The sequence below is a fragment of the Dermacentor variabilis genome, chromosome 2, assembly GCF_050947875.1.
Source record: "Dermacentor variabilis isolate Ectoservices chromosome 2, ASM5094787v1, whole genome shotgun sequence".
NCBI lineage: Eukaryota > Metazoa > Arthropoda > Arachnida > Ixodida > Ixodidae > Dermacentor > Dermacentor variabilis.
Window position 1 is genome coordinate 40219589 of NC_134569.1, and position 71684 is coordinate 40291272.

General features: G+C 45.4%; 3 protein-coding genes across 5 annotated transcripts; 1 reads left to right on the forward strand and 2 right to left on the reverse strand.

The window, feature by feature from the left end:
- Nucleotides 1-23888: 23888 nt before the first annotated feature.
- Nucleotides 23889-35983, reverse strand: LOC142571676 (estradiol 17-beta-dehydrogenase 8-like). Of its 2 annotated transcripts, none has more exons than XM_075680207.1 (4): nt 35857-35983; nt 35505-35736; nt 33182-33375; nt 23889-27602 (listed from the first exon to the last, which is right to left on the reverse strand). In XM_075680207.1, exons 2-4 carry the CDS (start codon nt 35665-35667, stop codon nt 27201-27203), a joined length of 759 nt encoding a protein of 252 aa, XP_075536322.1. In that variant the 5' UTR covers nt 35668-35736; nt 35857-35983; the 3' UTR covers nt 23889-27200. The 2 variants fall into 2 exon arrangements, with proteins under 2 accessions (XP_075536322.1, XP_075536321.1); XM_075680206.1 differs by having other exon boundaries at nt 35852-35983.
- Nucleotides 35984-38208: 2225 nt separating this feature from the next.
- On the reverse strand, nt 38209-43434 carry LOC142571678 ((3R)-3-hydroxyacyl-CoA dehydrogenase-like). The gene is made up of 3 exons (XM_075680210.1): nt 42929-43434; nt 40436-40629; nt 38209-39377 (listed from the first exon to the last, which is right to left on the reverse strand). Exons 1-3 carry the CDS (start codon nt 43074-43076, stop codon nt 38967-38969), a joined length of 753 nt encoding a protein of 250 aa, XP_075536325.1. The 5' UTR covers nt 43077-43434; the 3' UTR covers nt 38209-38966.
- A 902-nt stretch (nt 43435-44336) lies between these two features.
- On the forward strand, nt 44337-60039 carry LOC142571677 (histidine protein methyltransferase 1 homolog). Of its 2 annotated transcripts, none has more exons than XM_075680209.1 (7): nt 44337-44644; nt 44830-44977; nt 45054-45142; nt 45524-45595; nt 49032-49159; nt 53618-53716; nt 59825-60039. In XM_075680209.1, exons 1-7 carry the CDS (start codon nt 44618-44620, stop codon nt 59985-59987), a joined length of 726 nt encoding a protein of 241 aa, XP_075536324.1. In that variant the 5' UTR covers nt 44337-44617; the 3' UTR covers nt 59988-60039. The 2 variants fall into 2 exon arrangements, with proteins under 2 accessions (XP_075536324.1, XP_075536323.1); XM_075680208.1 differs by having other exon boundaries at nt 44338-44730.
- Nucleotides 60040-71684: the final 11645 nt, after the last annotated feature.

A 71684-nucleotide genomic window follows, 5' to 3' on the forward strand; every position in this document is an offset into this window, starting at 1 on the left:
TGAAGCGCCAGTTATTCTTTAACAAGAATCAGCAGCTCATTTGCGTTTGGCTCGTGTGAGTCAGCGTGGGAGACAAAAAAAAAGAAAAATAAACTGCAGATTTATGTACATAAAACTTATGATGAAAGAAGACACTGCTGTAGATATGTCTGACGTCAGCGACGCTTTCCGTAAATGTACATCTCAAACACGTCAAACTCAGAGGCAATCATAACTTTTCTTGGAACTGCTTAATTGAATAACCGCGAATTGGTGCCGCAGAGAGGAAATTTTCCGTCCGCTGGCACAGAGTGCATGTGTGGGTGGCTTTTGTCCCTGAGAAACCAACTGGCGCCACCCATATAGTGTAGTCCCTTCCTCGTTTCTGGGAAAAGGGATGCTGGAACATCGGCGCCGACGCTGGCCGGAATTTTAAGCCTCAGCTGCTTGCCGATGGGACAACCCTTCAGTCAATGGACGTTGGTCACAAAGAGTGCGAGGAGAAATATGCTGAGGGGGTTAAAAGGAACCAAGAGGTTGTGGCGATTTGGTTATGTGGTGATGAGCGAAAGGAAGAACGCGGTGTGGTGAGGGTAGATGGCGAGAGCTAGAGAGAGAGTGAACGAGGAACCGCGACGCCCAGTTGCGCGCGACACCACATATCATCAACAGCAGCCTATTCCTTTATATTATTTTTTTGTCCACTGCAGGATGAAGGCCTCTCCCTGCGATGTCCATTTACCTGTCTTGCGCTAGCCGATTTCAACTTGCGCCTGCTATTTTACTCAATTTTCACCCAACCTAATTTCCGTCAATTCAACGACGGACGATTCGTTCGCCCTGTAGTGCGGCTTCGCTGCAGTTCGTACAAAAAGCCCCCCCGGAAATAAATTTCACCCAATGGAATAAAACCAAACTAGACCTACAGATACAAAGCGTATGCCATTAGAGTGAAATTAGCGGAAGAGATCTCGCTGAGCGCTGCAGTCACCATTTTAAACATCAACCCATGCATTTTAAACGAGTGTACAGAGGTGCCCGAGGAAAAAAATCTAGACGCGACACATAGCGTGAGACCGGTGTCCATATTAAGTACCTAAAGTGCAAAGCGCAGAAATCTAGGCATTGCTGATCGATCGATTTTTTTTTAATGCTTGCCACATAGTTACGCCTACCGCATCGCCGCAGGGACGGCTTCGCTGCAGTAGTCAGTGTCCCAGATTTCTGCACTCGGTTTATGACAAAATGTCCGGTTCGTTTAAATCCCCTGTTCAGAGATATTCACTCTTCGTATTCCTCCTATTTGAAAGTTGTCGTTTTCCTCGTTGTATCGACTCAGTTTATGCGGTTTCCTCATTAACTGTGCACAGCATAGCGGCGCTCCCGTTGTTTTAGAAGATCCAACCTAAGGCCTCGTCGCTATTGGACGCAAAAGCGAGCTAAAAGCATAACAGGTCGAAATTTACACGCCCTCCAAGTACGATGTCGCCGTTCGCGCCTACATGTACTCTCATTATATATTTTACCTTGCGGGTATTTGTCAGTGCCTCAACACTGTTTCCTGATATCTTGATGGAATATGGGTTCCTGGAGACACGGACATGAGCTGCCAGTATGTGGCGCAGGGTCAAGCAGGAAGTCATTATTGCAATGACAAACCACATTCTACTTGGCTAACTGGTGTGAGCGGTGAGAGCGACAAAGTCAGTAACATGCAATCAGTTTCTTCATTTTCCTTCGATGAGAACATCCACGCTACACAGAAACGTTCCAAGAGTATCTTGGTCCGACACAACGCCACAAGATGTCGCTACCAATGCTGTTACTACAGTCTACGTCGCGCTTGCCCGCGGTACTTCGTAAAGTTACGAGCGGGACAGGTTGATTATTCATAAAAAAACATATTCAACTCGCAATCGAACTGATTTTGACTAGCAATAGAAAGGGCCAACTGCAGCTGCCGCTTCCAGCTGCAAACCGCACAATGCGACAGTGTTTCGCAGTTCGGCGTCAACAAGCATCGGAAAAGCACGAGACCGAGATGGAAACAAACACGTAAAATCGGGGTGTCAATACATTAGGACAATGACACAAGACGTAGTGTTGGCATTAGACAATGATTCGCATGACCCCCAGATGGCGTGACGTCTGCCTGCTTCACTCTTCACTCGCTGTACCCATATATGGCGTAGGGCGGGAGAGAGAACAGGTGATACGAGAAGACAAGGAAATGCTACTACTACAGACACGACAAGGGTTGCGGGCAAATTAAAAGTATACGGTACGGTACGTTTCTGCTATTTCTGCAAAATAAACACTATGCAAATTTGTCAAGCGGACCACTGACACACGGCGTGCTGAAACAGAGCCGCATTAAAGCGCACCGTAGGGTCTACGCGACACTACGGAAACAATCACACGTCAAATCAACACTTCTGTGCCCGCTGCATTTGTTTTGTGGCTATGTCATTGCTCGGTGCCGCGAGTTCAATCCCCACCGCGGCAGCCGCATATCGACTTAGCCAAAATTGAGAAGCGCCCATGTAGTTACGTTTAGGTGCTCGTTGAATAACACCAGGGCGTCAAAATTAACACGGAGTGCGCCATTATGGCGTGCCTCATAATATGAATCCGATTTTACACGAACAGCCCCATAATTCAATTAATGTTTAATACTTCTGCCGCGATGCGATGTGCCATGTGAGGCAATGACAATCGTCAAAACTCTCAGAGGTTATGAACAATGGCGCGCAACGCCTCAAGCAAACTTCTCCCAATCTTTTCTGTGTACTAGAGAGACAAATTGAATTTTATAAGTTTATGTGCCAAAACCACGACTTGATGATGAGGCGCTCCGTAGTGAGGGAGTCAGGATTAATTTTGACCCCCAGAGATCTTTAACGGGTCCCCAATGCACGGGACCATGGGCGTTTTTGCATTTCACCACCAATGAAATGCCTCCGCCGCGGCCGGGATTTGATCCCACAACATCATGCTTGGCAGCGCAATACCACATCCGCTAAGCCACCGCGGTGGGTACTGCGCAGAGAAACGACAGTGGTGCACGCAAGGTAAGGTTAAAGATCAACTCACCACACACGTATTGGACTTAACGTTGAAGATATTAAACATTCGCGGTCAACGTCACCGCTAATTACCGTAAATTCAAAGCGAACAGCACAGCCGCTTCGCTTACGTCGATTCCGACAGTGCGTGGGATCCACATGACTTTTTCAACATCTACTCTGAGGTGAGTTAAAGGTTAGAACAATTTAGATAATCAGTAATTACCTGAACTGATTCATTAGCCAAATTATCGATCATCACGTATTGCTGCTAATGCCCTGGTAGCCACGCAGTCTATCTGCGTAAACAATAGAGGCTTAGATTTTTAAAGCGAAAGCTTTCTTCGGGTGCATCACCAGGTTTTCTGCGGTGACCTGGCTTCGGGGACGGTAGCGCCAATGCGAAGAAAGGAAACGTGAGGTTAGCGCAGAAAGGAGGGGGAACGATGCTATGAGGTCCGTAGATTAGGGCGTCTCGAACTGCGGAGTGCGAAAAACGACCGCTCCAAGCTTGCCCAGATGCGAGATCCCGCCGAAATGGCTTTGTACTCGCGCCGCGTGTTGCTTGCTTTTCGCAGGCGTAAATTTGCGTTACCATAGAAGATTATTGCCCTTTCATGATATACGTCTAAGCACTGCACAACCTACAACCGCGACAGCAGCACTAACCATGCGCCTGTCCGTGCCTTAGTTTTCGCGCCTAAAATCATGTCTAAAGAAACCTTACGCCGGTGAAATAATCGAGTCATACTGCAACCATTCTTCGATAAAGCATATCTTCAAGATACCGCATTTTTATTACGATTGTTGCGAACGTAACATGATCTCTACAAATTGTTTCATGTGATTTATCGACATAGTTAAGGAGAGCAGCCCGAGGTTGTTCCAGCGGTTGAAAAGTTGGTATTTTTCGATTTTTCACTGCTCTGAAATTAGCGTGTGCTGACGCGCGAGATATTATAATGACTCTTACTGGCGGCAGTCACTGACATTTAACGCGAACGATTCTGTCTACTATGTGCTCTATTTTTGTCAAGGCACCTTTCAGTAGCGCCTAAGGTCGTACAATCGCGGAGCCAGTATTGGGGGCGAGCTCAACCACTGGAAAATCTGGCGCCTCCGTCGGCGTGACGTGTTATGACGGATCACGTGGACACAGCGGCCGCGTCGGCTGCTTCGGAAGGGCCGAAGCGAGCTGAAAAAGAAAGTCCCACATGCGCTGCAGTTCTGAATAACTGGAGAGGTTTTCCCTCTTCGGGTATGCACTTGACAACACTTGCAAACCCTATAATATGTAGCGGCTGCCATTGAAGGCATCCAACATGGTAGGCTACTTCCCTATGCCGCAGCGCCGGACGTACACAACGGAGCCCGATGTCAGACTTCGTAAGTACCCGCAGGACAAGAAACTGCGTGAAGTTTGCATCGCGATACTTAAAAGCGGCAAGCAGCCGTCGGCTATAACTCGGGCGTGCAGCAAGCACTTCCGCGAGGCAGATTTCTGGTAGAGAGTCGGGGTTCCGATGTTCGGTGAGCAGCAGAAAGCGCGCACGCGCGCTCAGTCCGGTCCGGCTAATGTCAAGAAGTTTTGGTCTATGAACTTGTTGATTCTAGATAATGGCAAGTTTATTGCAATGAAAGAGGAACGATAAAAAGCACATCAAAATAAAAGGCATGGCATATTCTCATGCTTGTGTAGCACCCAACAATGAAATTTACTGGATTAAGAAAAGGAAGCAGCGCGTAATTGCCCGCTGAGAAGACCGATAAACATGCAGTGCGACGCCACTTGAGAAATAATTATACTAAAACGTGCAAGGATTTAGGGAAAAAAGAAGATTGAATCGGCGCGACGGGACATCACTAATCGCCGTCGTAAGCGTCGAAGTCCCTAGTTATAACGAAATTATTTTTTAACAGCTCTGACAGTGTACACGCAACAATGATTGCCCGTGTTCTGTCAAATGCTCATATACTGCCGCCTAAAGCTAACGGCACGGTGCGAATGTGAAACATTGTGCGCGGACGTGCATGCAGACGCGCAGTCGGTCACCTCGAACCCGTGTGATCGCTGCATTGAGGCTTCATTCTGTTAAGCTCCATTTGGTTATACAGACAGCCCACTATTAGAAAACATTTCACATTGTTCGCTCTTTGCAGCCGACATTTAACGCAAGAAACCGGTTCGGGTGGCTCCATCGCGGCGGCCACCCGCATTGGGCGTTCACTGTACGCATTCGGTAAAGAGATAGTGTCCTTAAACCATTCTGTGCTTTCTGTTTGTCCAAGATTGTTATTTTGACAGTAAGTAAAAAAGTTCCTTCCTTTCAACAGTACTTACAGAAATGTCCATGAATGCTCCCGCGTGGTCTTTTTATTGGGCGCCGACAGATAAACCTATGATGAACGCGCCGCGTTATCCCTCATACTATACGCAAGTCAAGCGCTTCCGACGGATGGCGACTCCGTAAGCACTCGCCCCCAATATATGTGAAAAGTTGGTGAAAAATTCATACTGAACCATGTTTCATGGCTTTACAATACATAACTTTATCAACAGCAGTATCCGTGACTCTGTGGCCTTAGGCTACGCAAGGCTTCAGCTTCTTTATTTTATACTTTCAATGCGAAAAAAAGAAGCATTACATGTCCAGTTGAGCGAAAATCCGCCGTAGTCTCCGTGACCGAGTGATGGTCTGGGAAATTTCGGTTTGGGTAGGAATCGAACTCGGACCTCCGAGGTGCGAGACGAGCGCGCTTTCCCGTCGCCATGGCGACTCCACCGTTCTGGCTGACTAAATGTGCGCCTAACGCTTGCGTCATAATGCACGCCGCGTCGCAGCCATCTGGCTGACTAAAGGTGTGGCCTAGTTCGAACGTCATTGGGCACTTGACGGCGAAGCCAATGAGGAGGAGGTGGCACCGCGTCATGAGTGCATATAACATCCTCGCCTTCCGAGGTTTACAAACGGTGCAATGCTTTCGCATTCCCATACGTAAGTAGACTGAAGTATCTCTGTCGACTTTTGTTTTTGCACTAGCTGCTTGGTTGAGTCCATTTAAAAGAAATTTCTGTGATAAAAGAAAATCGCCACCAAACAAGGCTCTGAAGGTTGTTGGACAGCAAAGCTGTAAACAACAAGAACGAGTGCCCATTGCGACATAGGTTTAAATTATTAACGTGAAAAATTTATTATGCTGACGGTCGATGCAGCGTTCTTTACAAAAGTCATAGCGCTGGCGGCTGCGTCAGCAGGCGCATCAACTGGAAAAGCAATCATAAGTCCTCAAAGCCATCCTCGCCTTATCCCTTTAAGGCAAACTTGTACACGTTACAGAAAAAAGTAACCGATTAGAGTTGCACTTACTTCTTCGAAAAATGTACCTGATTAAAGTTCCAAATTACTGCCAAAAAAGTAACAGAGTATTTACTAACGAATAATCAATTACTTTAACGATAATTTCCTCCCTCCGTGTTTCTTCCTCTCTTTTTTTCTCCTTCTTCATTCCATGCAAAGTGTAACATAACGAAATTTATATACTGATCCGCCACGAAGATAAAAGCATTGTTCACATGCAATTTTCTTGTGTTCATGCACTACAGCGCTCACAAGCTGTGCCGAAATGCGAACACCAGATCAGCTGGACGCACAGCAGGAGGCCTCTAGGCATAGATGTCACGAGGACGAAAGCTTGACACATACGTCGAGGGAAGAGGGGCGATGGCAGGTGCATGCACAGAGAAGTACACGAGTCCTGCTGCATATACGGTTTTCGTACCTGCAGTGTCACAGCGGTACCGATTGTGGACGATCCACCCAGAATTATCGTACACCCATCACCAAGTACCGAATGACTAAATCAAACAGCATCAAAAAAATAAAGATATCCGTTGAATATAATACCCTATTCCGTTAAGAGATCGGTGTACTTTACAACCGACGTTATATGCTCCGGCTTTATTCACGAATTCATTTTATTACGCGGAACACAAGGGCGCTTACTGGAACTATACTTTCTCGGTCATTCACACAGGGATTTTGAAAGCCCGTTCGCAGGTAGCTGCGTTTGAATCAAATATAAATTTCGCATGTACATACACAAACATGTCCGCCAACGTGCCGACCAACCCAGAAGCAACAGCAATAAAGTTTCGCTTTGAAACAGCGGTGCATACACCGTGCAATCCACAGCTCTAGTCGAAAAGCGCCTCAAGGTAAAAAAGTCCATAACTTTTTTCGTACTTCAATAGCAGACAAGAGCAATAGAAGATGCTGAAGCGTTAACATGCAAGCCTAAATGTCAATTAAATCCTCTACAGATATGTAGTCAGCAACGTGACCCGAGGAAATAGCATAGTCAAACAACTTTTAAGGAGGCCTGGCCATCGATTACAAACTTTAAGCCGAACTTCGCAACCTTTCAGTCTAATAATAACAATAACTTTTGTCATAAAGAGGGTAGGCAGCCATAATGAAAGTTTCCCTGTATTTGAAGCGCCAGTTATTCTTTAACAAGAATCAGCAGCTCATTTGCGTTTGGCTCGTGTGAGTCAGCGTGGGAGCCAAAAAAAAGAAAAATAAACTGCAGATTTATGTACATAAAACTTATGATGAAAGAAGACACTGCTGTAGATATGTCTGACGTCAGCGACGCTTTCCGTAAGTGTACATCTCAAGCACGTCAAACTCAGAGGCAATCATAACTTTTCTTGGAACTGCTCAATTGAATAACTGCGAATTAGTGCCGCAGAGAGGGAATTTTCCCTCCGCCGGCTCAGAGTGCATATGTGGGTGGCTTTTGTCCCTGAGAAACCAACTGGCGCCACCCATATAGTGTAGTCCCTTCCTCGTTCCTGGGAAAAGTGACGCTGGAACATCGGCGCCGGCGCTTGCCGGAATTCTAAGCCTGAGCTGCTTGCCGATGGGACAACCCTTCAGTCAATGGACGTTGGTCACAAAGAGTGCGAGGAGAAATATGCTGAGGGGGTTAAAAGGAACCAAGATGTTTTGGCGAGTTGGTTATGTGGTGGTGAGCGAAAGGAAGAACGCGGTGTGGTGAGGGTAGATGGCGAGAGCTAGAGAGAGAGTGAACGAGGAACCGCGACGTCCAGTTGCGCGCGACACCACATATCATCAACAGCAGCCTATTCCTTTATATTATTTTTTTTTTGTCCCCTGCAGGATGAAGGCTTCTCCCTGCGATGTCCATTTACCCCTGTCTTGCGCTAGCCGATTTCAACTTGCGCCTGCTATTTTACTCAATTTTCACCCCACCTAATTTCCGTCAATTCAACGACGGACGAATCGTTCGCCCTGTAGTGCGGCTTCGCTGCAGTTCGAACAAAGGCGCCCCCGGAAATAAATTTCACCCAATGGAATAAAACCAAACTAGACCTACCGATACAAAGCGTATGCCATTAGAGTACAATTAGCGGATGAGCTCTCGCTGCGCGCTGCAGTCAGCATTTTAAACACCAACCCATGCATTTTAAACGAGTGTACAGAGGTGCCCGAGGAAAAAAAAAACTAGACACGACACATAGCGTGAGACCGGTGTCCATATTAAGTGCCTAAAGTACAAAGCGCAGAAATCTAGGCATTGCTGATCGATCGATTTTCTTTTTTATGCTTCCCACATAGTTACGACAACCGCATCGCCCCAGGATCGGCTTCGCTGCAGTAGTCAGTGTCCCGGATTTCTGGACTTGGCTTATGACAAAACGTCCGGTTTGTTTAAATCCCACGTTAAGAGATATTCAGTCTTCGTATTCCTCTTATTTATGTTACCGTTTTCCTCGTTGTTCTGACTCGGTTTTGGCGGTTTCGCAATTAACTGCGCACAGCATAGCGGCGCTCCCGTTGTTTTAGAAGATACAACCTAAGGCCTCGTCGCTATCGGACGCAAAAGCGAGCTAAAAGCATAACAGGTCGAAATTTACACGCCCACCAAGTATGATGTCGCCGTTTTCGCCTGCATGTACTCTCATTATATATATTTACCTTGCGGGTATTGGTCAGTGCCTCAACACTGTTTCCAGGTGTAAATCATCTTGATGGAATATCGGGTTCCTGGAGACACGGACATGAGCTGCCAGTATGTGGCGCAGGGCCAAGCAGGAAGTCATTATTGCAGTGACAAACCACATTCTACTTAGCTAAATGGTGTGAGCGGTGAGAGCGACAAAGTCAGTAACATGTAATCAGTTTCTTCATTTTCCTTCGACGAGAACATCCACGCGACACAGAAACGTTCCAAGAGTATCTTGGTTCCAAACAACGCCACAGGATGTCGCTAACAAAGTTGTTACCACAGTCTACGTCGCGCTTACTCGCGGTACTTCATGAAGTTAGAAGTGGGACAGGTTGATTATTCATTAAAAAAATATTCAACTCGCTATCAAATTTCTTTGGGCTAACAATAGAAAGGGCCAAAGGCAGCTGCCGGTTCCAGCTGCAAACCGCACAATGCGACAGTGCTTCGCAGTTCGGCGTCAACAAGCATCGGAAAAGTGTGAGACCGAGATGGTAACAAAAACGTAAAATCGGGGTGTCAATAGCTTAGGACAACGACACAAGACGTAGTGTTGGCATTAGACAATGATTCGCATGACCCCTAGATGGCGTGACGTCTGCCTGCTTCACTCTTCACTCGCTGTAACCATATAGGGGGTAGGGCGGGAGAGAGAACAGGTGATACGAGAAGACAAGGAAATGCTACTACTATAGACACGACAACGGTTGCGGGCAAATTGAAAGTATACCGTACGGTACGTTTATGCTATTTCTGAAAAATAAACACTATGCAAATTTGTCAAGCGGACCACTGACACACGGCGTGCTGAAACAGAGCCGCATTAAAGCGCACCGTAGAGTCTACGCGACACTACGGAAACAATCACACGTCAAATCAACACTTCTGTGCCCGCTGCGGTTGCTTTGTGGCTATGTCACTGCTCGGTGCCGCGAGTTCAATCCCCACCGCGTCAGCCGCATATCGACTTAGCCAAAATTGAGAAGCGCCCATGTAGTTACATTTAGGTGCTCGTTGAATAACACCAGGGCGTCAAAATTAACACGAAGTGCGCCATTATGGCGTGCCTCATAATATGATTGCGATATTACACGAACAGCCCCATAATTCAATTAATGTTTAATACTTCTGCCGCGATGCGATGTGCCATGTGAGGCAATGACAATCGTCAAAACTCTCAGAGGTTATGAACAATGGCGCGCAACGCCTCAAGCAAACTTCTCCCAATCTTTCCTGTGTACTAGAGAGACAAATTGAATTTTATGTTTATGTGCAAAAACCACGACTTGATTATGAGGCGCTCCGTAGTGAGGGAGTCAGGATTAATTTTGACCCCCAGAGATCTTTAACGGGTCCCCAATGCACGGGACCATGGGCGTTTTTGCATTTCCCCCCCAATTAAATGCCTCCGCCGCGGCCGGGATTTGATCCCGCAACCTCATGCCCATGGCAGCGCAATACCACATCCGCTAAGCCACCGCGGTGGGTGCTACGCAGAGAAACGACAGTGGTGCACGCAAGTTAAGGTTATAAATCAGCTCACCACACACGTATTGGACTTAACGTTGAAGATATTAAACATTCGCGGTCAACGTCACCGCTAATAACCGTAAATTCAAAGCAAACAGCACAGCCGCTTCGCTTACGTCGATTCCGACAGTGCGTGGGATCCACATAACTTTTTCAACATGTACTCTGAGGTGAGTTAAAGGTTAGAACAATTTAGGTAATCAGTAATTACCTGAACTGATTCATTAGCCAAATTATCGATCATCACGTATTGCTGCTAATGCCCTGGTAGCCACGCAGTCTATCTGCGTAAACAATAGAGGCTTAGATTTTTAAAGCGAAAGCTTTCTTCGTGTGCTTCACCAGGTCTTCTGCGGTGACCTGGCTTCGGGGACGGTAGCGCCAATGCGAAGAAAGGAAACGTGAGGTTAGCGCAGAGAGGAGGGGGAACGATGCTACGAGGTCCATAGATTGGGGCGGCTGGAACTGGGAAGTGTGAAAACCGACCTTTCCAAGCATGCCCAGATGCGAGATACCGCCGAAATGGCTTTGCCCTCGCGCCGCGTGTGGCTTGCTTTTCGCAGGCGTAAATTTGCGTTACCATAGAAGATTATTGCCCTTTCATGATATACGCCTAAGCACTGCACAACCTCCAACCGCGACAGCAGCACTAACCATACGCCTGTCCGTGCCTTTTGTTCAGTTGCCGTGCCTTAGTTTTTGCGCCTAAAATCATGTCTAAAGAAAACCATACGCCGGCAAAATAATCGAGCCATAATGCAACCATTCTTCGATAAAGCATATCTTCAAGATACCGCATTTTTATTACGATTGTTGCGAACGTAACATGTTCTCTACCAATTGTTTCATGTGATTTACCGACATACTTAAGGAGAGCAGCCCGAGGTTGTTCCAGCGGTTGAAAAGTTGGTATTTTTCGATTTTTCACTGCTCTGAAATTAGCGTGTGCTGACGCGCGAGACATTATAATGACTCTTACTGTGGCAGTCACTGACATTTAATGCGAACGATTATGTCTACTATGTGCGCCTCCGTCAGCGTGACGTGTTATGACGGATCACGTGGACACAGCGGCCGCGTCGGCTGCTTCGGAAGGGCCGAAGCGAGCTGAAAAACAAAGTCCCACATGCGCTGCACTTCTGAATAACTGGAGAGGTTTTCCCTCTTCGGGTATGCACTTGACAGCACTTGCAAACACTATAATATGTAGTGGCTGCCATTGAAGGCATCCAACATTACTGCCCCATGCCGCAGTGCCGGACGTACACAACGGAACCCGGTGTCAGCCTTCATAAATATCCGCAGGACAAAAAACTGAGTGAAGTTTGCATCGCGATGCTTAGAAGCGGCAAGCAGCCGTCGGCTATAACTCGGGCGTGCAGCAAGCACTTCCGCGAGGCAGATTCCTGGTATAGAGTCGGGGTTGCGATGTTCGGTGAGCAGCAGAAAGCGCGCACGCGCGCTCAGTCCGGCTAATGTCATGAAGTTTTGGTCTATGAACTTGTTGATTCTAGATATTCGCAAGTTCACTGCAATGAAAGAGGAACGATAAAAAGCACATCAAAATAAAAGGCATGGCATATTCTCATGCTTGTGTAGCACCCAACAATGAAATTTACTGGATTAAGAAAAGGAAGCAGCGCGTAATTGCCCGCTGAGAAGACCGATAAACATGCAGTGCGACGCCACTTGAGAAATAATTATACTAAAACGTCCAAGGCTTTAGGGGAAAAAAGAAGATTGAATCGTCGCGACGGGACATCACTAATCGCCGTCGTAAGCGTCGAAGTCCCTAGTTATAACGAAATTATTTTTTAATAGCTCTGACAGTTTACACGCAACAATGATTGCTCGTGTTCTGTCAAATGCTCATATACTGCCGCCTAAAGCTAACGGCACGATGCGAAAGTGAAACATCGTGCGCGGACATGCATGCAGGCGCGCAGTCGGTCACCTCGAACCCGTGTGATCGCTGCATTGAGGCTTCATTCTGTTAAGCCCCATTTGGTTATACAGACAGCCCACTATAATAAAACATTTCACATTGCTCGCTCTTTGCAATTGCCGACATTTCACGCAAGAAACCGGTTCGGGTGGCTCCATCGCGGCGGCCACCCGCATTGGGCGTTCACTGTACGCATTCGGTAAAGAGATAGTGTCCTTAAACCATTCTGTGCTTTCTGTTTGTACAAGATTGTTATTTTGACAGCAAGTAAGAAAGTTCCTTCCTTTCAACAGCACTTACATAAATGTCCATGAATGCTCCCGCGTGGTCTTTTTATTGGGCGCCGACAGATAAACCTATGATGAACGCGCCGCGTTATCCCTCATACTACGCAAGCCAAGCGCTTCCGACGGATGGCGACTCCGTAAGTACTCGCCCCCAATATATGTGAAAAGTTGTTGAAAAATTCATACTGAACCTTCTTTCATGGCTTTACAATACATAACTTTATCAACAGCAGTATCCGTGACTCTGTGGCCTTAGGCTACGCAAGGCTTCAGCTTCTTTATTTTATATTTTTAATACAAACAAAAATCATTACATGCCCCATTGAGCGAAAGTCTGTCGTAGTCGCCGTGACCAAGAGACGGTCTGGGAAATTTCGGACTGGGTAGGAATCGAACCCGCACCTCCGAGGTGCGAGACGAGCCAACTTCCTTGTCGCCATGGTGACTCCAGAGTTCTGGCTGACTAAATGTGCGCCTAATGCTTGCGTCATAGCGCACGTCGCGTCGCAGCCATCTGGCTGACTAAAGGTGTGGCCTAGTGCGTACGTCATTGGGCACTTGACGGCGAAGCCAATGAGGAGGAGGTGGCACCACGTCATGAGTGCATATAACATCATCGCCTTCCGAGGTTTACAAACGGTGCAATGCTTTCGCATTCCCATACGTAAGTAGACTGAAGTATCTCTGTCGACTTTTGTTTTTGCACTAGCTGCTTGGTTGAGTCCATTTAAAAGAAATTTCTGTGATAAAAGAAAATCGCCACCAAACAAGGCTGTGAAGGTTGTTGGACAGCAAAGCTGTAAACAACAAGAACGAGTGCCCATTGCGACATAGGTTTAAATTATTAACGTGAAAAATGTATTATGCTGACGGTCGATGCAGCGTTCTTTACAAAAGTCATAGCGCTGGCGGCTGCGTCAGCAGGCGCATCAACTGGAAAAGCAATAATAAGTCCTCAAAGCTATCCTCGCCTTATCCCTTTAAGGCAAACTTGTACACGTTACAGAATAAAGTAACCGATTACAGTTGCACTTACTTCTTCGAAAAATGTACCTGATCAAAGTTCCAAATTACTGCCAAAAAGTAATGGAGTATTTACTAACGAATAATCGATTACATTAACGATAATTTCCTCCCTCCATGTTTTTTCCTCTCTTTTTTTCTCCTGCTTCATTCGATGCAACGTGTAACCTAACGCAATTTATATACTCATCCGCCACGAAGATAAAAGCATTGTTCACATGCAATTTTCTTGTGTTCACGCACTACAGCGCTCACATGCTGTGCCGAAATGCGAACACCAGATCAGCTGGACGCACAGCAGGAGGCCTCTAGGCAGAGATGTCACGAGGACGAAAGCTTGACACATACACTGAGGGAAGAGGGGCGATGGCAGGTTCATGCACAGAGAAGTACACGAGCCCTGCGACATATACGCTTTTCGTACCTGCAGTGTCACAGCCGTACCGATTGTGGACGATTGACCCAGAATTACCGTACACCCATCAGCAAATACCGAATGGCTAAATCAAGCAGCATCAAAAAAATAAAGATATCCGTTGAATATAATACCCTATTCCGTTAAGAGATCGGTGTACCTTACAACCGACGTTATATGTTCCGGGTTTATTCAGGAATTCATTTTATTACGCGGAACACAAGGGCGCTTACTGGAACTATACTTTCTCGGTCAGTCACACAGGGATTTTGAAAGCCCGTTCGCAGGTACCTGCGTTTGAAGCAAATGTAAATTTCGCATGTACATACACAAACATGTCCACCAACGTGCCGACCAACCCAGCAGCAACAGCAATAAGGTTTCGCTTTGAAACAGCGGTGCATAGACCGTGCAATCCACAGCTCTAGTCGAAAAGCGCCTCAAGGTAAAAAAGTCCATAACTTTTTTCGTACTTCAATACCAGAGAAGAGCAACAGAAGATGCTGAAGCGTTAACATGCAAGCTTAAATGTCAATTAAATCCTCTACAGATATGTTGTCAGCAACGTGACCCGAGGAATTAGCATAGTCAAATAACTTTTAAGGAGGCCTGGCCATCGATTACAAATTTTAAGCCGAACTTCGCAACCTTTCAGTCTAATAATAACAATAACTTTTGTCATAAAGAGGGTAGGCAGCCATAATGAAAGTTTCCCTGTATTTGAAGCGACAGTTATTCTTTAACAAGAATCAGCAGCTCATTTGCGTTTGGCTCGTGTGAGTCAGCGTGGGAGCCAAAAAAAAGATAAATAAACTGCAGATTTACGTACATAAAACTTATGATGAAAGAAGACACTGCTGTAGATATGTCTGACGTCAGCGACGCTTTCCGTAAATGTACATCTCAAGCACGTCAAACTCAGAGGCAATCATAACTTTTCTTGGAACTGCTTAATTGAATAACTGCGAATTAGTGCCGCAGAGAGGGAATTTTTCCTCCGCTGGCTCAGAGTGCATGTGTGGTTGGCTTTTGTCCCTGAGAAACCAACTGGCGCCACCCATATAGTGTAGTCCCTTCCTCGTTTCTGAGAAAAGTGACGCTGGAACATCGGCGCCGACGCTTGCCGGAATTTTAAGCCTCAGCTGTTTGCCGATGGGACAACCCTTCTGTCAATGGACGTTGGTCACAAAGAGTGCGAGGAGAAATGTGCTGAGGGGGTTAAAAGGAACCAAGAGGCTGTGGCGATTTGGTTATGTGGTGATGAGCGAAAGGAAGAACGCGGTGTGGTGAGGGTAGATGGCGAGAGCTAGAGAGAGAGTGAACGAGGAACCGCGACGTCCAGTTGCGCGCGACACCCCATATCATCAACAGCAGCCTATTCCTTTATCTTCTTTTTTTTTGTCCACTGCAGGATGAAGGCCTCTCCCTGCGATGTCCATTTACCCCTGTCTTGCGCTAGCCGATTTCAACTTGCGCCTGCTATTTTACTCAATTTACACCCCACCTAATTTCCGTCAATTCAACGTCGAACGAATCGTTCGCCCTGTAGTGCGGCTTCGCTGCAGTTCGAACAAAAGCGCCCCCGGAAATAAATTTCACCCAATGGAATAAAACCAAACTACAACTACCGATACAAAGCGTATGCCATTAGAGTGCAATTAGCGGATGAGCTCTCGCTGAGCGCTGCAGTCAGCATTTTAAACATCAACCCATGCATTTTAAACGAGTGTACAGAGGTGCCCGAGGAAAAAAAAAACTATACGCGACACATAGCGTCAGACCGGTGTCCATATTAACTGCCTAAAGTGCAAAGCGCAGAAATCTAGGCATTGCTGATCGATCGATTTTCTTTTTTATGCTTCCCACATAGTTACGACAATCGCATCGCCCCAGGGTCGGCTTCGCTGCAGTAGACAGTGTCCCGGATTTCTGGACTCGGCTTATGACAAAACGTCCGGTTTGTTTAAATCCCACGTTAAGAGATATTCAGTCTTCGTATTCCTCTTATTTATGTTACCGTTTTCCTCATTGTTCCGACTCGGTTTTGGCGGTTTCGTAATTAACTGCGCACAGCATAGCGGCGCTCTCGTTGTTTAAGAAAGTACAACCTAAGGCCTCGTCACTGTTGCACGCAAAAGCGAGCTAAAAGCATAACAGGTCGACATTTACACGCCGTCCAAGTATGATGTCGCCGTTTTCGCCTACATGTATCTCATTATATATATTTACCTTGCGGGTATTAGTCAGTGTCTCAACACTGTTTCCAGGTGTAAATCATCTTGATGGAATATCGGGTTCCTGGAGACACGGACATGAGACACGGTATGTGGCGCAGGGTCAAGCAGGAAGTCATTATTGCAGTGACAAACCACATTCTACTTGGCTAACTGGTGTGACCGGTGAGAGCGACAAAGTCAGTAACATGCAATCAGTTCCTTCATTTTCCTTCGACGAGAACATCCACGCGACACAGAAACGATCCAAGAGTATCTTGGTTCCACACAACGCCACAAGATGTCGCTACCAACGTTGTTACCACAGTCTACGTGGCGCTTACTCGCGGTACTTCGTGAAGTTAGAAGTGGGACAGGTTGATTATTCATTAAAAAAATATTCAACTCGCTATCAAATTTCTTTGGGCTAACAATAGAAAAACCAAAGGCAGCTGCCGGTTCCAGCTGCAAACCGCACAATGCGACAGTGCTTCGAAGTTCGGCGTCAATAAGCATCGGAAAAGCGCGAGACCGAGATGGAAACAAAAACGTAAAATCGGGGTGTCAATAGATTAGGACAACGACACAAGACGTAGTGTTGTCATTAGACAATGATTCGCATGACCCCTAGATGGCGTGACGTCTGCCTACTTCCCTCTTCACTCGCTGTCCCCATATAGGGGGTAGGGCGGGAGAGAGAACAGGTGATACGAGAAGACAAGGAAATGCTATATACTACTATAGACACGACAAGGGTTGCGGGCAAATTGAAAGTATACGGTACGGTACGTTTATGCTATTTCTGAAAAATAAACACTATGCAAATTTGTCAAGCGGACCACTGACACACGGCGTGCTGAAACAGAGCCGCATTAAAGCGCACCATAGGGTCTACGCGACACTACGGAAACAATCACACGTCAAATCAACACTTCTGTGCCCGCTGCGGTTGTTTTGTGGCTATGTCATTGCTCGGTGCCGCGAGTTCAATCCCCACCGCGGCAGCCGCATATCGACTTAGCCAAAATTGAGAAGCGCCCATGTAGTTACATTTAGGTGCTCGTTAAATAACACCAGGGCGTCAAAATTGACACGGAGTGCGCCACTATGGCGTGCCTCATAATCTGATTGCGATTTTACACGAACAGCCCCATAATTCAATTAATTTTTAATACTTCTACCGCGATGCGATGTGCCATGCGAGGCAAGGACAATCCTCAAAACTCTCAGAGGTTATGAACAATGGCGCGCAACGCCTCAAGCAAACTTCTCCTAATCTTTTCTGTGTACTAAGCAGACAAATTGATTTCTTTAAGTTTATGTGCCAAAACCACGACTTGATTAAGAGGCGTGCCGTAGTGAGGGAGTCAGGATTAATTTTGAACCCCAGGGGATCTTTAACACGCCCCCAAATGCACGGGAACATGGGCGTTTTTGCATTTCACCCCCAATGAAATGCCTCCGCCGCGGCCGGGAATTGATCCCGCAACCTCATGCCCATGGCAGCGCAATACCACATCCGCTAAGCCACCGCGGTGGGTACTACGCAGGGAAACGAGTGGTGCACGCAAGGTAACGTTAAAAATCAGCTCACCGCACACGTATTGGACTTAACGTTGAAGGTATTAAACATTCGCGGTCAACGTCACCGCTAATTACCGTAAATTCAAAGCGAACAGCACAGCCGCTTCGCTTACGTCGATTCCGACAGTGCGGGGGATCCACATAACTATTTGAACATGTACCGCAAGGTGAGTTAAAGGTTAGAACAATTTAGATAATCAGTAATTACCTGAACTGATTCATTAGCCAAATGATCGATCATCATGTACTGCTGCCAATGCCCTGGTAGCTACGTAGTCTATCTATAGAGGCCGATTTTCAAAGCGAAAGCTTTCTTCGGGTACTTCACCAGGTCTTCTGCGGTGACCTGGCTTCGGGGACGGTAGTGCCAATGCGAAGAAAGGAAACGAGAGGTTCGCGCAGAGAGGAGGGGGAACGATGCTACGAGGTCCGTAGATTAGGGCAGCTGGAACTGGGAAGTGTGAAAACCGACCGCTCCAAGCTTGCGCAGATGCGAGATCCCGCCGAAATGGCTTTGTACTCGCGCCGCGTGTTGCTTGCTTTTCGCAGGCGTAAATTTGCGTTACCATAGAAGATTGTTGCCCTTTCATGATATACGCCTAAGCACTGCACAACCTCCACCTGCGACAGCAGCACTAACCATACGCCTGTCCGTGCCTTTTATTCAGTTGCCGTGCCTTAGTTCTTGCGCCTAAAATCATGTCTAAAAAAACCTTACGCCGGCAAAATAATTGAGCCATAATGCAACCATTCTTCGATAAAGCATATGTTCAAGGTACCGCATTCCTATTACCATTGTGGCGAACGTAAAATGATCTCTACAATTTTTTTCATGTGATTTTTTGACATAGTGGAAGGGACACTAAAGTGAAACAATAAAACAGTTTAGACTAATGAAGCATTGTTTGAGAACCCTGCAGGCAGTCATTTAAAAAAAAAATTGTTTCTTAGATGAGAAAATGAAGGTCCAAGTATCAGTATTTGAATGTCGCGCCGAAACCCCAGCGCCGGTACGTCAGCGGGACGTCAGGGATACCAAAGTATGTTATTGCATTTGGGCCACGTTGGCGGAATAAAGGCTCCCGGAACTTGCCATGTTTAATATTTGGTTCCTTTAGAACACAATGTAGTCAATCTGTACCGCTATATATAATTAGTAGGCCCTAGAAGATGCCATCAAAATCCATGACGTCACAGCCCCCAGGTGCGGGAACTTAAGTAGGCGTCGCCACCCGTATTTCGTTGTTGCGCTTTTTCTAGCTTATCAAACGTCTTATCGTTGTACGAGTGGTGTTTTTGGTGTTGTAGAACGGTAATTCACTGATGCAGAAGAAATCATTTTTCACTTTAGTGTCCCTTTAAGAAGAGCAGCCTGAGGTTGTTCCAGCTGGAGCAAATGTGGTATCTTTCGATTTTTCACTGCTCTCAAATTAGCGTGCTGACTTGCGAGACATTATAATGACTCTCACTGCGGCAGTCACTGACATTTAATGCGAACGATCCTGTCTACTATGTGGTCTCTTTTTCTCAAGGTGCCTTTGAGTAGCGCCTCAGGTCGTACAATCGCGGGTCCACTATTGGGGGCGAGCTCAACCACTGGAAAAGCTGGCGCCTCCGTCGGCGTGACGTGGTATGAGGGATCACGTGGACGAAGCGGCTGTGTGGGCAGCTTCGGAAGGGCCGAAGCGAGCTGAAAAAGAAAGCCCACATGCGCTGCAGTTCTGAATAACTGGAGAGGTTTTCCCTCTTCGGGTGTGCACTTAACAACACTTGCAAACCCTATAATATGTAGCGGCTGCCTTTGAAGGCATCCAACATGGTAGGCTACTGTCCGATGCCGCAGTGCCGGACGTACACAACGGAGCCCGGTGTCAGCATTCATACGTACCCGCAGGACAAGAAGCTGCGTGAAGTTTGCATTGGGATACTTAGAAGCGGCAAGCAGCCGTCGGCTATAACTCGGGCGTGCAGCAAGCACTTCCGCGAGGCAGATTTCTGGTAGAGAGTCGGGGTTCCGATGTTCGTTGAGCAGCAGAAAGCGCGCACGCGCGCTCAGTCCGGCTAATGTCATGAAGTTTTGGTCTATGAACTTGTTGATTCTAGATAATGGCAAGTTCATTGCAATGAAAGAGGAACGATAAGAAGCATATCAAAATAAAAGGCATGGCATATGCTCATGCTTGTGTAGCACCGAACAATGAAATTTACTGGATTAAGAAAAAGAAGCAGCGCGTAATTGCCTGCCGAGAAGACCGATAAACATGCAATGCGACGCCACTTGAGAAATACATATACTAAAACGTCCAAGGCTTTAGGGAAAAAAGAAGATTGAATCGTCGCGACGGGACATCACAAGTCGCTGTTGTAAGCGTCGAAGTCCCTTGTTATAACGAAATTATTTTTGCACAGCTCTAACAGTGCCCACACAACAATGGTTGCTTGGGTATTGTATCATATGCTGCAGCCTGAAGCTCACGATACGGTGCGAAAGAGAAACATGGTGCGCGGACGTGCATGCAGACGCGCAGTCGGTCACCGCGAACCCATGCGATCGCTGCATTAAGGCTTCATTCTGTGAAGCTCCGTTTGGTTATACAGACAGCCCACTATAAGAAGATATTTCACATAGTTCGCTATTTACGACTGCCGACCTTTTACGCAAGAAACCGGTTCGGGTGACTCCATAGCGGCGACCACCCGCAGTGGGTACGTATTCGGTAAAGAGATGGTGTCCGTAAACCATTCTGTTATTTGTTTGTCCAAGATTATTAACTTGACAGTAAATAAAAAACTTCCTTCGTTTCGAGAGTACTTAGAGAAATGTCCAGGAGTGCTCCCGCATGTTTTTATTGAGCGCCGATAGCCAAACCTATGAGGAGCGCGCCGCGTTATACCTCATACTATGCAAGCCATGCGCTTCCGACAGATGGCGACTCTGTAAGTCCTCACCCCCAATATATGTTTGATGTTGTTGAGAAGTTAAGACTGAATATCGTTTTATGGCTTTATAATACACAACTTTATCAGCAGCAGTATCTGTGACTTTGTGGTGCCTTAAGCTACGCAAGGCTTCAGCTTCTTTATTTTATATTTTTAATACGAACAAAAATCATTACATGTCCCATTGAGCGAAAGTCTGTCGTAGTCGCCGTGACCAAAAGACGGTCTGGGAAATTTCGGACTGGGTAGGAATCGAACCCGCACCTCCGAGGTGCGAGACGAGCCAACTTCCTTGTCGCCATGGCGACTCCACAGTTCTGGCTGACTAAATGTGTGCCTAAAGCGTGCGTCATAACACACGTCACGTCGCAGCCATCTGGTTGATTGAAGGTGTGGCCTACTGCGTACATCATTGGATACGTGACGACGCAGCCATTGAGGAGGAGGTGGCGCCACGTCATGAGTGTATATAACATCATGGCATTCCGAGGTCTACAAACGGTATAATGCTTTCGCATTCCCACACATGAACAGCCTGAAGTGCCCCTGCCGACTTTTGTTTTTGCACGTGCTGCTTGAGTGAGCACCTTGCAAAGGAATTCTTGTGATAAAGAAAATGGCCACCAATCCACGCTATGAAGGTGGTTGGACAGCGAAGCTGCAACCACAACTAGAACAAGTGCTTATTGCGATGTAGGTTGAAATTATTCACGTGGTGACATTGACATGTACTTTACCCAATTAATAACCTAAGATGTTTCGACAGCATGTGACTTGGCTTACGCCATAACTGTTGGTGTTTCTGTCGACGTTACGCCACGAATAAATCCCAGGATCCCAGCCATAGAGAGATCACTGTAAAAAATCTAGCTTAATAAGTTAGTTATGTGCAATGCCCGACAGCCAGATCGTGGCACACCGCTGCCTGCAGATCATAGGCTTCTCACCATCTTTGAATCCATGCACGTGGTGCTAAACATACGTTAGCCTGCTGAATTCGGCAACATTAATCAGGTTGTACAGTGACTGACGGCTGCAGAAGTCAGAAGCCCTCCAAAATCCCATTTCTGGGATACGTCGGTATAGGCACGTCCTCTGCAGCCCGGCCTGTCCATTGGCACAACACATGCAGGCAATCCAGCATATTGGAGAACCCGCCTTCTTTCACGTTAACTGCAATAAAGTACATAAGGCGAGCATCCCTGCATTGTTGTGTTGTCAGCATATGTTCAACGACCATTTCTGCTGCCTCAATGGGAACTGTAACATTAGACCTTCCTGTTAAGCCTCATTTCGCTGCAGAACCTCCTCTACAGTGCACAAACAGCAAAATCCAGCTGTAGGGCTGTCAGTCCAGGATAGCCCACTCTCAATTGGCAATTTGCTCTTTGCATGCCGCTGCACAGAAAAACAGCACTTTTTCTGGCAAAGATTTGTATCCTCGAATTGCTGTGAGACAACACACCATCGCTGAGCTTTTTTTTTTTTTTTCGTTTTACGGAATCCTCAATAATTAAGGCACGCTAACACGAGGGAGCTTTGCTAAAAAAATAAGTGAAACGGTAACCTATGAATATAATGACTCCGGTGCTATCGATCTCTTCCTTGCTCTTTGCTCGAATGCTCAAACGCCTCTTGCGTATCTCGACAGCTGACCAATCCCCGCGTCCTTAACTACAGCGCCCTATCTTGACCTAGCAGAGGGATCGCGCAAGGCGACACTTCCCGGCAAGGGAAATGACCGCGCTCTTCAAATCTGGCTAAGGCAGAGGCTAAAATCGGCTGCTGAGGTTCAATGACTTTTAATGTGAATATGTGGCAGTAAATATATTAAAGGTCTTGTCACACAACAGAGCACAATGCTAACAATTCAAATAAGCATTGTGAATACTGGACATAGAAAAGAGTGGACACTGTTAAAAACGGCCAGCTGCAGTGCAAGTTTTTCCGGCCAGTTGCGACTGTGGCGGCAACTTTCCTGGAGCGTCGCCACACACCTCTAGCCACGGCGTGACTAAGTCGACTGTGTGTGAACAACAATACATGTCCCCTCGACTCTCCGTAGCTGGAGCCGAGTTTGACGAAGTCGCCATTGTGACTAAACGGGCTTGGCAGACCAACTATTGTTACTGAGCCACGGGAACGTCTACTGACACCCCTTCCCACGCGCCAACCAAGACACCAGACAATGGGCGCCGGCGGGCGCGCTGCAGCTCGGGGAATAAATGCCCCTACGGTGCCGGGTCGTCTCCCCTACGGTGCCTCGTCTCCCCTACGGTGCCTCGTCTCCTCTACGGTGCCTGGTCGACTCACCTACGGTGCTTGGACAGCCGTTTCCGTCACCTGGGTATCGGGGGAGGTCCGAGTGTTTATAAACTGCTGTTGTGCAGCTGCTCAGGACACTCTCTCTCCAGCAGTCATGTTAGACTGATGTACTTTCTCAAGCAGTCATGTTAGACTGATATAAATATTGTAAATAAACCCATATTCCTCGTTCTCGATGAGAAGCAGTCCTTCCCTTCATCAACGTCCTCAGCGTGGTTAAGCTGGACGATGGCATGGGCCAGCTACCTTCAAGTTCATGCCCGACTCCAATCTTGACAACGGACCACGAGCGATGGGATTGAGCCCCCAATCCTAACAACACTGAACACAGGTGCTTGTGCAGCATGACTAATATTTTACATGTTCTCTATTTCAAACTGCTTACATTTGTATATAAGTATGTACAATAAAGAACATTATCAAGAGCTTCCATGCCACGATTCAATTAAAGAGCTGGCTAAAAACTAAGCAGCCAAATGTCCAAAGTCACTTTCATTAGCACCAAACGGACAAGACAATACGTGCAAACAGACCAGCAGAAAGCTTAACTGAAATGTGATAGATATTTTATTTTCATACTGCAAGTACGCATCTCTTAGTCCTTAATTTCACATGCAGAAGGAGCCTTTGGTCATTCTGCACTGTGACTGAAATTCCTCTGAAAGTGTTGCAATACTTGATCAAATACAATGAAGGAGCTTTTCCTTCAGCATCTGTTCTGTGCCAAATTTCAAAAAATGAAGAAAAAGAGAAAATATCTTGGGAAGAGTCAGTTTGACTGAACTTTTACAAAAACACCTGCATAAACAGCAATGAGGTACCACCAGAAGCCAAATATCTTAAATAAAAAGCTGGAGACCATATTGTGATGCACAAACGTCATGTCATAGCCCCATTATTTGCTTATATAATGTCAGTTAACATTTACAAAAGACAAGTGGCACAGGTACTCCATTTACTGCAGCAGATAGATAGCTCTCTTAACAAGCCAAATCAACACAAGTGATCAGGAAGCACTTCTGAAGATATATTATTATCAGCAGCCATGGAAATGTAGAAGGTGAGTTCATAGAGAGTTCTAGTGTATCCGGTATTCCACTATGCACAGTGCGCGCACTGACCAAGTGCATTCGACTTCATTGCTGGTGTAAATTTTCGCCAGTGGCGTAATTGTGAACATATCGCCTTTTTAAGTGTTTAAAGGGACCCTCACCAGGTCTGCCCATTTCGAGCTTAGCGCAGAGCACACAATGCATGCTAACGATCATGTTTGCAAAGTATTACATCGCTACGGGCTGTGGAAAGGTCTGAAATTTCAATCCAAATGCCGTTTTCCCTTTCCCTTGCGGTGACTGCGCTCCAAGCCGGACAGTGACCTACTCGCGTCCCTGCGCCTACGTATTTGTGTCCGCAGTGTGACGTCAATCATCGAGACATGTGACTTCGAGAATTATTCAAGACAACACCTGTTATTTGTATGATCTGTTGCTTGAATTGATGAACTGAAGTTTAGAGAATAAATAAAACACACAAACACAATGACTGCATGCTTTTTGTTGTTGGTGGTGTTCTTTTTTTTTTTTTTTTTTTTTACTTTGCACCGAAGCAAGACAGATGTACTTCCGCTTCGTCTGCTTGTTCCCACGGTCGTGCAGTCACGTGCACAGGTACCGAAACTATGCCATTTTCTACCATGTTCCAGCACGCGATCATGTTATGCGGTCCACTTGTGTTTGCCTCAGTATTCATGTAGCACTGAATTATGCCGGTAGTCCTTGTGCACAGCGCGCAAAATCGTACGCTGCGCAAAACTGTACGCTGCACAAAACTAGAGAATCACAACAGCTCACACGCGGTGCCATCAGCAAAAATGCACAGCGCCGAAAAAGAAACAAGCGAGGATAAAAAAAAAAATGAAGGCGGGGCCTGTGACGTATGCGCCACGCGATCCTCGAGGTTCAGTATGGGAGAAAGCAGAGAAGGAATTTCGCTTGCAGAGGCTAGACGGGGCAAGTGGAGAGAGTGTCTCGCTTTGCAATGGAGCTCGCCTTCTGAAATCATAGGTTCGCGGAACTGAAATATTTCTAGCTCGGCTATTAATGAGTCGATTTGAAAAATTTTTGCAGTAGAACGCTCCCTAGAGGACACGTAACAATTTCCAGCGTATAAACAAAATTTGCTATGGGGTCTGGCGAGGGGCCCTTCTAACATGCCTTAAGCTTGATTACAACATTAGATCTGTGTTTGGTTGGTTGCGCTCCACACCACCAATCTGGCCGCTCACATTTATTACTCCGCTCACCCAGCAATCTGCCCGATCTGATTGCATATACCAGAATACCGGACATGCTAAAACTCTAATAGCAGCTGTTGGCTCAGACAAGGCTTGCAGCCAGCAGCAATGTCATCATAAGGACTCTGTATGTAAATACTTTGCAACAATGTGCACACATTAGCACTTGCCAAGTTCACTCTGTGTTTAATAAACTATAATTTATTTATTTATTGAACATACCTTACAGGCCCCTTGACAGGGCATCGAGTAAGGGGGGTAATAAAAAGTTCTAAGTAACTTGTCAGTGTACAAACATACGGCTCAAATTTGCAATTTAACACAAATTGAATGAATGATTGATTGAAGTGATTGATCGATATGATTTGTTTGTCACAGTAAAGTCCTACGAACCTGCAGTTTATTGTTTTTATGAAATGCACATAGTTGAGTTAAAAAGTAACGCTGCCCGCAGTTCATGTATTGTCTCATCGACTATGCATAGATTTTTGCTTATTACTCTCCAGCTGACATAATACTGCACACATTCCTTACATACATCCTCCTTTCTACCTCTTACATTTTTTCATTCACTTGTTGTAACAGTTTTCCACTGTAAGCTTCTGGTATGTGCCCCTACTGTTCCCTCCAAAAATGGCCATAATTCATGAGAATGTGTAACATTAAAAGAGCTAAAAACTTCCGCATATTAGCATATAAACTATTGTAGAAGCATGTTACATGTTGCAGACATGCTCCTATTGACATCTTCACTCTTTTACAAGGCACTATTGTCATCGCTCTTAGCTGCCCAGTCCTGCTGGTGCAGTAAATAAAGAATGCACTAAGCCAGTGCTCCTATACCACCCAAGGAGGCCTGGGCTGAGATCTCAGTTCCTTAGGAACTAACAAATGTAACTACCTTCTCCTATCTCAGTGTCACTGCTGCTAATATCCATGCACAATATTCTTAAGACTTCTGAGATTGAAAAATTTTGTTATTTGTTCACATGCTTTCTCAAGTAGGTAAGTGTCGCTCACCTTTCTACAACGGAGCTCCACTCACAGTTCGCTACACTGAAACTGGTGTATCCTAACATTCTGTGCACAGCCTCTCAGTGGAAATGCTAGTGCACATGCACAAAATGCTCATGCCAGCAGCAAAAGCCAGAGCGCTGGCTCGCTCTGCTACATAACCAACTAAGTGCAGTGTGATGGCACTTCCACCAGGCTTTGTCATATTGAAGCTCACTGTGTCACTCACGTCACTTATCAAAAGTACAAAATTGATGCACTTCTCTGCAGTGCCTCAGCAAGTGAAATGCGAGCAAGTTAAACCGCAAGCAACGCTCAGCTATAACTGCTTAGTGTGACTTCCATTCTAAGGAGATGGGAGTCCCTGAAAATCTGCTGTCAATTTTTCTCACTCTTCATTAAGCGTGTACATATCTGCACAAGCTGTTAGCAATTGCCTTTCTCCAACAACAATAAAAAGATGTCATCACAGCATTGCAGAAATAAAAGCTTAACACATCTGCACATAATCCACCACCTAGCATGCCACAAGGAACATAAACCATGTCACATGCCTACATATACAAGCCACCAGTGACCTCAAGCACTGAACCAGTCACATAGGAGCTGGCTGGAGAGCACAAGAAAAGCACTGCATCAGCCAGCTCTTCTGGCTTACCAAAGCGTCCCATGGGAATTCTTCCTTTTATCTTCAGCATCACTTTTTCTGGAACACTAGCAACCATAGGTGTATCTATGAAACCAGGCATGATGGCATTGCAACGGATATTATGCTTGGCCAGTTCCAGAGCAACTGTCTTCGTGAAACCCACAACGCCCGCTTTCGAAGCAGCGTAGTTACATTGACCCATGTTTCCAGTCTTTCCCACAATACTGGAAATGTTCACAATTGCTCCAGTTGGCACATTAGACGAGACCATTTCCCGAGCAGCAGCTTGGGTCACAAGGTAGGTCCCCTGAAATAAGAACAAAGACGAGCAACACACATTATTTGGGCCATTCATGAACATGCAGGCTGTACTGCTATCTATTGTTTCATCTTTATTTGTTTCATAAGGTTTCTCTTCATGGTTGTACAGGAAATTTATGTCTATAGATATATAATGTTCCATTAACATGCCTATTGTAGACGCCACCCCCCTGTCCTATATTGATAACATCACACAAGCACTTTTACCATGTGCACATTGTTCTGTGTGCACTTTCCTTTTATTTCTTCATTTCCTTTCTTTTCTTTTAGTTATTCATGCTCTGTACCCTGCACAACTGTAGTATAGTAAAGCCTTCTAACTTAAAAATAAAAAGTAGGTGCCCTGCCTGCCTCCAGACAAAAATCTTGACCGAATGCAATGTGAAAGTATTCTAACCACAGGAACAAAGGTTTTGACTCCAGCTGGCTTATGATGCAGACAGTTGTAATGATAGCCAAAGTCAAGAGTGAGTTTTCTTCTACTGGAGTCAGAACATATACCATTGCTGCAAAATCCAAATCAATGGGCATGTGGCAGCTTGCTGGGTCCTGCTACACACACTGGTAGTTGTAGCATCATCATCATCAGCCTATTCATGTTCACTGCAGGAAAAAGGCCTCTTCCAGCAATCTTTGATTACCCTTATCCTGTGCCACATGACACAATTTTATGCCAGCACATTTCCTAATTTCATCGCACCGCCTGGTTCTCTGCCATCCTCAACTGCACTTCCCTTTTCTTGGCACCCATTCTGTAACTGTAATAGAGGACCAGCTATCTACCCTACGAAATATATGACCTGTCTGACTTATTTTTTCTCTTAACCTAAACTGGAATATTGGCTACCCCCATTCTAAGCTGTCTATTCAACACCACTGCCTTCCAGTCTCTTAACTTGTGAATTCCTTAACTTCTTCTCAAGCTTCTTTGTTGACCTCCAAGTTTCTATCCCACATGTTAGTACCGGTAGAATGCGATGACTGTATACTTTTTCTTCTTTTTTTCAGGGATGTCAGAAAGCATGCAGCCATGACTTACTAGTGCCTGCCATATGCACTCCAAACCATTTTTATTGTTCTAAAAATTTCCTTCTCGTGAACTGGGGCACCAGTGACTAATTGGCCTAGATATACACTGTTGCACAGATTCTAGAGGCTGACTGCCAATCATGAAGTTTTCTTGCTAGGTCATTAAAAATTAAATTATGGGGTTTTACGTGCCAAAACAACTTTCAGATTATGAGGCATGGCGTAGTAAAGGCCTCCAGAAATTTCAACCACCTGGGGTTCTTTAACGTGCACCTAAATCTAAGTACACAGGCGTTTTCGCATTTCGCCTCCATCGAAATGCCTTGCTAGGTTATTGAACATTGTCATTGCCTTCTGCATATAAAGCTTTAAACCTATATACTCTTACACTTTCTCAGCTAATGTTCTCAATTATTTGTTACAAGCCATCTCCAGCATTGCTGAACAGGAGGACAATGTCATTTGCAAGCTGTAGGCTTCTGTTATATGTTCCCTTTTGATCCTCACTCCTAATTCTTCCCAGATTAACAGCTTGAATACCTCTTTAAGCATGCAGTGAGCAAAGGTTGTATGTTCTTGCCTGGCCTCTTTCTCAATCAGTAAGAATTACGATAGCTGTGGAATATTTTCATTTCATAAGATCTTTACACAGGATTTCTCAACTCCTTCACTATGCAATGCCTCCATGACTGCTGGTAGCTCTAGTGAATCGAATGGCTTTTTGTAATGTACAAAAGCCATATAGATGGGTTGGTTGTGCTTCAGATTTCTTAAATGATTACATGGATGTGATCCATTGTTGAATATTCATTCCTGAAACCAGCCTGTCCTCTCAGCTGACCGAAACTGCGCATTAGAACTACCTAGCTAGAGTGTACTAAAACTGCTTTCAGTGGCATGAAAGCGCCACTCCACCTGAAGCATTTTGTGCTGCCAGTAGCGGTGACACCACAAATGCTAGCTAGTTAAGGTCATCATCATCAGCTTATTTTATGTCCACTGCAGGACGAAGGCCTCTCCCTGCGATCTCCAATTACCCCTTTCCTGCACCAACCAATGCCAACTAGCACCCGCAGATTTCTTAGTTTCCTCACCCCGCCTAGTTTTCTGCCATCCTCGACTGCACTTCCCTTCTCTTGGCACCCATTCTGTAACCCTAATGGTCCACCAGTTATCTAACCTATGCATTACATGACCTGCCCAGCTTCACTTCTTTCTCTTAATGTCAATTAGAATATTGGCTATCCTCGTTTGCTCTCTGATCCACACCACTCCGTTCCTGTCTCTTAACGTTATGCCTAACATTCTTCGTTCCATCGCTCTTTGCACGGTCCTCAACTTGTTTTCGAGCTTCTTAGTAAGTCTCGGCAAGTTTTTGCCCCATATGTTAGCACCGGTAGAATGCATTGATTGTACACCTTTCTTTTCAATGATAATGGTAAGGTTCAAGTCGGGATCTGACAATGTCTGCCGTATGCACTCCAACCCATTTTTATCCTTCTGTAAATTTCCTTCTCATGATCAAGGTTCCCTGTGAGTAATTGACCTAGGTAAACATACTCCTCCACAGACTCTAGAGGCTGACTGGCCATCCTGAACTCTTGTTCCCTTGCCCTGCTATTTATCATTATCGCTGTCTTCTGCATATTAATCTTCAACTCCACATTTGCGCTCTCTCTGTTATCATCCTCAATCATTTGTTGTAACTTGTCTCCGGTGTTGCTGAACAAGACAATGTCACCTGCAAACCAAAGGTTGCTGAGATATTCGCTGTTGACTCTCACTCCTAAGCCTTCCCAGTTTAATAGCTTGAATACTTCTTCCATGCACGTAGTGAATAGCATTGGAGAGATTGTGTCTCGTTGTCTGACCCCTTTTCTTTAGAGGTATCTTCCTACTTTTCTTGTGGAGAATTAAGGTAGCAGTGGAATCTCTAGATATTTTCCAAGATATTTATGTAAGCGTCCTGTACTCTTTGATTATGTAATGCCTTATGACTGCTGGTATCTCTACTGAATCAAATGCCTTTTCGTAATCTATGAAAGCCATACAGAGAGGCTGATTGTACTCCGTGGATTTCTCAATTACCTGACTGATGACATGGATGTGATTCATTGTAGGGTATCCCTTCCTGAAACCAGCCTGTTCCCTTGGTTGACAAGTCCAGTGTTGCCCTTATTCTATTGCAGATTATCTTGGTGAATATTTTATATAATACTGGACATAAGCTAATGGGCCTATAATTTTTCAATACTTTAACATCTCCTTTTTTGTGGATTAGTATAATGTTGGCATTCTTCCAGTTCTCTGGGACCCTTGAAGTCGATAGACAGTTCGTATAAAGGGCCGACAGTGTTTTTAAGCATTACGCCTCCTCTGTCTTTAATTAAATTGACTGTTATTCCATCTTCTTCTGCCGGTTTTCCCTATTTCATATCTTGCAAGGCCTTTCTAACTTCATCACAAGCTATAGAAGGATCCTCTGTAACCTGTTCATTACTACTTTGAATCGAGGTGTCGTGGCTGCTCTAGCTACTGTACAGGTCAGTATAGAATTCTTCCGTTGCTTTTACTACATCTTCGAGATTGCTGATGATATTACCCAGCTTATCCTTCACTGAATACATCTTGGTATGCCCTATGCCAAGTTTCCTTCTCACTGATTTCATACTGCATCCATGTTTTACTGCTTTCTCATTCTTTCTCACATTATAATTTTGAATATCCCATATTTTCTTCTTGTTGATCAGTTTTGATAGTTCCACAAATTCTATCTAATCACTTGAGTTGGACACTTTCATTCTTTATCATTTCTTTATTAGGTCCTTTGTTACTTGGGAGAGCTTACCTACTGGTTACCTTGGTGCCTTACCTCCCATTTCAATTACTGCTTCTGAAGCCTGCCTAGTTACGGTTTCATTCATTACCTTTATGTCACCTTCATCTCTCTGTCATATGGCTGCATATTTGTTTGCAAGCAGCAGCCTGAATTGGTCTGCTTTTTCCCTTACTGCATGTAGGTTGGCCTGTACTGCGTGTAGGTTGGCCTGTTTCTTCTTGACCAATTTTACTCTTTTTCTCTTCAAATTGAGGTGAATCCTAGCCTATGATCACTGCACTTCACCCTACCTAACACTTCTACATCCTGCACTATGCTGGGATCAGCAGAAAGCATGAAATCAATTTCATTTCTTGTTTTGCCATTAGGGCTTTTCCAGGTCCACTTTTTTTTCCTACACTTTCTGAAGAAGGTGTTCATTATTCACAGCTTATTCCTTTCCGCAAATTCTACCAACATATCTCCTCGAGTGTTCCTAGAATTGATGCAGTAGTTGCCAATTGCTTGTTCACCAACCTGCTTTTTCCCCACTTTTGCACTGAAGTTGCCCATTACTACAGTACACTGAGTTTGTACTTTTCTCATTGCTAATTCAACATCTTCATAAAACCGATCTATTTCATCATCATCATGACTGGAGGTTGGAGCCTAGGCTTGTACTACCTTTAATCTATACTTCTTAAGTTTTATTACAACTACTGCTGTCCTCTCATTAATGCTGTAGAGTTCATCAATGTTGCCCACTATGTCCTTATATGGATTAGGAATCCTACTCTGTACTGCTTCTTATCTGGAAGTCCTCTATAGCAGAGGACGTGGCCATCTGTCAGCACTATATAAGCATCACCAGTTCTAACCTCACTAAGGCCAATGATATCCCAAACAATGCCTGATAGTTCCTCAAAGAGTCCTGCTAGGCTAGCTTCACTCGAGAGAGTTTGGGTGTTAAACGTTGCCAAGGTCAGTTTCCATTTAAGGTGCATCATGGTAAAGCACATCGAGTGCTGCAGCACGGCCAGACAGCAATGCATGTCTGGCTTTTGACCAGATGCATGCTCCAGACTGGCCATTGGTAGAGCTATGGCTTGCTATGCACTTTCAATAGCTAGCAATGACAACGCTGCGACTACAAGCAGCACACTGCGCAACATGCATGATAAGGCAAGGTGCGACTCAGTCGCCACACTGCCCAAATATTCTAATTCACTGTAACCTAGTTATACTCAAGGTAGCTGTACCATGCAGTTAATAAATGTACCTCAATAAACAATGAATCCAGAGTGACAAATCTTCAAATAGCAAAACATAAATGTTTTCAATTTTATAATTAAGCTTAAAAAATGACTTTTGCAATCTACTGGCATGACATCTGCTAACATTCAGGCAGCAAAAGATCAAATAAGTTTGGGAGTGTGCTACATCTAACAGAAAACTGTTACCCTCTAAATACAAACTTAGGTAACATTGCTCCATATCTGATTTTTTGGCGCCTTTAACTGCCCTTATCTCCCTTTGTATTTATTCCATCGCCATAAGAGGCGAGTGGTTATCCCATATAAGCATCAAATAAGATGTGCCAGATTAACACAAGAACTTGAATTCGTGCACACCGGAAGAAATAAGTAGTTCTGTGATCAGGTTTCTCAGGCTAGTGTAGTCTTTAGAATGGCCTGGATATTTGCGAAGTTCAGTATTACCTTTAAGTTGATCTTCAACACTTCATCGAACGCTTCCTCAGTCATGTCCATAAGGAAGCTGTCTCGGAGAATACCAGCACAGTTGACTACAATGCTCACAGGGGCAGAGTATGCCTTCTTGATTTCGGCAAACAGTGACGACACAGATTCAGAGCTTCCAACATCCACTTCTAGAGCACGATGTTCATGGGAACCTTTAAACAAAAGGTGGCTGCATGTTTAGTCTATTTAGTGACTATTTCATCTCATTTAAATGCCATGACAGGGTCATATGACACAGGGGTCAAGTGCAGCCTACACGAAGAATAAAAGCCTATTGTGGCATACAGAGTTTGACAGGTTGAACTCTCACAGTATGATAATAAAAAAGTGCCCTGGTGTCAGAGAATAGCCAGTAAGGGCATATTATGGGCCCATGAATGTATGTGCACTAATGCAAAACTGGTGATAAACACCAGAAATGAATTAGCAGAGCGTGTTACATACCAGGGCTGGAAACTGTACAACATGCTACGTACGTCACAGTGCGCCATGTCAAAGCTAACAATGCTGCTCACGCAGGAAAGTCACAGATTAGAAAATATACAACTCTTAGCAAAGAGAGAGAGAAAACATTTATTTGCTGTAGTGCATGGTCCGCATCAAGAGTCAAATACAACTAGTGATCATAACTACTAGCATGACATCTGCTAAAATTTGAGTAGTGGATGGTCAAATAAGTTTAACAATGTGACTACATTTAACAACACAAAACTGTCCCACTCTAAATGCTAGCTCAGACCTCGCTGCTCGATATTCAATCCTCTGCCTCCCTCAACTTCCCTTTATATCCTTGGTATTCAGTCCATCACCGTAAGAGGTGAATGGTTATCTCACCTATACATCAAATGAGATGTGCAAAATGCTAATTGAGAGCATGTGCAAACAAAGCATGCATCAGCATTCATAGCAGGTATGTTCGATCTGCCTGCACCCCCTGAACCACTTCATGAGGTGCTGCACCCTGCCATTTGTTTCAGTGGTGCAATGGTGGTACCCACTGAACCATGCCATTTGTTTCAAAAGGTGCAGGAAAGGTGCAGGGCTGGTTCATGATTTTGCTGCACCCACCCCACTATTGGTGCTGACTTGGTGCAGGCATACAGATGCAAAGCAGCAGCAAAGCAGACAACGTACACATGGGCGTGAGCGCCGTTAGAACCCTACTTACGCATGTCTGATGTGTCTACTCAAAGTGTGCTGTGTTTACGCCCCAGAAGAAGATCGTGCCTACAGTTCAGGACCTCTCAAACATAAGCGCTCCCAGCACATTAGTCGGACATAATGCCTGCACCACATCAAGTACCTTGACATTCGTTTTGAGTGTCATGCTGTGCCTACACAGCAGAAATCAAGCTGCACTATTTCTGAACTTCTCTTGAACTGCCGTGAACTGGTTCACAGTGGTGGTGTAGGCGAATCAAACGAACCAAGTGTTGCTTTCTCAAAACGTTACCAAGGTCCTACTAAAAACCTTAAGCGCAAGTTTTTACAAAGGCATTAATGAGATATCAATGGCACAAAACAAAAACATGAATGTCAAGGTGTTGTCTATATTGTACTCGTTACTTTTTTTTTATTGAAAGTACACTTTTCTTTTTTTTTCACATGCTGACAGGCTTTACTTCCAAGACATCGCACTTTCAACTTTGGATTTTACCTGTAAGCGTGAGACACATATAAAAATTTGGGGGACGCTTAAGCCTCACCTTAAAAGTGGAACATTCATTCAGATCATTCAGATCCCTGACTGCTTCTCGCGCTTCCCGGCAACTGTGGCTTATGTAACAGTAATGCTATGCATGAAGGAGAGCTTTCTGGTAGAAACTCGACCTTTCACGTGGGCCGCGATGCGCGGAGGCGAGCCGCATCTGGAGGTGTTGCAAGGAACCGGGCATGCCGGTGTATGTTAGAACTGCTGGAAAAGGGGTTTGTATTCGATTTTCCAAATAATAGAATTTCGTTTTCTCTCATATTCATACTACAATTCGACGCCATCATGTCTGCAGGTTGTGTGTAAGTCGTACTTTACGATTTTCCTGGCGCATTTGACTTTGTGAAATTCAATTAGTTCAGTAACTTCTTTGCTCAACACGGAGGGCCTGCTTGGTTGGGTATGCGTGGCTCGGAATGATTACTCTCGAAAAGACAGCCGACGCCGGGCGCTGCACTTTCTGCGACACGGGGCCCTTATCGCTATGGCGTTAAAACTGGTGAATACCATTTGCACTACAAAAATGTGACAACTTTGAGCAGGAAACGAACGGTTCTTTCCTGTACCCACCTGGCAAATCGCTGACCGTAGTTGCTGCACCTTCTTTGTTTATGTCGGCAGCTATAACGCGCGCTCCTTCGTGCGACAAGGCCTTGCACACAGCGCGGCCGATGCCACTGCCACCACCTGTGACCAGAGCTAAGCGCCCTGCCAATTGCTGGATGCCGGCCATCAGAAGCAGTAGGCGCTGTCGTTGAAAGCGCCGTCACACAGGTGGTAGAAGGCAGGAAAAAGTTATTTCCTGCAGTGCAAAGTTCGAGTCGACACGGAGTGCAAGCACGTATGTAGTGCTACAGGGCGTGTACACATCTACGATATGCTCGATGTCTGATAAGTTTACGCCCGTTACCCCTTACCTCACCTCACGTTCAGCTCCAAGCTAGGGTCACTGCTCCAAGCGATCCAAGTCCGCGCCGCGCGGTAAAAACTGGCCGTAACCGCATAAAAATGAAACCAAACATGAAGTCGTGACGTCATACGTTTGCGCAGTCCTTCTCGATCTTTGCAAGTCCTTTGTCTTTTTCACTTATTTGTAGAAAATTAACTTTCACAATTATTTCTCTCCCTTTTTTCATCTGTAGTGTCAACGTTGCAAATACGCTGTTGCAAACTTAACGCGGGGAAATTTAGATTTTCAAACGTGTGAAATGGGCCACGTTACACGTGATGTCGTCTTCTGAATACATAATTGTAATCAATTGAGTATTAAAGTTTAACTTCCCTAGATCAACATTAGTATATGAGAAACGCCGTAGCAGGGAACGTCCGATTAATTTTGGTCACTGAACCTGCGGTTTTGCACCGCGTCTCCTTCCGAAAGCGGTCCGCATGCCCCGGAAATTTAATGAATAATCTAACATAACTATTGTCATTATGGACATTACAGACAGTTTTAGAAGTTCCTTGAGAACGTAGTCACGATTGGCGAAAGCACATTAAAACCGCAGCTTACATACGTTGATCGAGCGTCACGACTTGATGAGTCAGTGAGTACTCAGTCATAAATTCTTGCTGCGGTGGCTATGCAGCTATGGTGTTCTCGTGCCGAGCACGAGGACGCGGGTTCAATGTCCGGCTGCTGCTGCCGCATTTCGATGGGCCGCCGGGATGCAAAATGTAAATTTGCTCGTGCACTTAACTGAAGTGCATGTTGAAGACCCCCAGATTTTCGAAATTAACCCGCACTCATCCGCTACGGCGTCCCGCACAACTAGTATGCGTATATAGTAGTATCCGCACAACTAGTATGAGTGTGCGCATATAATCAGCCACCTTTGAGTTCAATAAACAGTTGCAAGTAGCGCCTTGTCCTGTCTTTCGTTCCTTAGTGTGCCGTTACCGTTGGCGCTTCATTTTTTGAAAAGTGTGTCATTTAAAACGTTAAAACCGATAATTTTACTTTTTAGATGTCCTAAATACAAAATGACATAAACTAAATGTCAGGACCACCACCTCGATTTTTTCTTTCCTTTCTTCTTTCTTTAAAGAGTGGTCTGCAATTCAAGTCTTAGAAGGCCGCCGGGTGCAACTAAGTCGTCTACCTCTTTTAATTCAGGTTTACCTTCTAATATGTGATCCATTGCTTGTCTCGTACCTTTCCAAGGAGGATGTCGCAAGGTCGAAATCCATCCTCGTCTGTGAGTGCCTTTTTTCAGGCACTGTTGGGAACTGAAGTATACTGCATGTTATATGCAAGGTGCGTGTTTCACGTAACTTAAGTAAAACTTTAAAAATATGCAAATGCCAATTTGCTGGACCGGACCAAGGTAATGTATGTTGTCTGCCGTCGCTTGGAGATACTCAGATTATTATCTCTTGCATTCATCCTAATTACATAATTAGTAGTGATTAATTAATCTAATGCTCAGTTATTATATTTATATGAAAAAAGTCGATGAGAAAATTGCAGAGCAACATGGAAAACTTCGAATACAGCTTTCCATATCGCGCGACTGGCCGCTCGAGGCACTGTGCGTGTATTCGCGGGCTTCTTTCACGCTCGGAAAAACTCTTATGTAGCGTGTAGTGAGCAACAGAAAGCTGTACCGGGATTGTTTCTCGTTTCTCTGCAATTTTATCTTTTACACTTTTCATCTAACTATAATAAATGAGAAGTTGATTGATTAATCAAGACTAATTATCTAATTAGGCAGAATGAAAATTTTATCTTAGTATCTCCAAGCAACGGCAAACAGTATAACTTTCGTAAATTGTTTACGCAGCGTTTGCATATTTTTAAAGTTTGGCTTAAATTAAGTGAAACACCCTGTATACTCTAACAAGTGTATATTTAGCATACTGTAGACAAAGCACTGCTTGGCAGTGGCGTAGCCAGGAATTATTTAGCCAGGAATTGTTTTCTGGTAGGCTACGCCCCTGCTGCTTGGTTTATGTCCAACATGCGAACAGCGCAGACAACAGGACAGGTGGTCCCGTTTCGACCGGACAAATGTTGTCCCATTCGCATCACTTGCCCCTTCACCTACGCTGTAGGATCTAGCTGTAGAGTGCTGAACGAACTGCCGTTATCTCTTCCATTGAGTTCGTTACAACGTCCAAGTATGCTATGAGTTCTCCCAGGTTGTCTCACCTAAATACGATATTTTAAGATATTTTTAATATACAAACAATATTTTGTTTCCATAAGCACTTTTGTTCTTGCTTTCGGAAGACTCGAGTGTAATTTCCAAGGCGAGTTCAAACAGGAACTCAATGGCTGGTCGACGTTTTTAATTTGCTTCATCTTCTTATGCGGCTGTGTAATGACGCGTGCAGTAACGAATCCGCACTTACTTGTGTTCTGGGAAATTTTTCTGAAGAACGAAGAAATTCTGGGCCACTTGAAGGTCTATATAGGGATATGCGTACGCGCGTGCTCATTGTTTCTTTTTTTTTTCGCACATAAACTAACGCGTATTTACTATAATATTCGAGAAACTAAGTTTCAAAAGTACGAATGCCCCCAATAATTTTTGACGCATCTGTTAAACTTGCACCGAGGGGCGTTTAAGTTCCCGCCAACTTTACGCGCTCGCATCTCGTAAAGCAGGAAATCTGGAATGCTCAAATTGGCCTCTTACTTTCCTCGGCTCTGCCCCTCCCTTCCTACTCTTCTGCCCACTTTTCAGAGATGTCGGCACTATGTGCTGTAAAAAAGAAAAAAAAAATGCAAAAGAGAAAGGGCAGCCAGAACCGCTTTGTTACTGATTTTGTCTGTGAGTTTTCCATGAGAAGAGCAGTTCAAGCAGTGCTGCGCCCTTGTGGTTCTTCGCCATGTGTGTATACTTGTTAGTTTCTTCTTGCGACAAGACACACAAACAGTTCAAACTGCGCTCCTTAATTGCTGTCGTAAACATAGCTAGCTTATCTTCGTCCCCATTAAGAGGATCCTCCTCCATAAGATAATTTTCCACATCAGTGTTCGCCAGCCTGCGACTCGCCCATAGGTGCAGCTGATACGGACGATGGCTCTCATGCCGAGAGGCCCCCGGTGACTTCGATGGCGGCGCCGGTGACGTACGAACTCCTGGGCGACGCGAGGAACACGCAAACGCTGGCGATGTCCTCGGGCTTCCCTTCGCGTCGCATGGCCGAGCGACGGATCAGCTTCTGCACCGTCTCCTCGTCCAGCGGAGACAGCAGCGGCGTGTCCGTGACGCCCGGCAGAACGGTGTTGCAGCGGATCGCGTATGGGGCGAGCTCCAGCGCGGCCGACTTGCTGAAGCCGATGACGCCAGATTTGGCAGCCACGTAGCACGACATTTTGGGGAAGCCCGTGCTGCCCAGAATGGTCGAGATGTTCACGATCGACCGGTCCTGGTTCTTTGAGGTGTCGTCGGCCATCATCTCCCGGGCTGCCTCTTGGGTGATAAGGAAAGTGCCCTGCGCAAGAGTATAGAACACTTTGTTACGTGGCGCCAAGGGTTACAAGAAGGCATCTTTATCAAAAAGTCCACCAGCTGAACGGGGAACCAGGCCTGTCAGTTGACCGCCCTGTGTAGCCCGTGTGCCACTTTCATTGATTCAAAGCCAGAATCAGAGAGAGTGTGTGGTCCTCATTGTCCTGCGCTTTGCAGCACACCTGTTCGGAGCGCCAGGCATATGCTACAGGAACGCTGCAGAATGGCTCTAGTTGCTACAGGCATGCAACAGATATATTGCAATCATGGAGTGGCTATAGCTCGAAACTTTTGATAAAGACTGTGTGCGTAGGAACCGCGCCCGACTATCTGTTTGCATTCCTGGTGTCATAAGTGGAACGTAACAACGAACGCTGATTTCCCACTGCATTTCTTTTTGTGCCTGCAAGCAATCAGCCAGAAATTCGGGGTTACGCTCTGTAACGAATCAACCATGTGAACGAGCGGTGGGATATGGCGTGTCGGTGATCTCCTGCCTGGCCTCCAACGTGAGGCTGGTGAAACGATATATGTGAGAAACAAAAATTGCGGATTGCTGGCTAAAAAAACCGTGCAAGGAAGTTGATGATTATTCGAGTGAGGTATACGCAAGGTAACTTTCATTTTAAAATCATTTATAACTATACGCATCAAAGCGAAAATTAGGGACGCCGAGGCAGGTTGCGTTACTAGCTGTTCTTTGACACATTATACCGAGCACGCCGCCGCACGCCGCCGTCGGCTCCTGTCGTCGCAACTTACCTGACAAACCGAGCAATGAAGCGAAAGCAATTTTCCTGAAAACGGCGGTAATCGCATGCCACAAGGATTCGCCATATAGCCAACGATGGTAATTGCTGCGTATTCAAAGCACGTCTTTCCCGTCAAAAGAGATGAGACTGCACAAAGAGCCTCTGGCCTTCCTCGTTGAAGAAAGATAAAGGCTATTATATAGCAATGTATAAGCACGCTCGAACGCCGCTATACAGCTGTATATGGCTGACGACGTGTGCTGCCCGATGAGGTCTCGTGTACGTATACCTTGAGGTTGACGCGCACCATCTCGTCGAAGGCCCGCTCGTCGGTGTTGAGGAGGAAGCTGTGCGTGAGGCATCCCGCCGAGTTGACCACCACGGTGGGAGCGCAGCTGTAGAGCCGCCGGATGGCCGCGAACAGCTCGCGCACCGACTGCCCTTCGCCCACGTCCACCTGCAGCGACTGGTGGTCCGTCTCATCTGCGACAAGGGGCGTCAGGGGGGACCACACGAAATGGGCGCCACATTTTCAACGACGACAGACACGAGTCTGCATCAACGTTTTGCTTTGACCCGATGCGTCCAGCCAATTCCGCCCATGGCCACGAGAGATGCCAGCAGTATACACGCGTATCCTACGTTCTAGCGCGCCGGAGCCCAGTCAGGCCAAGCGCTGGACACATGTGCCGCAAAATGAGCGGCGAAATCGCAGCATGCGCCGCTGTTTCCTCCGCCCGCTGTAGGCTGTGTGTTACGGCGCTGCCGCTGGCACGCGAAGCTTAATTCAGCGCTGGTCACCCATACCATAGTCCGTAGCCCACCACTTGCGTGACTGCTGTGAAATATGCGCTGTTTGGCACTGTAACTGCGAGATTGGCGCTCAGAAAGGTAGGAAGCTATATAGTAGATGTATACGCTCTGCTTAAAAGCACCGACTGTAGTGTTTATTGTCGTTATTATTATTATTATTATTATTATTATTATTATTATTATTATTATTATTATTATTATTATTATTATTATTATTATTATTATTATTATTATTATGATACTGCTTTTGTTGCTGTTGGTTGTGCGTGCGTGTGTGAGAGGGAGAGAATGCGGGCAAAACAGTTGCCGTGGAAAGGGGCACAGCGCTTATGTTACATATATCAGGGGAGGGGTGGAACAAATGAGAAGTATATATATATATATATATATATATATATATATATATATATATATATATATATATATATATATATATATATATATATATATAAATTAAGCACACAGTTCTGCACTCACTTGTTGTCGACTGCACTATTCTCTGACTCCACTACGCTTTGCTGTTCATTTAACGCCCACTTGAATTTCCAACTCTTGGTACTATTGGTTTTTCTATGTTAATTTGATCTCAATTTACATAATTAATTTGTATAGTTACATGTGTACGTCATTTGTGTATTTGTCCCCTAACGCCCTCTCGGTTGTCATGGGGCTATATCCAATCCATTATCTGCCTTATCTACCTTAGTTTATCTGACGTGGAGACGAATCAAATAGAAACACGAATATAAGAGGCCGAGAAAAAAGCAAAAGAAATCCCGGATCCGTCATACTTTTTTTTCTTTCTCTATGGATCCGTGGTGCGCGGTTCGAAGAAACCTTATCCCTCATTGCCTGAACAAACAATGTGGATGGAGTCAGATCGGCGCGACTGGAGAGTGTCACTGACGGTTATCTGAGATGAACCAGGTACATGTTGTGCTTCGGATGCTCTTCATTTCGGTTTGCTATATCCGCTGCTGCTGCTAGCCAATTTACTTGGTCAGTTGAGAAAAAAAAAGAAAAACGTGCGTGCGAAATTTAAACCACGCTGGTTCCTTATATATAAATCGATAAGGAATCCACGTGGTCAAAGTTAATCCGGAGTACCCCACTACGCGTCGTGCCTCATGATGAGATCATTATTATGGCACGTAAAACCCTAGAATTTAATTTTGTATATACGCTCGAAAGGCACATCCCGCCTTCCCGTTTAACATAAAGACCTTTACTACATTATGTAATTATGTGCATACAAGATTACTCGTAGACTTGAGTGTTTGCCCAATGTCCGCAAAATGGGTCGCTGAATGTTTCTCGTTTATTTAAACATTGCGCCCAATAGTAAACAGAGAGAAAACCTTCAATGCAAGAGCAGGCATTCGTAAAAATGTCAATTAACAATGTCATCTTGTTTTTAATTTTTAATTTTATTTCTACATTGAACGCGGTCCTGAAATCTGTACTGTGCAGTGCAGTCCAAATTTTGGGAACACATGAGTGTAAAGTAAAGCACCGGCGAATTTTTCCCTCTGGCAAGTGCACAATAGGGCGGCTTTCTTTGCATCAGATTACAGTTGGTGGGGCTATATATATATATATATATATATATATATATATATATATATATATATATATATATATATATATATATATATGTGTGTGTGTGTGTGTGTGTGTGTGTGTGTGTGTGTGTGTGTGTGTGTGTGTGTGTGTGTGTGCGTGTGTTTAGCCCACAAGCCACATAGATAATCCTTACTATACATACCGCCCGAACAGGTGAGAAATTTCTTTAGTTTTTATGGTCACAGTGACAAGTGGAAATTATTGCATCATATTTCAATTAGGTGCATAATAATATAACTACATATATGATCCCCCGTGCTGCGCACTCACGGACCTGTGCACAACAGAACCGCGCGAGTGACGCCTTGACAAGGTCCGCAGCGCAGAATCGTCGCAGTATACTCACTCGGCATCATCCGGAGAGTATCCCGCGCGGCATCTTTGTTGACGTCAGCGATGACTACCCGAGAACCTTCTTGAGCCAACCCAAGGCACACGGCGCGGCCGATTCCGCTGCCTCCGCCAGTCACCAGCGCTAGCCGTCCGCTCAGCATCGTGGCTGATCGCGCGGTTTCACGTGCACGGCGGCGCGCACCCTCCGCGGATATAAGGTCCTAGAAGTGGCTTCAGGGGATAGCGCGTCGACCCTTGGACGTGGTTTCTTTTCTGCTCCGCGGCTGATAGTGCGTTGCCCGAACGCCAGATAGCACGCTCACGTTTGAAAAACAAATAACGACAGTGTACGGCTGCACGGGGCCGCGCGGTCACTCTGTCACGATGTGAATGCGTATACACGCCCGAACGAGACGTCCGCCCAGTTTCCTTGTCTTGTTGTTTATTGTCGTCGTTGAGTGGACGGGGAGAGCTCGACGAGAATGAAGACGCGGGATAGGAGCGCGACGCGGGTGTAACGTACGTAATACTAGCCGCTTGGCAACAGATCAAGCTGGCGTATACGCGCTGCGCGCTCGCTCGCAGATGCTCGGACTTCCGTCCTCACTCTTATTTTTCTTAGTCATTTTATCATTTTTTTTCCTTTGACCGGGAATAGAGGTCGTACACTGGGCGAACATCCGTCGAGCACATGCGGTATACGTGCGTATACTATATTTCCATCTTTATTATTATTATTTTTTTTTTAATCCACACGTACATAACTATAAATCGCTGCTCGGAGAAGCGCAAACAGGTGAATGCATGCTGCAGCCTCGACATGGTCTGATGAAGTATTCTTGCAAAGCCGTATGTTCGTTGATTTTGCAGCAACACTTTGATTATAAGAGGAGAAAATCAAGGTCAAAGCTCAATTACTATTATTATTTTTAATTTCGCGCCGCATGCTAGAGTCGGTACGTCAGTCTGGCGTCACAGATTTCAAAGCATTTTTTTTTTTTTTTGTAAATGGGCCGAATTGTGCCTCAATAAAGGTTCTTGATACCATACTTGTTAAGTTCAGCCTTTGGCTCTTTTGTAATATAATGCAGTCCAACTTTTGCTGTAATATATTAGGCAAAGACTGGTGCAACGCGGTGCTCCCCATACGACTCCACACAGAATCGACTCCTTAAGTTAATTCATAGCCTCCTATGAGGCTATAGGGTTAATTACAAATACATCTCTCATAGTTTTCTTTTTCTTTAGTGTCCCAACGTCTTGGTACAATTTTGCTTCAGGGTCAAGAACTCTTGTTTGTACAAAAACGTTGGTTAGTATACTGACCTCGACATTGAGCTCCCTGAACACGAGTAGGTCGTGTCCCTGAAGAAACCGACTTCCCACAATAACGAAACCGAAACACCATTTAGTGATTGCTCGCGCCACTGCAGGGCCTATTTAACGATACAAACATGGCGCGCTCCGTGAGCTGTTGCAAGTTTTTTCTTGAAATATTAATGTCGTTTATTCTATGTTAACGCGTTTTCAAACGTGTAGACACCGAGAAATTGTGCGAATTACGCAAGTCTCACACACTTATGGTGTCAGCTGTATACGTTGTGCCAGGATTTGTTTTCTGTGTGAGCTCCCGACAATCGCTGTCACATCTTGAAGAAAGCTCCGTCCGATATGTCTTTCTCATTCAAATTTGATATACCGGATGCTGAAGATGCGAGCCTTAACCAAGGTGAGCATGTCGATTCAGAGTGCAAACACTTGACCAAACCTGTCGCACCTTACGAGGAAGTCTTGCCGAGGCACGAGCATGAAAACGTGAGTGCCGCAATTTTTCAGCGCGCTGTGTTCGAACCTCTGGCGCGGTCGCCACGGTACTCTGTTTAGGGATATTTAATTTATGTTTCAAAATTTCAGCGGCACGAAAGTCTGGAAAGAAGCGTGCTAGACCTGACATCTCTCAAAGTAATATTTCTAATTGGCGGCCAAATGGAAAGCCTTCTCAGGGGTGATGTTCTCGAGGCGACTGAAGGAAATCTGGACATAGTTCCCAGTGTTTATGAAGGTAAGTTAGTGCCTACTTTTGGTTATTGCTGTTGAAATCTGCCATTCTGCTTAAGAACAACTATTCCGTCTTTAAGGTGGTATGAAGGTTTGGGAGTGCTCCATTGATTTGGCGGAGTATATTGAAAACCAGCTGAGCATTGATGACGAAACCAAAGTACTTGAGGTAGGTTGCTCTAATATACGTTAGAGAAAAGACGGGGAATGCGGGAGATGGCAATTCAAGACGATGAGCAAAACGTGAACAAAGTGAATGCAGGAGCCCTGCAGAATGCAGGCTCCTGCATTCACCTTGTTCACGTTTTGCTCATCGTCTAATATACGTTAGTAATTCTACCTGAAGGTTTAGTGGGAAACAGTTAGTCTGTGGCAAGTTTTTAAGTGTTTTCATGGTCTTGTATGTCTTTTTATCACAGAGTCGGTAATGAGATCAAGAATAACGGTAAATGCCTCGTCCTGCAGTAATAAGCGAGCTTTCAAGTCCGCGATGTGCGAATAGTGTTGTGCTTAACGTTTCAAAATCAGTGCAACTATGGTATTTTTTCAGCTTGGATGTGGTGCAGGCCTTCCAGGTCTCGTGGCATGCCTCAAAGGCGCATCTGTGGACTTCCAAGACTATGTGAGTTAAGGCAAGATGACAGTGTTGTAATGAGAGCTGTTGCTCTCATGCCTTCATAAACTTTATAAAAAGTAATAATTTATCCAACGCAGTTGGAATCTACATTAAGGGAAGCTGTCTTGAATTGTTTCAATTGATTGTCTGAAATAAACAAACTTCAAACAAAGTTCTATGCCAACAGACACATGATGTGTGCAGTGGCATTTTATTTCACTACATGCAAGGAACTTTCCACTTTTTTCTCCCGTTGCAGATGTTTGTCATTTAGCTTCACAATAATGCAAAAGTAACTTTGTGTTCTGCAATGCATTTTGCAACATAGCAAATATGGGGTTGATTGTCAAGCTACTTCTTGACTTTAAGAACACACTTTGGTCCCGCAACACAGGTACAAGTGCCACACACTCCCACAACGCATGTTTTTATATGCTTGGAATTACCCACGCTCTGCCACCCACATGTGGGACCATGAAGACCCATATGACTGCAGACTGCATTAGCTCCAAGACCGGCCCAGTTTACTCTATGAGAAACTGACTGAGCAGCCACGCCAAGTTGGGGAGCTAAGCAAACGAAGTTTGGCTTTAGAATAAGCTTTTTATGGTAAAGAAGTGCCATCCCAGCAACGGCAGTGCAACAGCAATGCCTGCTTCTTCTCACGCCACTGCCAGATTTAATGAGAAGCTGTTATTGGTTTACATTATATCATTTACACGAACTTACTACTTGCAATGCTAATCATGCTGGTGCCATGTTTGAGGAATCAAAGTACTGGCATTGCCTACCACGGTGGCTCAGTCACATCCGGCTGCTGAGCACAAGGTCATGGGTTCTGTTGGCTGCTCTGGCCACCGCATTCTGACGGGGCCTGAATATGAAAAGTATTATGCCTGAAATACGAAGAGTATTGAGAAGTGTCCTGGGCACAACTTTGTTGCAATGGCTATCCATCAAGTGGCCAAGCTCTATGGGGAAGTGTCTGTTACGGATGGAGTGCTATCGCTTTAATTTATTTAAAGCTGTATACCCCTTGTGTCACCTTGGTACATTTGTTCTGGGTCATTGACAAATAACTGGCACATTTCCGATATCACATATAGAGTGCTGAAATTGTCTGTTCAGATCCAGCGGCACATACCCAGTAGTTACCTCCTAGGCCAGACAGCAGCAAGTTGTCTATTCGGGCTCATACCCAATGGCCCATGTCTGCTTGGCAGGACAGCAGCCAGCACGTACCTATCGTCCCAAGCTAGTAGACAAGTTGGGTCATTTGTCAGTATACCAGGCTATCAATTGGCTGTAATAGAATGCCATAACATGTGCACAGGTGATGAAGCTCTTTATCTCACATGTTGACGGACTGAACCAGCATAGCGCTGATGTGCAACATAAAATACCGCTGACTGCATATTCAAGCGTTTCATCTGTTTGCTTGAAAGGATGTGACGTATTGAATGTTCTGACACATTAATATTTTTTTATGTATGCACATTAACAGTGTGTACAGACAGCATAGACTGATTTGAGTTGAAAGGACAGGAATTGAGTATTAAAAGTTACAGGAAAGCTTGAATGTTTCTTGTTTGCTTGATTTATATATTGCAAAAGATATATTTAAGCCCTATATATTTGTGAACCATCTAACAGCAATTGATGACAGCTACATGACAGATTGATCGCAGCTAAATTGACAGAATGCCTTAGCTTGTGTATAGTGATGTACGAATGAGCTCGAGAAGTGGGCAAATATATGGTGGGTATCTTAAAGATAGCCAGGTGAATATTGAGGATCACTCTCAAACAGTCATGCTTAGACAGTCATGACTGAAGCCAGCAAGGAGACCATTGATGCTTTCATTAAAGGGGACCAACTTGTATAGTGAGTGTGTTTGAAATAGAGCACAGGGCAGGTTAGGAGAAAATTGAAAGCTTAGGCTGCCAAGAAATAAATGTTGCTCAGTACCTTGTAACACTGCAGAATCTCCATTGTCCATTGCGCGATGAGTGTCCTGCAAGAAAAGTGATCTTGCAGGGAAGTGCTTCTGTACCTGCCTCAAATATGAGGCCAATTTGAGACACCAGTGGCTATACATACAGTAGTGGGTCACTGACTGTACAAGGCTGAAATAAAGTTTTATTGGAGGGGTGTTTTTAAGGGGCTTCCCGATCAGTTGGAAAGATCTGTGCAGGGAAATGGAGGCTGGAAAAATAAGCAAAAGTCAGAAAAATAAGGTGACAGAAGTTTTTCTTTCAGTAATGCAGTGTAATTTGCGAAAAGTCATTGCTTATTACTTTCTGTGTAATTACTTCTGTTTAGTGTTGTTGTGAGAAAGTGAGAGTCGCTGTCTCGAATAAAAAGCTGGAAATGTTAGTTTACCTTAAAGGGGCCCTCAAACAATTTTCGAACATAGTAAGAAAATGTTGCCAATCTTTTAGTAAGGCTTCTGTGAGCATGTGAGCCAAATATTATTGTACGACATGCAGCAGGGAATGTACAATCTCGCATCAAAAGCAGTGAGAAATCGCTTTGTGGCTCTCCTTCGCAATGTTATCATGCAGCGTCATCGCAAGTAGCGAAGCCCACAACAGTTATTGGCTGATTTCATGACTGCAAGAACATTTTAAGTAATACAATTATTTCTCAACTAAGTAGGTAAAAAATATATATGTCTGCAATCTAAAAAAATACAGAAACAACATTTCATCTTTGTGCTACCAGTCTGCACACTACAGTTGCGTATTGCTACATCTTCTGCACACTTGCCCCAAGATGAAGAGCCCCTAGCTAAGACACCACTGCTGTCATAGGGTGCTGCCACAAGCCGTCTTGCCACCGAGGCCTGTGTGGAAATGAGTAGAGAAAAGGGGCTGGCTCGCAGGTCCGACAACTATGTTAACTGCTCTTATGCTTGACAGATTAGAAAAATTTTCATGGCAGGAAATTTGTGAGGTGACATAATTTAATAGTGATGTAATTCTGCGATTAGTTAGAATAGTGTTCCAGGGCCCCTTTAAGACTTGGCACGGCAGTACGTGTGTAGGGTAAAAATTAAGGCGATGCGTACTATTGTGATGCAAAAAGAAACATGTCCATTTAGATTAAATATGCAGTGAGCAATAGCAGCCACAAGTTACTAAAACTTTTCCTTAGAATTAAATGGTTACTTCATTGACTGTTTTTATCAGCTACACTACTGAACTCATTTTAATGTAGGTGCTTTTATTTCAGCCAGATGCATGTACAGCATAAGAATGTGAGACCGTAGTTGTTTTATAACAACTTATTTTTTTTACCCCTTAAACTCATCGGAGCAACATGTGAAAATGTTGTCTTTTCTTGCAAGTTGTTAACCAGATTAATGGAAATGTGCATTATTATGCCAACCACTTCTGCTAGTGTTTTGTAACATGTCTTGTTTTCCTTCTCTTGTTTCAGAACAAGCAGGTGCTGGAGCTTATCACCATACCCAATGCCTTTGCTAATATTGGTGCACGGGTGAAGGAAAGGTGCCATTTTTTTGCAGGCGATTGGAGTGCATTGGTAGACAACATCTTGCCTGCCCAGTAAGAGCTATTTTGGATTTTGTTATATAGCTCATGTCCATTCATTTGCAACTAAGTTGCACGACAAACATTCTTGAGGTGCAATGTTTTTACAGTTATCCATACAATTTTTTCCTACACAAACACAGTAGAACCTCATTGATACGTTCCCGTTACGTACGTTTTCCCTTCACCAACGTTCACAATCGAGTACACAAAAGAAATCACTCAATAGAGTTACGCTCATTTTTTACCGGTTCATACGTTCCCGGAAAACACAATTTTTCAGCACGAATATTCAGTACGTCACCAAACTGCGATCGTATGATATGTTTTCTGGCCACTAGATCTCGTGTAAACAAGAAAATACTCGAGGCGTGTGCGATCGAGAACAGTATATAGCTGCCTGCTGCGGCAGCTTCACCACAATACTCGCCCGCCCGTCTCACATGAAAATGCTGGTGCGCACTCAGTTTCGTATTTTAGTACCAGCAAATCACCCGCCATGGTTGCTTAGTGACTACGGTGTTGTGCTGCTAAGCACTAGGTCGCAGGATCGAAACTTGGCCATGGTGGCTGCATTTCAATCTAATCTAAAACACAAATGCACTTATATTTAGGTGCACATTAAAATACCCCAGGCGGTCCAAGTTTGTGGAGTCCCTCACTACCGCGTGCCTCACAATCAGATTGTGGTTGTAGCACGTAAAACCCCATGATTTAATTTTTTAAATTACCAGTAAATCTTCGCCGGGGTCGTCACATGCAGCATTCACAGCTATCACTGCGAATCCTGTTGTGATAAGCACCTTAAATTATCTGTTTCACGTGAAAATGGGTGGTGCCATCCGAAGAGTAATGCACGCTTTTAATGGGTGATAACCGAAACACGCCGCCATTCCCTGCTGTAGACTGCGATCGTATATGTATTCTGGCCGCTAGATCCCATCTGAACAAGAAAAGGCGTGAGGCGCATATGATCAAGAGCAGTATATAGCTGCTCGTCTCACATGAAAACGACGGCACGTACAGTTTCTTATTCCAGCACCAGCAAATCTCCGCCCTGGTTGTCGCATGCCACATTCACAGCTATCACTGCCAAACCTGCTGCGATAAGCATCTTCACCTATCTGTTTTACAGAGCGTGGTGTGTAGTGCCATTGGTAGCGTACTGCACGCTTTCAGTAGGCGATAATCCAAACGTGCAGCGTCCAGTGTCGCCCACCAGCTCGATTTCGTTTCGGTTTCCTGTTGCCCTCTTAATACAACACGCAATAGGAAAACAACAAAACGCATCTCAAGCTGCCGGAACACCACCAGCTCGATGTGCACCGGTATCTTGTGCTACAATGATCCGCGTGACGCTTCGCATTACATAGATGTCAATAATAGTTGAGTCTGACACATTTTTTAGTTAGTTCGGATAGTACATTTTCCCGGCTAGTACGTTTCTTCTCGCAATTTTTTCAAAAAGTATGGACGAGGTTCTACTGTATATATGTTCAATGAAACTCATTGCTGGGACAGTTGGTCCTGTGTGCTGAAGAAAAAAATGTGGCGCTATATAAACAAGGATGACAAGGGAGAGACACGAAGTGGTGCAAGTACAAATCTCCCTCTCCTCATCCTTGTATGCGTATGTTACACTAATTCTTTCCTTCAGCATAGATATTTGTTGACCCATTAGAACACCCTAGCATTTGTTTTAGAAGAACATTCATTTTACTGGTCACCTTGTATTATCCTTGTGAATCAGAGTATTCTCAGTGAATGCAGTTGTAAGGCTTGTGGAGTCCAAGCCCTCACTTCATGGTCCCGGCTGGTCCAGTGTTCCCCTTGAGCCTCTTTCTTGGCCACAATGTTGCTGTAGTTGTCCTCCAGTGTGGTTCGCAGCAGCATTTACCACAGGCGTCAGACTTGTGCATATTATGTAATGGTGATGACAATTCACAAACGAATATTTTTTTCCTTCCTTTGATCGAATGGTTGGTCAGTCAACACAGAGTGCCCCTGAGCAACAAAACGTTCATCTTTCCTAATGAGGCTCACATGCTGGACTTTTCACACGCAAGCCATATCTTCTAACCACATCACCGCGACCGTACCACGGAAGTGACAAAATAGCGAAAGCATATTGTGCAGCTTGATGCATATGCAAAAAGGCAATTGGACGGGCTACTCTGCACGTCTTCATGCAGGTCTAGAGTTTGTTGTGTGATGCCATGAGCAGCAGTGAAAAGACAAGGACCACAGCCTTATGTTGCAAGCATTGAAATGCTGTGCACAAATGACGAGGCAGATATTTTTGTGCATTTACATTCCTCACATTATGAAAATTATGCACATCTTAGAATCTATGGGAAGCAAAGCTTTCATGAAGCGGTTAATCAAACTTTATAAATTTCTTTCCTGCATCTTTGGTGTAAATCAAACTGGTGCACATGTGCTCTTGCGTACCCGTGCTGCACAGTGTGACACATGCTGATCATCTGAAAGAGCTAGTTGGCATTGGCACAATAGAAGCATATGTGCAATTGTGGCCTGATGGTTCGAGCATCAGGCCGCTGTGCTGGGGGACCGAGGTTCAATCCCACCATCAGGCACGTAATTCAATCTTTCTTAAAGTGTGAGCCATTCAGCAAGAAAGCAGCAGCACCCAGCAGCCATGGTCAGGAAAGTCCGGGAGTGCTTGCTAAGAAAGCTTCGCTTTAATATCAAACCTGAAGCAGGATGTCAGAGGAAATGTCAGTGGCTGAACAGTTTCTGCACCTCGTAATGTAATGTTAACATACTGTAAATGACAAAAACGCATTGTGAGGTACCACTGCATATGCACTACACATTTATCAGAGAAAAGATGGCCTTCCCTCAACCATCACCATTGCACTTTGTTCACCCTCAGAAGTGAAGCTCACAAAAATTGCCATTACCACTCACTGGAGAGGATGGAGAACCCAAAATGTTGAAAAGTAACACCCACATGGGCATCCAGGCATGACAGAAAGATCAGCATGCATGTGTTGCCCGCTGCGGCAGCTCAGTTGTTATGGCATTGCATTGCAGAGATCAAGGCTTCAGTTGTGATCCTGGCCGTGGCGGTTGCATTCCGAAAGGGGCGGAATGCAAAAATGTTCGTGTACCATGCATTGGGTGCACTTTAAAGAACCCCTGGTGATTAAAATTAATCCGGAGTCACCCACTGCTCTGTCTCATAATCAGAATGTGGTCTCTGTACATAAAGCCCCAGAATTTAAAGTGTGCATGGTTCTGGGATCTGCATCATACATGCTTACTACCATGTCCATGTGTCGCCTGCTAAGATGCTTTTTAGTGGCTGTTAACAGAAAAATTTGACATTTATCAGCCCTGCATCTTTGTGAAAGTCGTATGTGCAATTACTTTATGATCAATTTATCCAAACAGAAATTTTATTGCAGTAAGCATGCAATGAAATTCTATCTGGTCAGAACCCCTGATCAGGATGCTGCAAAGTCATTTATGTTACACCGAACATACAAATTTTCCACATATTGCACTCCTGCTATTTTTGTTAAAAAGGGAAAACGTAGCAGCTGAAGGTTACAAGTTTCTGTCATAAAATAGATTCTGATGTTGCAGAATTAATATTTTGTCTGTTGCTTTTGCCATGCAGACAACAATATACTGGTGACCTCAAGATAGCAAGGGTCAGACAGGCAATATTTTCCTGCAGTGTAGATGTGGTTTTTCTTACTGATGAAGTAATGTGCTTTCAGAACTCTATATTCATTAGTTTTGCTGTAATAGATTGATTGTTGAAAGAGAAAATCAAGGTAAAAGTTCAATTTTTAGAATATTGTACTAAAAAGATCCCAGGTGCAACTTCTGCTGCTCCAACGAGGTAAAGGCCTTAGTCAGGAAGTTTACGCCCTGCCCTCCTTTTGCCTTACGTTGCGGGCAAACCTTATCTTTGTTTTGCCTAAATAAATAACATACAAAATGGCGTTGAACAAAAAACCCCGGAACTGGTATGTCATTGTGACATCACGGATTTCAAAATATTTTTTCATATTTGAGAGGTTGTGGCCCAATAAATGTCCCTGTTACTTGGCAAGTTACGTTTCGGTTCTTTTAGAAAAGGTTCAAGTCAATCTGTACCTACAAAAACATTAACCAGGTCCCCAAGCAGGTGCTCTCAAAATTCATGATGTCGCAGTGAGCTGTTGCGAGAACTCCAAGGCAGCATCGCCACCCATCTTTCGTATTTGCATCTTTTCTGGCCTACTATGCCTCTTTTCAAAGTAAGAGTGGCTTTTTTGGCATTTCAAAAAGTTAATTTACTAGTACCGCTCAAATAACTTTTCTCTTTAGGTCCCTTTAAGCTGGTTGCAAGCCTTGCATCAAGCTCCTGGATAGAAATTTTATGCATTAATGACATTCTTTCTAAGAGGCACCTGTGAACGTGAGGTAGTGAAATGTCGTTACCTTTTTGCTTTCCAGGTATGATGTCATCCTGACAAGTGAAACAATTTACAACACTACCAGTTACCAGTCCTTGATCGCAGTTCTGAAGAAGGCAATCAGACACTCTGGCATTGTGTATCCTTTGTTCCCATGTCTAGCTCCCGTGAAATATTTTGCTTGACAAGGCTATTGATGTCCTTAAAAAGCGTGTGATCAGTCTTTTTTTAGGGTACTCCACCACGATGCCAATATTTTGAGCTTCTCAGGCAGTGCCGTGAACTGTGCAGGTAAATGTGAATTAGTAACATTGACAACAGTAGATAACATTAAATGAGCAGAAAACACGCGTGTGGATTGCAGAACATACAACAGGAGCCCAAAAGTGAATGAGAATATTTTTATTCAGATGAAGGGTACCTTACCAACGCTTGCCACTGGGTATGTGTACTACATTACCATCCTCATCAGTTGGCCAAGCAGCATCCTTGTGTAAAGTTTTGTCTACTCACGCGTTGCTCTCTTTTGAGCCTATGTTGCCCTCTGTGTCTGTTTTGTGATGTCAGGCATCAAAGAACAACATGTGTATATTAAGTTCCATTATTTGTTGGGAAATATTTTTATATGGAAGAGCGTGTTCACTTGAAGTTTGTACCACAAGGTCAGATAGTCAACCAGCATTTGTATGTTAAAATGCCCAAGCTTGATACCCTTCTAAGAAAACGCCTCAGTTTCTGGAATTCGGGAAAGTGGCTTGTGAATGAAGACAATGCTTCCACCCAAACACCACTGAGTGGGCAGTGCTTCTTGACAAAAATGAGGTGACAGAGCTACCGTAACTCACTCCTCTCTACTCCCCAAATCTTGTCCCTTGCAACTTTTCATCTTGAAGTCTGAAACATTTTCAAGACTTGAAGGAAATAACGGAGAAACTGACAGACAGTTTGGAAGAGTTGCTGAACAGTTTTCAACCATGGATAAGGCGGTGGGATAAGCCCATTGCACCCCACAGTGGCTTCTGCATCGACAGGTGTTTGATGTGTTGCGATGCCATGTACCCGAGCACATGAAGGTTGGACCCTCCTGCGTGTAGCCATGCGCGGCTTAGCCATGTCTGGGGAAAGGGGGATCCTGGGGGTTGAGCTGATGCCGGGGGTTCGGACCTTCAAGGCCCCCCGGCGGAGGCAACACACCTCTTTGGCCTCTGCTTCACATAGATGGCACCTCCAGACTGACCCACCTGGAGGAAATTGGCAGTTGCCTTTTCCTGTCCTCCTTTTTAACCTTTGTCTTTCTCCCTAACTTTCTATCTCTCTTGTCTTCTACTCACTTCCTTCTACTTCCTATTTTCAGGGTGGCAAGGGTTAACCTTGTGTGGGTAGCCCACCTTGGGTCTACCATATTTAGTCATAGCAGTAACATACAGCTGGCACTTACAGGACATGTTTTACGCTTTCTGTGGCATCCCTTGCTGGGCTTCATGGTAGTTTGCTGGCATTGCTGCTGAACACTGAAGACGCTTTATGGATAATTCCTTTCCAAGACTGCCTTATTATTATTAGGTATTTCAATTGCTTGGCCACCACGGAGAAAAATTTCCCAAGTACCATGTGGTACACTCTGAAAAACCAGAAAAGTGTGCAAGAGTCATCTCACCTTTCCTTGCTGCAAAATTTCGTGAGTGATGCCATAGGCCCAGGTTACAAACCTGCGAAGCTAGCTAGTGGTGACCTTCTTTTGGAACTGTGAGATAAAAAACAGTATTATGAAAAGCTACAGAACATCGTCAGTTTTAGGGCCATTCCAGTTACCATGACTCCACACAGAACTATGAGCACCATCCGCAGCGCTATTTCTGCTGATGACCGGATGGAGCTGACAGAGGCCGAACTTTTGGGAGATTGGAAAGAGCAAGATGGGTGATCAATGTAAAACAAATTAAGATGAGGCACGACAGGAAAGAAATACAGACAAAGCACCTTGTTATCACGTCCAGTTCAAATGTGCTGCCCAAGACAATCGAGACGGGCTAGGTGTGTAAAGATTAAGGTCAGACCGTATGCCCCGAACTCTCTGTGGTGCCTTAAGTGCCAGTGATTTGGTCACAGTTGACAGGATTGCCGAGGCCGCCAAACTTGTGCAAAATGCAGTGCCCACGAACACTCCTCTGAAGACCATGAAAACTTCTCCACTGTGCGAACTGTGATGGATGCATGCCGCATACTTGTGGTCCTACTCGTCATAGAAAAAAGAAAAAGAAATTGTGACAATCAAAGTAAAGAAAAACATTTCATTCAGAGAAGCACACAGGCAGGTATCCTACCTGCCAAAAAACAGCTTTGCTGATGTAGCGCGTTAGGGGGCAGCGCCACAACAGTCTCCGGTGGCTGTCTGGCCCACACAGAGTGAGCCAGCAGTGACACCATCCGCCCCCTCGGCGGCTGCGGTTAGCACTGCTCCGCCATCTCTGAACAAGGGGCCATCAACCTCCGCGCTGGTGGCCTCAAGGGTCTCGTCCCTTGCGAAGAGGCCCTCTCATCAAACAAACCGCTCACAAGAGCGGGTGTCCAGTGCCTCGGAAGAGGTGATGGACACAAAACCCGTTCAGGCAGTGCCCTTAGTGCCGAAAGAACGACACAAATCTCTCGGCCGCTCCAGAAAAGATCAACCTTGCATCACAGTGCCTAGAAAGGGCTTTGTGAGCTAATTCCTTTTTCTTAAATACACAGTGCAAAAACCACGTTCAACATGGATACACAAATATTACACTGGAATCTCAGAGGTCTCCTCCACAATCTTGATTAAAGAACTCCTACATAAGTACAATCCAAAGGTGCTGTGTGTTCAAAAAACACACTTCAAGCATATACTAATCTTCTCCGACAATATGCTTTTTCGTAAAGACCGCGATGACACTGTCATGTCATCCGGTGGTGTGGCTATCATAGTCGACAGAGGTGTTGCCTGCTGGGAATTAAAACTTTGCATGCCCCTAGAAGCAGTAGCTGTCCGACGGGTGCTGTTTGACAAGCTAGTCACTATCATCTCTGTAGACATCCCTCCTAATTATCAACTTAGTAAAATTAAATTTCAAAATTACATAGATGAACTTCCGGCGCCATACATAGTTGTTGGAGATCGAAACGCACAAAACAATTTGGAGGGGGGGGGGCGGGGGGACTCTTGCTGTGATACAAGAGGACAGCTAATAGAAAACATCCTATTCACTTCAAGTGCCTGCTTGTTTAACAAGAAAGAAGCATGCATTCCTTGCCCACGCATTCCTTGTCCGGGCAAGCTCTCACCTGAATTATAACTACGCCTCGGTAAGCTCAAATCAAAACGCACCTAGTGCCTCAACGCACTCGCTTGTCCGCGAGGAGTTCATAACTCAAAAGACTGCTCAGCGGCATTCAATTGGACATTAATACTTTTGCATTCGCAACTCGTAAGAAGTGCATAGGTATCCCGGGATTTTTTGCACCCATGCTTAGTTGTAGCAATTGTGCCTATCTACCTATAAAGACCTGTATCTTCTATATTATGCACTCCTGATTTTTTTATGATGATAAATCTTGAAACATTCGCATAAGACATGTTCATTCTGAAATTTGAAAAATTTCTTGTCTTTTGTACTCCATCACATCACTGCACCCATTACAAATACAAAGGCAGATGGCTTACTCTTTAGCATACAGTGTGCTACGGTTTGGTACCTCTATTATTTCTGTTGCTATACTTGGCGAACTAAGGTTGACTCCCTTCTGAAAAGTTCCAGCAAGACCCATCTCAAGGTGAATGCAGCCGTTACTGCGATGAGGATTGAAGCAGTGCACCGACACACTGTATTGTAACCGCCGAAACTCCTGAATGCTCTCTTCTGCTGCCCTCCGGACAAGTGAAGCATGTGTGAATATATCTTCATACTAGAGTGTCTGAATGTTTTGTGATGGGGGTTCAATTCCTCCCATCACAAAAGAAATTTAAATGACCTTTTTTTGTCATTGAAGAGCGGTACATACGCAGTGACACATGCAGTGGCACATTCCCGGTGACCCGAGTCGGTGTCAAAGTGGTTCATAAAAGAGCAGCAAATATCCAGTGACATGTACCCAATGACCCAAGTTGGTTTTAAAGAGGTTTATTGAAGAGTGCAGCATACCCAGTGGCACACACCTAGTTGCACATACCCAATGACCCAAATTGACATGAAAGAGGTTCATTGAAGTGTGGCACATTCCCACTTTCACATATCCAATGATGCAAGTTGGAGTGAACTACGTTTATTGAAGAGCGGCACATACCCAATGATGCTGGTTGATGTTAAAGCAGTTCATTTAAGAACGGCACATACCCAGTTGCACATATTGTTGCAAAGTCGGAGGCTCCAAGCAACCACGAAGGTTCCATGGCTGGTGCAGTGCCAGGCGCCGGGAGAAAAAGAGCTCCAGACCGACGTCCAAGAGATGAGAAAGCTATATGTACAAATTTAAATGATGGTTATTTGCAAGAATGGCTCCACGACTCTCAGAGCCCGCTACGTGCCAAAGTCTTGACGTGTCCGAGCCTCCTCTTCCACACTCCAGCTTTCCTTCTTAAACAGTTCATTCCCCCCTTTCACTCGAGGGAATTCACTGTTTTTCTCGGTCAATTGGAATTGTCGCACAGTCTGCTAAACTCCATCCATGGTGTTGCACCACCCCGCTGGACTCCGCCTCTGGCATACAACCTGTGACCCACCCTCAGTGCAATGAAGATGCAATTTTATGTGAAACCAGGGTTGATGCTGTTCCCACAAAGTCGTTAGCGTAGGCTCTTTGCAACAATTAGTAAGTTGCATATGGCCGAAGACCCCTTTACTGTTTGCGGTCCTAGAACTCGTCTCATTGATCAGCTCCAAGTTGTTGAACAGACAAAAATGCAACGCATAATCGCTGGTCAATTATCTTGACATGGCACTGGTTTCGTTGCCAGCTCTTCAGCATCAAAAAGACGAAGTGTGAATGGCATTCCGAAGCTGCACGCTCCCTGGTGTGCATCTTTGTCTAGAAAGACTGCCAGGCGCTACAGCATTCCATAGCTGCACGTTTGTTGGTGAAGCATCGTTTGTCCGGAAGGACCACAGGCACAACAGTACCCAGTGATTCACATCATTAAGGTTCATTGAAATGTGGCACATACCTAGTTTGACATGTACAGTGATGCAAGGTGGGATGAACAATGTTCCTTGAAAAGTGGCACATAAGCAGTGGCGCATACCCATAACACGGGTTGCCATGAAACAGGTTAACTGATTAGCAGCACATACACAATGCCACATACCCATGGCCCAACTTGGTTTCGAACCCAGTTTTCTCATCACAGCAGCCCAATACTCTAACTGTTAGACCATGAGCCACCCAGTAACCCAAGTAGGCGTGAGTACGGTTAGACAGGGACAGGCAGACAGATAATAGACAGCCCCTGGAAAGTGTGTGAAGTATCCTAATAATGCCAATTGCATTAAAAATATGTTAAAATCTGTTATGTATGGCTTGCACAAGAACCATGACCAGAGTGTATTTTTAATTGTGAAATCTTGATTTATTGTTTCAATAATCAATTGTAATAAAATAAATCTGGACAAGAGAGTTCTGCCCTGCCTATAGGCTTGACCAAGAGTTCCGTCCGCGACCACGTCTTGTTGTTCCTCGTGTGTGCACCAGGTACGAGAAGCATATTCACGAATATTACATTCCACTCCTTCTTAATCATTTTCATTCTAGAGATGTTCTTCCTGAACGGCCGCAAAGCTGTGAAAAAAGCTTTTTTGAAGTTTTTGTATTTAGATCTATTGGTATATATCAAATTTTGTTGATTCTGTTTCGTGTCTCCAGTTGCCAGACGCTGCCTCCCAAGCCCTCATTTGGCTTTAGCAAGCCTGCTATTGTATACTGTTATTGTTTTCTCATAACCATTGCTATTATCAGGTTACTAACCATGAAAATAATATTGATTGCACAAGCATGTTGTAGCTGAAAAGAGAGCTGGACCTTGTAGCTAGCCAACACTGAACCTGCATTTGTAGGCACTATCAAAACCTGGCTGAAACCTTCATTCCAGTAATCCATAATTAATGCTCATGCATAAGAAGGCTTGGTCAAGGTTTAAAGAGGAAAAAAGGCATTTGCCTGAAATATGGTCAGCAAGTTATCGCTCAGTCATAGTGATGCTTAAGAAAAGTTATCCTTTACAAAACACCAATAGGCTTGTTGCTGCCAAAACTTGCTACTTTGGAGTTGGAGGTGGCACAAGGTTATTTGAAGATGCTTTGGCCATAGATGGATTTTTCACATCTCGTGTTGTTTTCATCATGGACTCTGGTGTACAACGAGAAATACTGGAATTGCGTGCTGCGTCTCCACCCTGACATTACCCACAGGTATGCAATAAACACTTTTGTACAGAGCATCCTGCGGAAATATGATGTCCAATGTGTCCTTTTACACAACTTGAAGACTTTCATGCACAGTATTCAAGGCAGTAAAGGTCTGATGTACCAAACTGTGTAGTAACATGAGTAAAACACTAGTGTGTATCTTAGAAAAATATAGCAAGAGACACCCACACATAAGAGTCAGTTGCTGTGCTTGTTGAAACAAGATTTGTACCACAAATTTATCTAGCTGTTACTGTGGTCTCGTGCTTGTTGCTTGCTGTTTTAGATATGCTTTCACAAACGTAGGTAAATGGGTAAAAGGAACATTAAAAGTTATGTATGGAAAGTGAACCTCCTGCTGAATACTTTATTTCTAAATTATGGAAGTTTATAGTATACAGTAGACTCCCCTTATGACATACCTAGTTAAACTGAACTTTCAGATATGAGGAACAATTTTTTGACCGTTTGGTTGGTTTCTTGTAGACTCAATGCAAAAAATTATCCGCTTAAACACAAACTGCACATTGGGTTAAGCTGAACTTCTGTGGCCGCAATTGATGCCGGCTACTTAGCTCCACAAGAGGACAAGAGTGGTAGACTTGGTGGAAGCGATTCTTCTGGCTACACAAGAAACAAATGGTGTTCCCTTGGACATAAACAGCTATGGCAATGTCAATGCTGACACAGAAACCTGCAGGGCTGATCCTGTAGGGCTGATCCTGTAGGGACAATAATTTCAGGAGGTCCTCGAGGTGCCTCTGCAGGCTTGCGATTATGATGAGCACACTGCACAGGGCTTACAAGAACCAGTGGCGTGCACTCATGATACAGCTAATGCCTTCAATATTTTGGTGCATTCTTTTGACGTGTAAGCACTGAATAATTTTTGAGCAAGCTTGGGAAATTTCGACATTTCTGACAGCACCAGATTTCTACAGCACCAGCAAACAACAATTATTCAAGACCTAAAGTAAGAGTGCATAAAGCAATATGTTATGTCACACAAATTCAAGAATTTTTTTTTAACGTTTCTGTTTGGTTTTAATGCTTTTTCATTTATTATGTTGTGTCACACAGATCTGGGTGCCCCAGAAATAGCAGATAAGTACCCGTCTTGGTTGCTCAGTGGCTATGGTGTTGGGCTGTTGAGCACGAAGTTGCAGAATCGAATCCTGGCCACGGCGGCCGCATTTCGATGGGGGTGAAATGCGAAAACACCCGTGTACGTAGATTTAGGCGCACGTTAAAGAACCATAGGTGGTCAAAATTTCGGGAGTCCTCCACTACGGTGTGCCTCATAATCAGAAAGTGGTTTTGGCACGTAAAACCCCCATAACTTAAATAGCAGATAACTTATTCCTTACCTCTAGGAACATGTTCATTTTCAGTACTTTTATGTTTTAACTTATTACTCTGAACATATACTGTAACCCGTCTTGGTTGCTCAGTGGCTATGGTGTTGGGCTGTTGAGCACAAAGTTGCAGAATCGAATCCTGGCCACGGCGGCCGCATTTCGATGGGGGTGAAATGCGAAAACACCCGTGTACGTAGATTTAGGCGCACGTTAAAGAACCATAGGTGGTCAAAATTTCGGGAGTCCTCCACTACGGTGTGCCTCATAATCAGAAAGTGGTTTTGGCACGTAAAACCCCCATAACTTAAATAGCAGATAACTTATTCCTTACCTCTAGGAACATGTTCATTTTCAGTACTTTTATGTTTTAACTTATTACTCTGAACATATACTGTAATACATTAAATTATATCTTGATCATTAGTGTTTTTCATTAAAGTAAAGCATAAATAATTCCTCGAAGAGTTTTCGAAAATTCGTGTGTGAAACTTCAAAGCAGTAGTCCAAGAGACCCCATTGCAAGTAATAATTTGCTGTTCTTCATATAAGTATTAAAGGTAAGAAAAGTCTGAAATGTACGAAATATGCATCTTGCTCATAGATCCCAACTTCTGTAAGTTATAAAAAAAAAAATGCATATTTGGTGGCATGAATATTAGCCGATCTGAAGACAGGTAAGCACCTGTGGTTCAGGGAGCTTCTTTTTACTCTTTGCAGCAAGCAGCTGGTTCCTTTTTTGCGTCATTATTTAGGCTCTCGAGTGGATGGTTGTCAGGTTGGGGAGCATGCACAAGTCTCCTTGTACTTTATCATTGTGTTCATTCAGCTTTTCTGTGCATGCAAACTGGTCTAGTCGTGTGCCTTGAACTGGCGCTGGAGTCTTCATGTGCTTTGTACAGTAATGTACAGTCTTACAAAGCACTGTACAGTAAGTCCATTTACACAGGCGGTGTTCAAAAAAGTAAGATTAGACTGCTAGTCAAGCTTCTGCCAAAGGCCAGTCCAAAATCGACTGCATGCATTTATGTGCGTGGAAAGTCCACATGATGAGAAGAACTGCTTGCAATAAGTTGTACGTATGCTGCCAAAATGCTGATGGATAAAAGCAACCCAGGGTGGGAAAAAGTAAACTTGCACTTGATATTACTCACACACGGCCATCAAAAGGAGGCGCATTCTTCAGCATCTGCCGATAATTTGAGACATTCGTAAAACAGCCTAGACGTCGGATAAGAGTATTAGACAGCCCAGCAGAAGTTTGCATCTCCTTAATGCTGCTCTCACTTAAGAATTTTGTTGCCGAGTCGACCAAAAAGCAAATTTCGCATTCTTTGATGGGAAAATCCTAGGAGCACTGGAGGCTATAGTTTCGACGATACCTCTGATTCTGTCGAAGTTTTGTTTTTTCAGGCTTTCCAATGTGCCTAAACGTGTCAAATCTCACCAATAGTTATAGTGCAGTCGTCATTTCATACAGTGCATGACATTGCTCATGGAAAAATTACAATAGCAATGTTTAACAACCTGCTAAGAAACGGTTGATCAAATGTATCGGTTTTTTGGGGAGGCCAGGCAAGGAAAGAGTTAGGACGAACAGATTCTCTTGATCCATTAGATTCCATCTTAACAGTAGTCTGCAGTATGAGAGTTGGATATCTGAAGAAGGCAGCATCAATTAGGGCACAAACATGAGTTTTTTTTCCTTCACCCCCACATTTCTCGTGGAGTTCCTTTGGTTGATTGATTGGTTGATATAATATTCTCTAGCTAAACTTAAGATGCAGAACCTGGCACGCCTTGTAATGCGTAGTTCAGCTAACTGGTGGTGTATTTTAGTAACGTAATGGGTACCAATGAAGAGATTAAATTATGGTTCTTTCTTATTTGTTCTTGCTTTTTGTCCACTGCTTCACTGAAGTGCTGAACGCTTTCCGATCAGAGATATATAATGAAGGCAGACATGCCTCATTGTATAAAAGGCGCGCCTGCCGGAGATGAGGTGCTTGGCGTCTATGGCTGTGAAGGCTGAAGATGGCTTGAAGTTGTAAAAAGAATGCAGCTTTATAAACAGAAGTTTACATACAAAGACACATTTACAGAGATAATGTTTGAAACTGGCTAACACTGGGAACTTGTCCCACATGACAGAGCTGAAGATTCATAGCATCTGACCGACCAGAACCCCGCTCAATGCATGGTTGCGGTCTTAGAGGCGTAGGAGTCCGGTACTACAAGTAACAAATAATCAATAGCAACCGCACTGTAAAGTGATTGATGTAGTCCAGGCCTTTCGGGACGTGCCGCAAAGGGGTCATGCCCATCAACATTAAAGGTCCATCCCTTCCGCACTGTACGACCCCCACGTACCTATGTCAACCAGATGGCCATAATGACAATAGTTACAGGTTTTTTGGAAGTCGTTTGGCATCGTTTAAAAGCATGCAGGTGCACACATAAACAACGCTGGACAACCCACTGTCATTGGGAGCGCTGTGCACTGCTTTTTTGTGTTCGGAGACAAATTAATTAATTGTATCACATCCTGCTCCAACGAGTCGGCGAACACAGCACCCCCGAAAGGTCAGGCAGCAACTACATCACCGCGCGCACCCATCCCACCAGTCCCGACAAAGCAACCACACGGTAGTCGCCATGACTTGGATATTATCCCTGCATAGCACGGGTAACCCACATGTGTGCATGCCGTCTGCTCCCCGTTTCTTCTGAAATGCCTTCGAAACAGTAAGCCGCCGACTCATTCGGGTCTTCCTCGTTCCACACATGCGTTTACCACAGGCAAACTTGTTGCATGGGTGCCACTCTATATGGAAGCGCCTCTGACCATCTCAGACACAAGTCCCCTTATAGGGGCGGCTGCTGGTGTCATCTTCGCGATTTTCCCCATGTTGGGCAGATGTAGCTGGCACACGACAGAAGTAGTTGCAGTTCTGGCAATGGCACTTGACCTGCAGTAAACCTAATTATGTCGATAATGTGGATGCGGGAAGAGAAAGGGCTGAAATTTGCTGCTTTGTCTGCGTGGAATGATTCTGCTCTAATGTGCAATTTGGCATTTGGAATGTCGAATCAGAACTTTGAGGTGCTCCAGTTGCAAGACATTGAGAAGCAATGTGCCTGCACCATATTTATTCATGTCCATTCACGCCTCCAGAATACTAAAGATCGGAAATTCGTAAGTTACGATTTTGCTCCCTTTTAGTAAGTCCTTAAAGTCAGTTTACTCACTCGCAATGCCACTTCGCTTTGATATTCGGTATGGGTGTTTTAGGTTAGAGCATCGCACGCCCCCGAATATAAAAAAAGTGAATGTGACACTGAAAGAACCATCGGTTGAACTATAGACGCTCTTGTTCTCGCCAACGGGACGCAACGTGTGCGCGCGTTCACTCTACGTCGGACTATGTTTAGGCCTTAATGGCTGGATCGGCGCGCCCACGGCGAGCCCTTTCACGGGCGAGTTCTCTTTGCAATAATTAATTTTCACGCTCTAACTTTATATGGTTGTCAGTACGCAAGATTTTTAGCCCTGTGGTTCCTCTGATCAGTCTCACCTGTTGCATTGCGGGGGTCTCAACTCTGGCAGCCACGGTGCTCGCTTAATCTTTGCACCTGCTGCGGATATCTCCAAGATAAGGTGGGCTGCATATCCATAACATCGAGACATCCTACGTATGCACACAAGGTAGCGGGATTGATGTGTGCGAAATGCAAAGGCACCCGTGGGGTTAGATTTAGGTGCACGTTAAAGAGCTGCAGGTGGTCCAAGTTGTCCCGGAGTTTCCCACTACAGCGTGCCTCGTAATCAGATCGTAATCAACGTACCTCGTAATCAGGTTTTGGCACCTAAAACCCCATAATCTAATCCTTCGTATGTGCGTATAGCCAGTGCTGCCACTACCGTGGTACTTTCATTCACTTTCATTCTGATGAATCCTGTTTGTCTATTCACACTTTCATTACTCTGTGCATGGTAGCCAACTTTGTTGACCTCTACCTCCATACTCTTTCCACGCTTTTCAGGTGCAGATACTTGTGCATTTTAGCCACATGTTTATTTTGATCCATGTTCCTGGGTCTTCAAAACTACTTGTGCTCTGTGCTTCCCTGACTCCTAAAGAGGCCCAACTCATGTCACCCTGCACACTGCCTTGTAGTTTTACCATGAGCTCCCAAAGCCTACTGGCCCGCCGGTCTTTGGTTAACTTCCAACCCCGATAAGATATCCGATGTTGATCGCTACCAACACAGCAGCGCTGGTAGCAACCCCTTACAGTGTTTTGATTAACTATAATATAACAGAAATGTTTTAAGTTACGTGACTGTTCTCGTCAAAAGAGTCGCTAGCCGTGAATTAAGTTGCAGCAAATGCTTTTATGCCAGCAGCTAACTGGCACATGATCCTTAGTTGTAGAAAAGTATTGAAGGATCCTGGTTGTAGTTCCGTGCGCTCTGTTTGAACTCGTTCTCACAAGATGGCGCCACCAGCGCTGCTGCTAATGTCTACGACAACCACTGATGTAAAACGTCAGTAGCATAAAGCCCCTTAAACTTCGTAAAGTAGCGACACTCCTCCTTCACCTTCACTTATTTCTCCTCTCTTTCACGCTCCCTCCTCGACCGTTGCGCCGCCTACACTGCTCGAGCGTAGCAACGGCGCCAACATGCGCTCCTCGCCACTACGTAGACGCTTCTCGAGCAAAAATGGCGCTGAAGCACGGCGCGAGGGCCTACGAGATGCTATTAGGCCAATAGCGACGCGGCGTCGGCCAGAGCGCGCGAGAAGCAGGCGATATTTTTCAAAGCGTGCCGCTAGTTTACGAAGTTTAAGGGGCTTTACAGTAGCAGCGCTGGTCGCGCCATCTTGTGACACTGAGTGCAACCCCCGTGGTGCGCAAATCAACTACTGCAATCACGTAGGAATGAAAGAAACTACGATGGAGCCTGTCAACACGGAGCCAGCTTCCGCAAGCTAAATCTCCGCGACGCTGCCCGCTTTGCTTGACCTTTCTGCCATGCCACCAAAAGTCGGCCCAAACAGGACCCTGCGCTCGGCGGACTCGGCCCGGCATGTTTGGTTTCCGGTGTGTTTTAATCGGTGCGCATTTGTCCGGGTGGGGAGGTGGGGGTTCGTTGCCACCCGCCCTCTGAACATTTTCTTCCTAGATGATTGCGCAACGTATTGGCCCGTTTCGCGAAGCGGTTTGCTCTAGAGAAAGGAGATGGCGTTTACGGCGGCGCGCCGCACGTTGCCTCAGCGAAAGCGCACGAATACGTAACGCTGCTTCTGTGGCATCAGCTGTAGGAAATGCAACTGGATTTTCGCTAACGCACCGTTTCTTCGCGTTGAACGTTGAACGTTCTTCCCTTGAGGATAAAAGAAAATTCGGTTATCCGCCAGCGTTGTATCTCTAGCCTACACGGAAAGGACTTCAACCCCGGAATGTCTGCACGAGTGAGTAGCGCTCGTTATACGGTGACAAAGGGAGTAGCGCCGCTTCTTAGCATATAGTAAGTTTCCCGCACATTAATTACTCACTTTCACTCCAACTCGCACGCAAACTTACGCCCGCTCCATCGCCAACGTACCAAGAATAACGCTCGCACGTGAATCAGTATGCCGAAGCATGGGTGACGGCGACTACACTGACAGCATATTAATGTTCGAAACTGAACGTTTCGTAACGGTCCACCGGGTAAGCGAGTGAATAGCGATACTGTGTACTTACTACAGCCTATTACAAAGTACAGAACATATCTACGCTACAAATCTCATACCCAGCAAGAACAAATCTATCGGAACTGAGCTCGCCCGCGACCGATCAGGCAGAAAATAAGATGTTGACCGCCTGGGGAACTTTACTAATGCTAAGAGATTTATTAGCAACGGACGCAGGCGAATGGGTAGCAGTCACAAGCGTTCCGCCAAGGTCAGAAACCACGAGCTCACACCGGTAACGATGGTGTTGATGCGCAGGCTACTCTTCTTCGTTACAATCGCCCTCCTCAGAAAAAGGCGCCGTCCTGGCAGCTTAATGCGAGATACGTGGACAAGTTCTCGGCCGCGATGGCGGAGGTCCATCGATGGCGCGAGGGGTTCTACGATGTAACTGACGGAGGACGTTTGCTCCAGGACGCGGTAGGGTCCAAGGTATTTTGCGACAAGTTTTGCGGAGAGACCGGGTGTGGTAGCGGGTACCCGAAGCCATACGAGAGAGCCACGAGAAAAAGTTGGTGCAGAACGGTCGGCAGGTTGACTGGATTGCTGTTGCTACTGGTCCTCGGTGGAAAAAGAACGAGCAAGCTGGCGGCATTCCTCGGCATGTCGAGCAGCTTCAGATAGCGGAGTACTTTCGGACGCGTCAGGTGTCTATGAAACAATGGTATCGAACGTATTAGGAGGTTCTTGTGCGTATAGGAGAAAGTAAGGGGAAAATCCAGTAGTTGCTTGGCCCGCAGTATTGCATGCATATGTTTCGAAAGGGTGAACTTGGTCCCAGTTTGAATGATCAGAGGCGACGTACGTACATCGAGAGCATATCGCCAACAGTACGGTTGAAGTGCTCGGTCATGCCGTTAGTTTGCGGATGGTACGCTGTACTGGTGCGGTGGACGATTCAGCATTCGTCGAGTAGTGCCTTCAAAGCATCGGAAAGAAAGGCGCGGCCTCTATCGCTCAGAAGTTCGCAAGGGGCACCGTGGCGAAGAACGAAATGTAACAGAAACGATGTAACGTTGTGGCCGGTGGCAGTCGGCAGAGCGGCTGTTTCAGCATAGCGGGTCAACTGATCTACTGCAACAATAACCCAGCGGTTGCCTGCTGGAGTGGTGGGTAGCGGTCAGTATATGTCAATACCAACACGATCAAAGGGTCGACTAGGGCAGGGAAGGGGTTGTGACGGGTAGACTTGGTCGGGAGGTAATTTTCGGCGTTGGCACTGAGTACAGGAGCGAATGAACTTTCGGACGTAGTTATACATACCGCGCCAATAAAATCGGATGCGTAGTCGAGCATAGGTCTTGAAGAGGCCGGCGTGTGCGCACTGAGGGTCTACGTGGAAAGCGTCGCAGATAAGGTCACGAAAATGGCGGGATATCGCAAGAAACCACTTGCGACCGTCAGAAAGGCAATTACGACCATAAAGAAGGCCGTCGCGAATGCAGAAGTGGGCAGCCTGGCGGCGAAAAGCGCGAGATTGTGAAGAGGTGGATGGAGCAGAAAGGATGCTGAAGAGAGCTCTGATCCAGGGATCCTTGATTCAGGGATCCTTGGCATCTTGCGCGTCATGGTCAGTGGCGACATCGAAAGGGTGACCATACAAATAAAGACTGAATTTTCCAAGGGTCCAAATAATGGCTAAACACTCTTTCTCTGTAACGTACAGAGTAATTAGCCTCGTCCTTTATTAGAGTTCGGCTCGCGTAGGCGACGACATATTCATCAAACACCGCTTTTCGTTGCGCGAGTACGGCGCCGAGTCCGACGCCGCTGGCATCGGTGTGGACCTCTGTGGGGGCTGCAGGATCGAAGTGGCGGAGGATAGGTGACGAGGTTAGCAGGTGGCATAATTTCGTGAAGGCGTCAGCGCAGGTGGGTGACCAAGCGGGAAGTTCTTTGTCGCCACTTATAAGGGCTAGGGGTGCACTTATGGAAGCGAAATTTCGAATGAAACGTCGGAAATAGGAGCATAAACCAAGGAAACTTTGAAGCTCCTTTAACTTCTTTGGTTGTGGAAAGTTGGTGACAGCGCGGAGCTTGGCTGGATCCGGAAGGATGCCGTCTCGCGATACAACATGGCCAAGAATAGTGAGCTCTCAGGCGCCGAAACGACATTTTTTTTACTTGAGTTGAAGTCCCGCGTCAGTAAGACATTTCAGAACGTGCTCGAGGCGGCTGAGATGTGCTCGGGAATCATCGGAAAAGACAACTACGTCATCCAGGTAGCATAGACATGTGTTCCGTTTGAGGCCGCGTAAACTATTATCCATCATTCTCTCAAAAGTGGCTGGAGCGTTACACAGGCCGAAAGGCATTATGCTGAATTCGTATAATCCGTCAGGTGTTACAAATGCTGTTTTAGATCGATCACATGGTGCCGAAGGGACTTGCCAGTATCCAGAACGTAAATCCAGTGAAGAACTCCGTTCCCTGCAAGCAGTCGAGAGCGTCGTCGATGCGCGGTAACGGGTAAACGTCCTTGCGCGTTATCTTGTTCAGACGTCGCTAATCGACGCAAAATCGAACAGAGTCATCCGTTTTCTTAACGAGAACGACCGTTGATGTCCAGGGACTGTTTGAAGGCTGTACAACGCCACGCTTGACCATGACAGCAACCTGGTGGTCAATGACACGGCGCTCAGAGGCGGATACTCGGTAAGGGCGTTGCCGTAGAGGTTCATGACTGCCGGTATCTATATGGTGAAAAACGGTAGATGTGCGGCCTAAAGCAGAAGCATGGCTGTCGAAAGAAGCGCAGAACTGCAGGAGAGCGACAAGCTGGCTTCGTTCTCAAGATGACGTTTCATCGTCGATGGAGCGGTGGAAAGCGTCGAGGAGTGACTGATCAACCGCAGGGTCACAAGTAAGTGCGTTAAGGTCCGCAGAAGTAGAAACGGCAGGAGCGTCAAAGATGCAAAAGGTGTCGACCGGAAGAACGAGGCCTAGTCATTCACCATGAAATAAAGGTAAAGGGCAAGCCTTGGGATTGTCGACGACCATTTTCGTGACGCCACTGCGAAGCGTAAGGAGAGCAAAGGGCAGCGGAGAACATCTGCGGCAAATGAACACCTCAGAGGGCTAAAGAGAACAGTGCCATCAGAAATAGCGGCGTATGACACAGGCACAAGGAGGAAAGAGCATGGAGGGGCGGCATTGTCTTCGGACACAAACAGTTTAGCACTAGAAGGGCGGTTTTCGATAGTCTCAAGGTCTGGAAGTGCAGAAGGTTCGAATTCGGCGTGACAACAGTCAGTAACGGCGCTATTATTTGCAAGGAAGTCGTAGCCTAATATAATGTCATGGGAACACGAGGGCAGCACGACGAAATCGACGGTACACAGTAGTCCTTGAATGAAGACGCGAGCAGTGCGGGCAGCGAGAGGCGTAATATTTTCGAAGGGAGAAGTCTGAGAGAGGCGTCAAAACCTTTCGTAGTGTGCGGCAGAGTGCGGCGGAAATTGCGGATACGGCGGCTCCTGCATCAACAAGTGCCAGGATGGCGATTCCTTCGACAGACACTTCAATTACGTTGGCTTCAATTACGACAATGACGCGCCACGTGACCAGCAGCAGCACAAGCAAAACATATTGGACGGTCATCGAAGGTGCGCCACTGGGGGGGTAAGGCCCGAGCCATGGTTGAGGAGTCGGAAAATGCTTTCGGTCGGGCAGCGGCATATAGATGGCGGCAAAAATGCCGGCGGTCGATGCATAGAGGGCGGCAAGAGCGTTTGTGGACGAGATCGGGAAACTGCTTCAGCGTGAGAGGTGTCTGCTCAGCGGCTCGAGGAACGGCTTGAGAGACTTGCTCTTGAATGATGTCGCGGATCGTAGGAGGCAAAGTCGGTGGTGGTTCCGGGACAGAATACATCAAAGATAGCTGGCGGGCGACCTCTGCGCGAGCGAACTCATGAATTTTTGTGAACAGAGCAGCATACTTTTCGTCGACTCCAAGCCTTGACAGAGAGTCGGCGGTCGTAGCGAGACGCCGGGTGTGAAGCCGTTGCCTGCGTAACTCTTCGTAACTCTGACAAAATTCTATCACTTCAACGAAAGTGTGAGGACTCTTCGATAAAACATTTGAAACGCGTCGTCCTCAATACCCTTCATTATATGTTCAATCGTCTCCTCCTCTGACATCAACGCGTTCACCCGTTTGCAAAGGTCAACAATGTCCTCAATGTAGCTCGTGAAGTTCTCTCCGACCTCTTGGGATCGTGTGCGCGAACGCTGTTCTGCACGAAGCCTTCGTACTGCTGGCCGACCGAAAACTTGGGTAAAGCTGGTCTTGAAGACCAACCACGATGTGAGGTCGGCTTCATGGTTTAGAAACCATAGTTTCGCAACGTCCGTAAGATATAACACGACGTTTCTCAACTTGGTAACATCGTCCCACTGGTTATGGGCACTCACTCGCTCATAAGAGGAGATCCAATCTTCAACGGACAAGATAGGGGGATCTCGCTGACGCAAGGCACCGGCACAAACCAGGGTGGGCGGCGTCGTTGGAGGTGGAGGAGTGCATGCGTCGTCGGGCATGATTGGCGGAAGAGTGCGACTCCGAAGTTCCAGGGTGGTCGAAACCCAGCACGT

Coding starts and splice junctions, on each gene's coding strand:
- LOC142571676 (XM_075680207.1), bottom strand. CDS start 35,667: ATGGCCGGCATCCAGCAATTGGCAGGGCGCTTAGCTCTGGTCACAGGT. Junction 33,376..35,504: donor TACGGTCAGCGATTTGCCAG/GTGGGTACAGGA, acceptor TTTTGTTTAAAG/GTTCCCATGAACATCGTGCT. Junction 27,603..33,181: donor TGTTGAAGATCAACTTAAAG/GTAATACTGAAC, acceptor TTCTTATTTCAG/GGGACCTACCTTGTGACCCA.
- LOC142571678 (XM_075680210.1), bottom strand. CDS start 43,076: ATGCTGAGCGGACGGCTAGCGCTGGTGACTGGCGGAGGCAGCGGAATC. Junction 40,630..42,928: donor TACTCTCCGGATGATGCCGA/GTGAGTATACTG, acceptor CCCTTGTCGCAG/ATGAGACGGACCACCAGTCG. Junction 39,378..40,435: donor TGGTGCGCGTCAACCTCAAG/GTATACGTACAC, acceptor ACTCTTGCGCAG/GGCACTTTCCTTATCACCCA.
- LOC142571677 (XM_075680208.1), top strand. CDS start 44,587: ATGTCTTTCTCATTCAAATTTGATATACCGGATGCTGAAGATGCGAGC. Junction 45,596..49,031: donor CTGTGGACTTCCAAGACTAT/GTGAGTTAAGGC, acceptor CTCTTGTTTCAG/AACAAGCAGGTGCTGGAGCT. Junction 53,717..59,824: donor ATCAGACACTCTGGCATTGT/GTATCCTTTGTT, acceptor AAACACCAATAG/GCTTGTTGCTGCCAAAACTT.